Source organism: Uloborus diversus, chromosome 7, assembly GCF_026930045.1.
Source record: "Uloborus diversus isolate 005 chromosome 7, Udiv.v.3.1, whole genome shotgun sequence".
NCBI classification, from domain to species: Eukaryota; Metazoa; Arthropoda; class Arachnida; order Araneae; family Uloboridae; genus Uloborus; species Uloborus diversus.
Window position 1 is genome coordinate 171,373,344 of NC_072737.1, and position 72,089 is coordinate 171,445,432.

General features: G+C 33.7%; 2 protein-coding genes across 2 annotated transcripts in view; both read left to right on the forward strand.

Moving 5' to 3' along the window:
* The first annotated feature begins 29,943 nt into the window (after positions 1-29,943).
* On the forward strand, positions 29,944-48,516 carry LOC129226400 (low choriolytic enzyme-like). The gene is made up of 10 exons (XM_054861001.1): positions 29,944-29,962; positions 33,410-33,506; positions 34,938-35,000; positions 35,089-35,130; positions 36,036-36,062; positions 39,262-39,335; positions 40,593-40,680; positions 43,723-43,843; positions 46,394-46,572; positions 48,133-48,516. The coding sequence occupies exons 2-10, from the start codon at positions 33,428-33,430 to the stop codon at positions 48,345-48,347; spliced, it is 888 nt and encodes a 295-aa protein (XP_054716976.1). The 5' UTR covers positions 29,944-29,962; positions 33,410-33,427; the 3' UTR covers positions 48,348-48,516.
* A 17,786-nt stretch (positions 48,517-66,302) lies between these two features.
* Positions 66,303-72,089, forward strand: part of LOC129227006 (low choriolytic enzyme-like) — a 21,856-nt gene continuing 16,069 nt past the window's right edge. The window contains exons 1-4 of the mRNA XM_054861636.1: positions 66,303-66,425; positions 69,318-69,380; positions 69,470-69,511; positions 69,905-69,931. Coding sequence (XP_054717611.1) covers positions 66,350-66,425; positions 69,318-69,380; positions 69,470-69,511; positions 69,905-69,931 — 208 coding nt within the window. The 5' untranslated portion in view covers positions 66,303-66,349. The remainder of the gene's footprint in view (positions 66,426-69,317; positions 69,381-69,469; positions 69,512-69,904; positions 69,932-72,089) is intronic.

Consider the following 72,089-nt stretch of genomic DNA (forward strand, 5'->3'; position numbering starts at 1 on the left):
ATACAAAATTCCACTCTAATTTGTATAGCGGATAAAATTTAATAGATTGTTATAATATCGAGAGTAATCGAGCAAATCAGATTGTAAAACCTCAACACGAAATATTGTATCACAAAAAATATAATTGCACTGAATACCATATTCTGCAGAATAAATACCAAATACTTGTTGAAATTTTTTTTGCTTACATTTTACAGCAATTCAAAATTGAAAATATTAATCCATTTTGGGTAATGTAAATTAATCTACAATATATATAATTATTACTAATCATTTCAAAAGAAAAAATAAATTAATACTGTAAATGGCTAATTTGGTTTATGTTTATCTGCATCCGCATAAATGGAAAATTACTTTCTTTCCTGATATACAATTTGGTAACTGTTAATCACGATAATATGTTATGTCATGCTGTTTCCTTACAAATACAAATCCAAGTTGCTTAAAATATCAATAAATTACATTTCTTTCAAGTAATTTTCTGATCTGTCAATCTTTTTGGTAACTGATAAAGTGTTATTCAGGGTTGGGTTTAGGACAGACAGGTGGTTTTTAGTCTATAACTGACAACCAAGTGTTCTCCTTTCTTTTTCTTAGCTGTGTATTTTATATAAAAAGTTAAGCAATAAATTGATTTTGCATATTTATAACTACAACTTAACATTATGATTTTTTTTTCTGGCTAGTGTGCAATAGTTTTTAAAGCAGTTAGTACGGCTAATGTAATGTGTCATAAGATTTTAAAATTTAACATATATACGTTTTCTTTTTACATTAAATTTACTTTAGATAAAATTAATAAGTAAAAATGTTGTATTGTGATTTTTTCGATAGTAACTTTCATGTATAAAAAAACATGTTCGTTTACGAATTGTCGAATATTTAAATGTTTGTTGTTTGGTTGCAAAATATTGAATTGTGTTGGAACCGAATATTCGGTTAGTAGGGTCAGGTGGGGTAAAATGGGTAAACCCATGGCCTACTTTTGGATTTTGACTCAAATATTTTTGTCAAAATATCTTGTTTCTTTTTCTTTTTGTGTTATGTATACATGACATATGTTATGAGTAGAATTAAATGATTTTCATACATAATTTGATAAAATTTATTTTTTGAGAGGAGTGTCGTTTTCTATACCCATTTTACCCCATGCAGGTGAAAATGGGTAGCCTGTGGGGGTAAAATGGGTATTATAAAGTCTAAGAAGCGATAAAAACGCATACTATTTGTTCATTGCAGTGTGATAATATAGACTTAAGAGTCAGTTAACAAAATTTAACTATTTAATTTAAAAAAAAATAGTGCTAACAGTAAATTTGACAAAATATTAATAAGGTTTCTTTCAATGCATGATATCCATACTTGTCATTCTTAAAAAAAAGTAATGGCCTCTATAGTTTTATTCTGGCCCATTAATTTTTTTTTATTATTTGATGTTTTTCAATGAAACCCATGTTGTCTACATCAGGAAAAATAAAAAAAAAAAAACTCCCATCTCGGGTTTCTAAAAAATATTTCATCTGATAATATTTCCCTCAACTAGGGGAGGGCAGGCAGGGCTACCGCCCCGGGGACCCCGCAATAAAGGTTTTACAAAACATCTTAACTTTCAAGGGCCAAAAAAATCAGATATATATATATATATACATATAAAAATATAAGGACATATATCAAAGTATCAGATATTTCCGAAACTATGATGATCTTTTCGAACCCTGATTAGGGGCTTCCACTGCTTCGTTGTCCCCACACTTCCAAATCTGGCCCTGCCCTCAACAGCCATATATTTGCCGATAAATTCTTTCTTGCTTGTTTCCTCTAGGCGTAATATTTATACCCAGGCACCTGTGGTTAAACTTTGCTTCATAAGCATATTTTTAGCAGTTTCTATTCCAGATACTTCCTCTGAATGGAATCTTTCTTTTCCCACTATTTTTATTTTCTTGTTTTTTAATTCATTATTTTTTTCAATTTCAACTCTTAGCCTTTCTAAAACATCTTTGTCAATATTTCCTGTATTTGCTAGCATACATTTAAGTTGTTTTAAATAACTCATGCAGGTAGTTGTCAAATCTGAAGCTCTTGTTGAAATTACAGACAATATTGCACTTTTCAAATCTTTATAAGGTGACAAAATGGTGCTTTGTGACGTATATTTTTTGGATTGAAACAAGGATGAGTTCTGAGAATTTAAAGGTGCATTAGAGAAATTGGTAGCATCTGATTGCAATCAAATACAAATGTGAAGACCAGCAACAGGCTGGGCCCAGCATATTCTGAAGAAATTGTTATTTTGTGCGCAGGTGCACACAAGCTTTAGAATAAGTATACAGCTGGGTTCTTATTATTTGTTATGATGGAGCGAAGTTTATTTCATAAGGTCATGGCATTGCATACTTTTATGTTTAAATCATTTTAAATTAACCACAAATGAATTAATATTCATTTCAAGGAAAATATACTGAATCTTTTAAAACAACTTGCTGGAATGATAAGCCTAACCATATACCCATTTTCAAAAGATGAGATTAAAAATAGAAATTTTTCTGAGCAATCACGATTACTTATTGTTCTCACTTGACTGTTTTGAATTCCTATCATTTTACCCCCCCCCCCCCCCGCACCATCACCGTCGAACGGCTGCTCCTATAGGGAAAGCCATCTCCAGGTTGCATCCATGTCCTGCACACACGCGCATACATACACAACTACACACACGCACACATACACACTTATATCAGCACACAGACACAAACACACATACCCCCTACACCACATGCCTACACACAAACACACGTCTACATACACACTCGTGATTGCAAAAAACATAATTTGAATTTATGATGTCAAAATTCGAATTAATTTTTTTCTATTTTTTAATATTTCTTTTTTTTTTCTTTGCTGTAAGTTGAATCAGCAACAAAAATGCCCAACAAAAGATATGACACAGTAATAAAAATTTCTAAAAAATCAGGACCTGGAGATAGAAGTTTAAGTAGACAACAGGCGGCTTGAATTTATCTACTTCAATTTAAAGTGTTACCTCTCACTAAAAAATAATCTATTGATAAAATATATTTTTGTGAAATAGAATTCAGAACAGTCAAGTATAATGTCCAACTCAAAAAAAGGCAAATTTAATTCAAAATAATTTGTTTTTCTTTTTAAATATCTTCTCCCCCCTTCAACTGAACAATTCTTTCTTGAATTAAAGTTTACATACAGAATTTTAAAACTGACCTGAGAGAAGTTTGTTGACTTGTCTTATCTCGTGCTGTGCAGGATCTGTGGTCACTCGAGCCATTCACATAAAACAAGGAAATTTAAATAAATTTATTGATAATAAATGTTATTCTGATATTTCATAAGGCAAAATAAGTAATTATGACATGGATACCAAGACTAAAATTTTTTTATAAAATTGTTAAAAATCGAGTCAAAAATGTTTAAAATAACAGTCCCCCCCCCCCCCCCCCAAGAACTGACTATCTACTATGAGTGTTTGTTATAACTCTGGTTATTATATATATATTCATAATTTATTGAATAAAAATGATTGTAACAAGAGATAATTTTAAGGAAGTAGAATTATTTTGACATTCTTATAAATTAAAACCTAAAATAAATTTAAACAAAAAATTTTAAATTTTTTTTTGTTTTTCAGAGGTTAGACTATAGATCATAATAAACAGAAATAAACTTAGTAGATAAACACTTGTAACCAGGGTTGGCAAGGTTTTGGACACTATGGTAAAAACCCTGGTTTTAACCGTCCTGTCCAAAACCCTAGTGTCCGAAAGTGTCTAAAACTATATTTTATATTAAACATTTATTCAATGTGAACATTCAACTTATTTATGCAGTTGATTTTAATCTACTTAAATACACAGAAGTAGAATTCTTGACTAAAATCTCAATTTGTATGCATGAGTTTTTAATTTTTTTTTTTTTTTTGATAATAGTAAACAAATTTCGATTTTGCTTATGCATGTGTGCAAATGAAAGCAGGGTTGGCAAGGTTTTTACTGTCCTATTCAAAACCCTTGTATGTATCCAAAACTACATTTTGAGGAACTACACGACTGGCTGGTTTTAAGGGTTTTTTAGATGGTATCATTCGATCTTTCTCATGCTATGAATAAATGGTTACGAATTATGGATCGTAATCTAGGGTAATAATAAATGACACAAGCAGGTAAAGTTAAACTTTTTATTTCCTACATGTTTATATCGAAAAGTTACTTTCGTAAAAAGAAATACTTGGAATGAGGAATAAAAATTAGAACATATCGTTGCAGTACGCACAGAAAAATTAAATTAAATAGCGCACGATATAAGACTAAATTAAAAAAATAAAACACATCGCACATTTATGGAATATTCCCCCGTCATGTTAATTGGCCGTGGGAAGAAACACACACACATTAGTAAATTAACTAACGTAATGAAGAGATTTTTGCGAGAATTATGATAGAGATTGCAATAACTGTAAGTAAAATAAATTATAAAACTTACCTCCTAAATAACGTAATTCCACAGGTAAAGCGTAGAGAGTCTCTACGAGAGACCACGTGCTCGCCCTTACTCCGCGCGCTGGTGGCGCCAGTGAAAGAAGAAAGTTACAGTTAATCAGTGAGACGGGAAAACAGAAAAGTCTCAAGTTTTTTTTTTTTTTTTTTTTCAACATCCACGTGCAAACCTAAACTTTCTTTTCTGGATTCATTTAAGTGTTTCATTTTTCAAATATGTGTCAAATTTAATTTACTTTTTCCTTTTTAGTCAAGGTGAGCGTATTTTTGAACCTCAGTTTGGGGACATGTCCCAGAATTCAGGAACGATTTGGGGATACTTCTAAATAGTTTTGGGGACATATTGTGTATTTTCTTCAATATAATTGCGTGTGTATTCAACTTCGTTTTTTGTTAAGGCAATTGGGACAATTCCTTGTAATTTTTGCGTAGTTAAAAAAACAGGCACCGGTGTCACAGCAAGCATTCTTAAACGATTGAGTCCCATCATGTTTTAAAATAGACACGTTTAGTGGTGACGTCAGGGGTTGCCAGAAACTCGGGGAAGTTTCCAATCATGGCGTTGTTATGCGCGTTGCTAAGGAAGAAACAACATAGGATCTTCGTACGAATAGGGTTAGAGCGATGTTTAATTGATGTTTTCTTGCCAGTTAAATGCTTAAATAATTTTTTTAGTGGTTTCAAGTTACATATAAGCCACCTGTAGACATCATTTGACGAATATCGATAGTTTTTACATGTGAATAGGGTTAAAATTCGGCAAAACATAGACTTATGTGGAATACAAGTGTGTTTTCTAGAGTTATACACTCTTCTTATTGTTATTTCTTTTTCTTTGGGTGGAGGGGAACAGCTCCGCCATTTGAGAGGGTCTGGAAAGACATTGCCCCCCTCCCCCGCTTTCGGAAAATTGCTGTATTTCTATAAATTTTGCGCAATTTTTTGTCTTTCGATGCAATATGCATTTACTGTATATGATTTAAACCCCCCCCCCCTCCTTGCAGAAAAATTTGAAATGACGATATTTTTTTTTTTTTTTTTTTGAATCCTGTTTAAAATTTTCTAAGAATTTGATTATAATTATTTTCTTCGGGCGGTTTTGTTTTTTTTTAATGGTATAAGTAATTTTATGTTTGGGGAAGGAGAATTTTTTCACTTTTCTCGATTGTGATGCTTGTTTGCATTGAAATTATTTTTTTTTTTCGAATGGGAGGGGGGATGTTAGGTTACATTGTCCTTATTCTAATGCGAGTTTGATTGGGATATTTTAGTTTAAAAGTTTTTCTTCTGCGAGAACACACACGTAATTTAAGTTAAACTCCAATTGAGCTCTATTCCGAATAGGAATAAAAACTAGCTTGAAGAAATTGATAAAATTCCCATTGAACCTAGAAAAAAACTAATATGTATATCCTTGTCCCCCCCCCCCCCCCCAAAGAGCAATTACTTAAAATTACGCGCAACAAGAAGAAATATCCCCTCTCCCCGAAGAAAAAAAGAATTTAATTGAACTATGCATTGCAAATAGTAGAACAAACTGAAATTTTCAATGTATACTTATGTATATTGATACAAAAAATATGTATAACAAGTAGAGTAAAGTAAAAATCCCCCGCCTCGGAATACAAAAAAAAAAAAAAAAATGATTAAAATACTCGTGACAATTTGAAGAAAACACGCAATTCTCCCTTTCCCCCAAAGAGCCCGAAGGAATGGAGTTTCATTAAAATATGCATTATTACTGGAACAAATGCAGAAAAATTCTCCCCCCCCCCCTCCCTCCAGGTATCGCTGACTAGGCTGACATGGTCTCTCGTCTTCTAAAGAAAAGAATGCATACAATTCAATTAAAACTACTCCTCTTCCTAAAAAAAAAAATAATAATTAAATTTCGCTCTAAAACTTTAAAAGAAAAATCTCACCCTCCCCCCCCCCCCCCAAGTCATGATATTTCAAATTTCCTAGAAGGGTACGTGCAAAAAGGAAAAAGTCAATGTACGAGTATGTTGCGTCGAAAAACAGCAAAAATTACGCCAAATTTATAGAAATACAGTTGTTTTCCAAAAGACATGAGAGGGGCAATACCTCTCCTGACCCTCTCAAATGTCGGACCTGTCCCCCTCTCCCCCCAACGAAAAAGAAATAACAATAAGAAGAGTGTATAACTCTAGAAAACACACTTGTATTCCACATAATTCTATGTTTTTACCGAATTTTAACCCGATTCACATGTAAAAATTATCGAAATCTCGTCAAATGATGTCTACAGGTGGCTTATATGTAACTTGAAACCACTAAAAAAATTATTTAGACCATTTAATTGCCAAAAAACTATCAATTAAACATCGCTCTAACCCTATTCCTACGAAGATCCTATGCTGATTCTCCCTTAGCAACGGGCATAGCAACGGCATGATTGGAAACTTCCCCGTGTTTCTGGCAACCCCTGACGTCACACTAAACGTGTCTATAGGGACTCAACCGCAGACTGCGCCATTGAAAGTTTTATGAGGGGGGGGGGCTTTTGCTTTGGGGGGTCTTCGTGATATTTCTGGAGGGGGTGCGTCTTGCCCTTAAGGGGTTGGCCACCCCTGACTATTCATAATTTTTTCTTAAGCATTTTCGCATAAAAATAGGGCGATCATTTCTGCTACCTTAGCAGTTCTTTGCACTGCATCGAGTTGCAATTTTTTTATTGGTTTTTTAAAAAAATCTTAAATGACAAAGGACAATATTTTATAACAATACTAAAATAAGTCAAACAGTTCATTATAATTTATTATGATGCAAGCAATGATTACTTATGGACTATTTTTGGACATTAACCAAAAATTTGAGTTATCTTATAACACCAATAAGATTTTCTTGTCAGGAGCGGACTGAGAACCACAAGAGGGCGCCAACCTGGGCCTCCAAAGGACACAAAAAAAAAAAAAAGCGAAAAAAAAAGTGTAAAGAAAAGGAAAAAAAAGGGTGGGGGGAGAAGCTAGTACACAGGATTAGGGGGTTAAAGAAAAAAAAATTAAGTGAAGTCGAAACCGGTTTGTTTGCTCAAATAATAATAATAATAATAATAATAATAATAATAATAATAATAATAAGGAAGTTGCTCCAAAAAAGAAAATAAATTTGAATATTTTTTTTTAAGTGTTTAGACGTGAGGGCAAAAAAGGCGCATTGGCGGGAGGGCGTATCGGCCGGCGGGGCGGTCCTCCCCTGCTTCTTGTACGAGCCAATTTCCAACTCCCCTCCGTACTAATACAAAAATTTATGACACAGCGTCAAAAAATTTGAATTTGGTAACCGACGCTAAAATTCGAAGATTTTGTGGTCATCTTCTAACTTTTTTATTACAAAGTTCATACGATTTTCAGAAACAGAGTTCATATTTATTTATGTAGCATAGCGAAACTTTAATTAGTTAATGAACATTAAAAAGCAAGTTTTAACTACGAACGCATTGTGTGATGAACGTGTTATTGAAAAATAATAATAATAATAATAACGTTTAATAAATTAAATATACTGGAGGAAATTTCCGAATTGAACTATTTATATTTTACGTAAACTCTATATACATTTTGAATATCACTCCGCATGGGCGTATCCAGAGAGGGTGTAGGGTGGCTGCTGCCCCTCCCTTCCAAATAGAAAATATTTAATATAAAATCAAAAAGAGGGAAATTTAAAAAAGAAGAATAAAGATAAATATATGGTTTCTATAAATTTCTACACCTATCCATGAATTCGGTTGCAGTAACTTCGTGGCTGATTTTAAGAAGAAAGAAGGAAAGTTCTTTCTGTTTATTTGGGTTAGTACCATCATGAAGGTAACGCAAGGTTAATACTATTGCACCTAAAGTACTTTCTGCGAACTCTCCAATTAAAAGTGTTCTTTCCGCCCAAAAGTGTGTTCCTTCACGCGATTATGCCCCCCCCCCCCTTTAAATTGTAAAAGAATTTAAATTATAAAAAGAGATCCGCTTTGGGTCCGTCATTTGAAAGTTTTACAAATGGGAGGGGGGGGGTATATACTCAATGCTTTTTATGGGGCAAAACAGGAAAATACACACACACATTCAAATTAGGTGGTTTCCAAAATCAGCGCAGAGGAGGGGGGGGGGGCAATCGATACCTGTCTCTTGATTGCCCAAAAGTCAGATATGCCCTTCTTTCACGCTTTCTTGCTTTCTGGGTCATTTCAAATTTTTGCTAGGGGGGCGGGGAGGGTATACTCAGCATATTATAGCGAGAAACAACAAACCATGTGCAGATTTTGGAAATATAAATTGATTTCACAAAGTCGGGGGGGGGGTGGAGGAGGCTCAATTGCCCCTCCTGACCCCCTAAATAACGGGCCTGCTTTTGTGCTCCCTTTAGGGTGTAGGGCCTCGCATTACAGGGCCTGTGGGCATGAAGATCCGGGTCTGATTCTGTGGCTATCCTTGATCTACAGAAGATTGTGATGTAAATGAGCATTTCTTAGTGATACAATAGCATGTCATGCTGCTTTTTTCCCCAAAGCTTACAGAAACTTTGGCCAACTAAGCCAGTTAAGTTGGCAAATATATATATAAAAAAAAACATATAATAGCTTATTAAGGTTTCTACCTTTATATGCTTTCGAATCAGATCGAACAGCTAATAATCACAGAAATGCTTGAATCTAGCTTGCCATGCTATTACCGCACAAGCTAGCTCCATAGCAATTCATGTTTGCCAGCATAAAAAAGCATATAGTAGCTTATTAAGGTTGCAACCTCTACATGCTTTCGAACAAGCTTGCACAGCTAGCTAGCATATGATGCTTGTACATAGCTTGCCATGCTATTACTTGTTAAGCTAGCTGCATAGCAACTTATGGTAGCTAGCATAAAAAAGCTTATTAAGGTACCTACCACTACATGCTCTCGAATAAGCTTGCACAGCAAGTTAGCATATGATGCTACGACATAGATTGCCATGCTATTTCTATGTAAACTAGCTGCGTAGCACATCATGCTAGCTAGCGTAAAAAAGCATAAAATAGCTTATTAAAGTACCTACCACTATTTGCTCTCGAACAAGCTTGCACAGCAAGTTAGCATATGATGCTTGTACATAGCTTGCCATGCTATTACTACGTAAGATAGCTGCACAGCAACTCATGGTAGCTATCATAAAAAAGCATAAAATAGCTTATTAAAGTACCTACCACTACATGCTCTCGAGTAAGCTTGCACAGCAAGTTAGCATATGATGCTTGTAAATAGCTAGCCACGCTGTTACTACGTACGCTAACTGCATAGCAACTCATTCTTGCTTGCATAAAAAAGCATAAAATAGCCTATTGAGGTACCTACCACTACATGCTCTCGAGCAAGCTTGAACAGCAAGATAGCATGTGATGCTTGTACATAGGTTGCCATGTTATTATTACATAAACTAGCTGCGTAGCAAATCATGCTAGCTAGCATAAAAAAGCATAAAACTGCTTATTAAGGTACCTACCACTACATGCTCTCGAACAAGCTTGCATAGTAAGTTAGCATCTGCAAGGATTGGCATGCTATTTCTATGTAAGCTAGCTGCATAGCATATAATGCCAGTTAGCATAAAAAAGCATAAAATAGCTTACCGTATTACCCCTCATTATCCGGCGTGCCGAAAAAAAGCAAGGTTCACCAGCATGCTGGGAAATTCGAATTTTCCGGCATGCCGTATGATTCGAGGTTTATTTTGCAACAAAACAAAAGTAAATTTCCCCATTCAGTTCTAACCAGAAAGCAAACCACTTTAAGGAAAAAAATAAATAAATCTCGAAAGTAACCTTCTTTTAAAAAAAATGTATTGCCTATAATATGTGCTGCTTATTTATGGTAGGTCATTATGAACTGATTAATGATATGCCAATAAAGTAATCAAATTCATAAGCAATAATCGTCACTGCGACTTGTTTATATATTTTTTCAAATAAATTATTTTAGGTTCCTTTTAGAGAAGTATGTTTATTTTTTAGTTATTGAATAGCTATGGTAAATTCTTTAGCGGGAGGTAAATAGCTGCTTAGATGCTTGCTTACTTAGTTTTAATATAATTTTTAAAAATTATTCTTTATTAAATAATATTTTTCTTGTTAAAATAACAAATGACGGTGTTAGTAAATATTTTTGCAAAATTAAAATGTTTATTAATACTAATAAGATATGTATAGAACTTATATTTATTTTTTATCTGAACATATATCTTTTATAGTATTTTTTTTTCCTAACCTCAATTTTTCCGGCATACCGGAAAGGACCAGGCAAGTGTTACTGAAAATCTGGTGACCCGCGAATTTTGCGGCATAACAGATTATGCCGGGTAATACGGTATTAAGGTACCTACCCTACATGCTTTCGAACAAGGTTGCACAGCAAGTTAGCATATGATGCTTGTGCAAAGCTCACCATGCCATTACTATGTAAACTAGCTGCATAGCAACTAATGCTAACTAGCATAAAAAAGCTTAAAATAGCTTATTAAGGTTGCTACCTTTACATACTTTCGAACAAGCTTGCGCCGCTAATTAGCATATGATGCTTATACATGGATTGCCATGCTATTAATATGTAAGCTAGCTGCAAGGCAAATCAAGCTAGCTAGCATTAAAAAGCATAAAATAGCTTATTAAGGTTGCTACCTTTACATGCTTCCGAACAAGCTTGCACCGCTAATTAGCATATGATGCTTGTACATAGCTTGCCATGCTATTACTATGTAAGCTAGCTGCATAGCAACTCATGCTAGCTAGCATAAAGAGGAATAAAATAGCTTATCAAGGTACCTACCACTACATGCTCTCGTACAAGCTTGCCCAGCAAATTAGCATATGACGCTTGTACATAGCTTGCCATTCTATTAATATGAAAGCTAGCTGCATAGCAAATCATGCTAGCTAGCATAAAAAAGCATAAACTAGCTTATCAAGGTACCTACCAGTACATGCTCTCGTACAAGCTTGCCCAGCTAATTAGCATATGATGCTTGTACATAGCTTGCCATGCTATTACTATGAAAGCTAGCTGCATAGGAAATCATGCTAGCTAGCATAAAAAAGCATAAAATAGCTTATCAAGGTACCTACCACTTCATGCGCTCGTACAAGCTTGTCCAGCAAATTAGCATATGACGCTTGTACATAGCTTGCCATGCTATTTCTATGAAAGCTAGCTGCATAGCAAATCATGCTAGCTAGCATAAAAAAGCATAAAATAGCTTATCAAGGTACCTACCAGTACATGCTCTCGTACAAGCTTGCCCAGCTAATTAGCATATGATGCTTGTACATAGCTTGACATGCTATTAGTATGAAAGCTAGCTTCATAGCAAATCATGCTAGCTAGCATAAAAAAGCATAAAATAGCTTATCAAGGTACCTACCACTACATTCTCTCGTACAAGCTTGCCCAGCAAATTAGCATATGACGCTTGTACATAGCTTGCCATGCTATTTCTATGAAAGCTAGCTGCATAGCAAATCATGCTAGCTAGCATAAAAAAGCATAAAATAGCTTATGAAGGTACCTACCACTACATGCTTTCGAACAAACTGGAACTGCTAATAAGCATAAGATGCTTGTATATAGCTTGCCAAGCTATTATTGTGTAAGCTAGCTCTCTAGCTTGTGATGCTTGCTAGCATAAAAAAGCATATCATAGCAGGAATATCTAGCAAACATAGCACAAAATAGCAAAAACTAGCATATTTTTGTTGCTAGTACTAGCACGAATTTTGACCTGGGTAGGATGTCTGTGACGCGCATAGCGCCTTGACCGTTCAGCCGATTTTCATGAAATTTGGCACAAAGTTAGTTTGTAGCATGGGGGTGTGCACCTCGAAACGATTTTTCGAGAATTCGATGTGTTTCTTTTTCTATTCCGATTTTAAGAACAAAATTAGCATAAGATGGACGAGTAAATTACGAAATTACCATAACTTGGAACCATAACATGGGCATAAGCCAATTGGCGATAATATTCACCATACACTGTAAAAAATATCTGTTCAACCTTTAACCATAATACGGTTCAAACTGAAAGTCCACTGTTGATGTAACCATAGTTTGGTTCAACTGTGTTCACATCAACCACCGCGTGTCACGTTTAGGTTCGAATCAAAACATAAAGCACCAAAATTAGGTGCTTTCATCGTCAGCCAATCAGAGCTTCTGTTCAACCAACGAAGTGAAATGAAGTTACTCACTGTCGGCCATGTTTATTTACCTTCCGGGGCGCAGCGGTAAGTACGAAGTTACAATCCTTAGTTTTGTATTATTTTGATGCAGTTAATGCTGCTCATGATTACTTTTAGTTTTCACATTTAAAATATAAGAAACGCAAATAATTTAGACTATAAAATTTTTGCATACCCATGGTAATATCGACTTAAATAATGCATTTTGAAGTTCGCGTAGGCTTAGCTGTATATTTAGAGATACATTTAGAGCTTATAGTAAATGTTCCAATTTGTGAACTAATGATTTTAAAAGAGGTTTTTGATGATCAACTTAAGTACATGAAATACAACTTGTTCAATATTCCATGTTTACTTTTAATGAAGATTGAGGGTTTTTGGTTTGAAAATAAGTTTTAAGCTGAGCTTGGGTGGGGAGCGAAGGGGGACTCTTCTAGCGAAAAGATGACGGTAGTTTTGCTAGCATTAATCTGTATTCTCCATCTATTGAACCATTTGTTGATTTTGAACGTCTGTTTTTAGAGTCCTAATTGGGCGGCAAACGATTGGCTATAATTTTTTGAGATGAAACATGTATCATCGGCATACTGAGCTATTAGAATCGGTGGCGTATATATGTTTTTATTTTAGAGGGGGCCCAAAACCAAGATCAGCTCCTCCTCCCCCTTTCCCCTTTTTGCAATTTCCATTTTTCTTGGGGGGGGGGGGGAGCAACAATGCCATGGATCTTTTCATTCTTTTCGAGGTGGGGCAAGGACTTCACACTGTCACCCAGTGGCGCAACCAAAAAAAAAAAAAGAATGCACTATTAAAAAACTCTTGCTTGGGGGCGGGGGGGGGGGGGAATTAGTCCAAAATATTGTAGTGCAAAGAACGCAGGTTTAGACAGATTCTGGTAACGCTACGGTGAGGGAAAATTCGGGGGCTTTCTGCGAAAATTTTTAGAAATTAAAATTTTAAAAATGCTATTATGACCTATTTGTTGACACTAGGGTAATGAAAGGAACGAGACTTCTTTAAATTGCTTGCCCAATTCAATTCTTTAAAAAAAAAAGAGAAAGAGAAATCCATCACCCCTCTGTTCAATTTTTCGAAATTGAAGTTTAATAAACGCAGTTTCGGACTAACTTTGATGATGTTATGGATAGTGCGGTTTTGGTTTTCGGCCCAAAAACAAATTTGAAATTGAAGTCTTAAAAAACGAAGTCGAAGTTTTTAAGAGATATTCAGTGATACTAGGTGGTGGGATTTAAACCCTCTCCACTTTTCAAAATTGTAGGTTTTTCATTTTCAAATTTCATACGAGAGCAGTCGGAGCGTCGTCCAAATTTTTTTCATAATTGAAGTTGTGAAAAACGTGATTGCGGACCATATTTGGAAACGTTAGCGGTTTTGATAACGTTAGCATGATTACCTAATGAATAGTCAGCAACTTTTGAAATTTTTTATTTTAATGTTCTTTTCAAAAGCAATTCTGATTTTTCCACAACATTAGGTAATTTTTGGAAAGGAAGAGAGAATCCTCTCCTGAAAGATAAAACTCAATTTCAGGTTATCTTTGGAGATTTTTCGAAGTAATTAGAGGTTAGGGATTTTCCTCCAAAGTTTTTCAAAATTAAAATCCTATAAACTACTACCTATTGTAACTCACTAGGTTTGGTTTCAAAGATTAATTTCGTGTTAGTCAAATTAGTGTTTAGCTCAGGGTTAACCCACCGGATCCTGAGCTAAACACTAATTTGACTAACACGAAAGGTGGGTTGTCAGTTAGGTTAGCTAGTAGTTTATAGGAGGCACAGACTTCAAATGGTGAATAAAAATTAAGAGATTGTATATAATTAGTTAGGCATTAAAATACTTTGTCGCATAATATTTAAAATCAGTGTTTATTTTACAATTGGTTGTTTAGTTTGGGGTAATTCTTGTATTGGAATTGTAAAATAAATTTGATTTATTGGTTTGGGTAGGAAATCGTATGTAAATATGACCAATTACTTTTGCTTTTTTTAAATTATTTAAAAATAAAGGGTCGTTACCTTAGTGCAAGGATGTTGATCCAGGGACCTTCCTCCAGAAATGTTTGGAAATTGATGGTCGAAAAGCGCCTGAATAAATGCATTTTTAGGACATCAATTTCCATTATTACTCCAATCGAACTACTAAAACTTATTTTCAATTTCTTGCAGGGGACGAGAGTTAAGGAGAGAAAAATTTTGAAGACCGTTCTTTTCAGACTGACTAGGGAAAAAGAAGGGGAGGGGGGTGGAAAGAAAGAGAGGGGAACTTAAGTTGCAAAGCAATAAACTGCATCTGTGAAATATTTTTAATTTAAAGATTTCTTTTTGAAGGAATCGAATTTTCCCCCCAACATTATTTGCTTTTCTTTTTGTTAAAATAACTTCGCTTTCCCAAGACGCGTTCTTTTCTTGAGTAAGGGTTTCGGAACCCCTGACTCCTTCTGAACACCACGCCATTGCCTGGTGCCTTCTAACGCAGGATTCCCAAACTTTAACGATTTGCAGCACCTTTTGAAGAATTAGAATTTTCTCACGGCATCCTACTCTAGTTTTATGTTCATATTATTATTACCATGGACACTTTGCCACGCCTCTCACCTCCTCCTGCAGCACCCAGTGATCTGGGCAGTCATTCCAAGCTCGTCAGCTTGCGAGATCGAGATTCTCGCTCACGTGATCGGTTGTGATGTAGGCATGTCGCAAAGTAGCATTCTAATCTACTCGAACCTAGCCGCAAGATAAGTTCAGATTAAAACTTATTTTCAAACCAAAAACCCTCAATCTTCATTAAAAGTAAACATGGAATATCGAACAAGTTGTATTTCATGTACTTAAGTTGATCATCAAAAACCTCTTTTAAAACCATTAGTTCACAAATTGGAACATTTACTATAAGCTCTAAATGTAATACAGCTAAGCCTACGCGAACCTCAAAATGCATTATTTAAGTCGATATTACCATGGGTATGCAAAAATTTTATAGTCTACATTATTTGCATTTGTTATAAAGGGTGTCCCAAAATTAACGCAAGATTTGAATTTGCCGCCATTTTTGCAATAAATTGTGGGCAATCTTGAAAAAAGAACAATTTGGCAGCTGAGGTCTAGGGTTATTACAAATCGAGCGTTTTCGATTCTGTAATGCGTTTTCATTATCGAACAATTGTTTGAAAAATAATGAAAGTTTGGGCAGGTCAAGCAGTTTACTGTTATTGGCGCTCGATATCGCAATTAGGTAATGTGCAGGTGGTTGTGGGATTGCTGACATAGACGTTTGACTTCGAATAACCCCATAGGGAGAAAGCTAATGATGTAAAATCACACGATCTAGGGTATAATTCATATCACCGAAACGAGAGAGTACACGAACAAGCAATTCCTCATGCAGTGATTGAATTGTTTCGCTGGCTGTATAATAGCATAACACTCCATTTTTACTAACCCTAAACTCCCAGCTGTCAAATTGTTCTTTTTCCATGGCTGCCAACAATTCACAGCAAAAATTGTGGCAAATTCAAATCTTGCTTTAATTTTGGGACACCCTTTATTTTAAATGTGAAAACCAAAAGTAATCATGAGCAGCATTAACTGCATCAAAATAATACAAAACTAAGAATTGTAACTTCGTACTTAGCGCTGCGCCCCGGTAAGTAAATAAACATGGCCGACCGTGATTTACAGTAGAAGACCGTTATAACACACACCTTGGGACCAGAGCTTTTGCGTTATACAGGTTTTTGCGTTATATAGATCATTTCACAAATTTTGAAACTAATATTCAGAATATATCATATATTAGCACTTCAGAATGAGTTTTATCTGCAATGAGTATTAAAGCACTAATATTACAATTAGTTATTCACAAATAAATATGTTTCACAATCAAAAGAAAGTGCATCATCCTGCACTTCTGTTGGTTCATGGTTTGCATAACAACTGCATTTTCAAGAGCCATCTGGTATTTTCTATTTACTGTAAGTACTAATTTTCTCTTAAAAGCTTTGAATTAAGATGGAAAGATGAGAAACTATTTCAAAATTTGATTTTCCTTACAATTTTAGTGCTTGCAAAGCAAAACAGAGAGATTTTTTAAACTTCAAAACATATTGTTTACAAAGTTGTGCGTTTTATAGAGAATTGCGTTATATAGGTCGGCGTTATAACGGTCTTCTACTGTATTTAGGAATAAACAATGTTGCAAAAAATGGTACAATCCAGCAAATTGTACAAAATTATTACTTATGCTTAATTAAAAACGTATTACTTTAAAAACCAGTAAATTAGCCACTTTTGTTGAATTTTTAAATATCATGGCTTTTAGGTTTTATTTTGATGCGGTTTTGAATTACACTTTTATGAAATTTTTTTTGGATGTCATGCTTTTTACGAAATTTTTTGGGATTTCCTGCTTTTTGCTCTCTGACCACTCTCTTCCCTGATGTTAAATGAAAACATTTTGAAAGTTAGATATTTTTTGTTGGGATTCTTTTAGCGTCAACCAATGCAATGAAATTTCCAGTAACTTTTTGCTGTTTAATAAGTAAATTTTTTTCGACTGGTTAAATTAGTAAAATTTCCTTTTTACGTTACAGAAGTTTTGTGTACATCAAACTCAATTTCAATACATTTTGTATCAGCATTTCATATACACTTTGTCCAGGGTTGTGTCCAAGGGGAGGGTTTTGGGGGTTAAACCCCTCCCATTGGGGAAAATATAATAAAAAAACCAAAGAAAAGTACATATTTGACTTAAAATTAACTTTAAGGTTAAAGTTTGTGTACAGCATTTAAAAAAAAACATTCTCTTTGAAGTTTCGAAGCAATTTTTTCTTTTTTCTAGTTTGTCTGAAAATAAGTCGTCAAAATGCTACTACTCCAGATGCCCCCCCCCCCTTTCGCTGTGCCAATAAAATTATGGAGCATCTCTAATTTTGTGTTCAGATCTTCAGTTTTGCTAAATTTCCAGAAAATGCCCCAAATACCTAACATCATTTAAATTGCATCCAAAAATCGCTTAAACGTGGTTTTGGATTTGTTTCAGTTTTTAAAGGTCCTAAGGTTACCAAATAATCGTCACCTCAGAATAGTGATGTAAAATACCTGGGTATTTATTTTTAGGGGTAAATACCCAGGGTATATACCCGGGTAAATACCTAAAGTGGGTATTTACCTGGGTATTTATTTCAAAAATTTATATTCAACTAAAATACTTTTCTCTGTGTATTCCACTACGAATATATACAGGGTCTATTTCAAAAGTAACGCAATTTTTTTTAAAAGTAATTTATTGAACAGATTTGCACAAACATTTAAAATTCTTCAAAGTAATGTCCTTCGGCTTTTGCCATGACTGGTAAGTGCCCTGAAAGGCATTTTTGGGGAATTCCCCATAAGGTCTTCTTCATAGCTGATTGGATCTCTTCTAGGGATGAAAAATGGGTTCATTTCAGGCCTACCTTAATCCGAGGAAAGAAGTCTGTCAGACTGTAGGGGGCTGGGACAGCATTTTCACTTGGGGTTTGGACAAATACTCGTGGACTCGCAGCTCATTATGGCACGATGCTTCGGCACAAACTTGCCTCACACTTTTCTCATCACTAAATGTTGAGTAATGCGAAACACAGCAGTAGACGACATGTTCAGTTCATTTGCAACCATCTTGATAGTCAATCAAGGGTCAAAGTCTAACAATTGAGGAACACAAGCCACATTGTTGTCGGTTTTGCTGGTTGACAGTCGCCTAGAGCGTTGTTCATCTTGAACCCTCCGCCCTCTTTAGAGGTCTTTAACCACCTCGAAACTTATGAATAGGACAGAGAAGAGTTCCCGTAAGCCTCACCATGGGCGCCCATATAGGGTGCTGTTTAATAGGTAAATTTTTATGGACTGGTAAAATTAGTAAAATTTTGTTTTTTCAATTAATGTTTGAAAAGTTTTTTGTATATCGAACTCAATTTCAATAAATTTTGTATCAGCATTTCATATAGACTTTGTCATAACTGTGTTACATTTTATTGATTTGAATTTGTATTGGTTGAAATGTTCCACCCTTAGAATTCGTTGCAGTTGGATAAAATTGACATGACATGCATGTTAAATGAAAAAAAAATTGCAAGATAGATATTTTTTACTAGGATTATTTTACCATTAACCAGTGAAATGAAATTCCAATAACTTTTTGCTGATTAATAGTTAATTTTTTTTTTACTGGTTAAATTAGTAAAATTTTGTTTTTCCAATTTATGTTTCAGGAGTTTCGTGTGTATCAAACTCAATTTCAACTCATTTTTTCAGCATTTTATATACACTTTGTCGTAACTTGGTTACATTTTATTGGTTTGAATTTGTATTGTACTAACATGCATGCTATGAAAATTTTGTTGATGAATGAAAAATTTAATGAAAGACAACTTTAATTGTGTTATTGTATTAGGATGTTCAATTGAAACCTGGTCAGTGCGTCCAACTTTGCATTAGACGTTTATGGCTCCATGTAGCTGTGTGTGTGGTGACCCCATGTATAGGTAGAGAGACTGATGCAAGCACAAAGTTTGACTTTACATAGTGACTATGTCTACATGAGGAAGGGAAGGTTGTCATTTAACTTATCGTTCACAACAGAACAGGCAAGTTCACAGGAAAATTCAACTCAAACACGGTCAGTGTGTCTAACTTTGCATTAGACATAAGACTTTGCAGTAGACGTTGCCCCTTACATCTAATGCCCAAGTTAGACGCATTGACCGGGTTTCAGTTGAATGTCCCTGCGAACTCGCCTGTTCTGTTGTGGACGAAAAGTTGAGTGTCAACCTTCTCTTAGTCGTACAGCCACACTGTCGCTATGTAAAGTCAAACTTTGTGCTTGCATCAGTCTCTCTACCAATACACGGAATCACCACACATGCAGCTACATGGATCCCCTTACGTGTTTTGCAAAGTTAGACACACTGATTGGGTTTCATTTGACCGCCCCTAATACAATAATTCAGGAAAAAGAATAAGTAGAGTTTGAAATTAGATATTTTTCTTGATGTACCTCATAAACATTACTGAAAATTTTTTATTAATTAAAAAATAATTCTTAATTAAAAACTAAAACAAACAATACTAATAGGAAAAAAAGTATGGATCATCCAACTACTGGTAATTTTCTGGATGAAAAAGAAAAGTACAGTTGGCTCTCTGTTTAACGACACTCTATTTAACGACTTTCTCTATTCAACAACCGCTTTTCACCTTCCCAGATGGTCCACTGTAGTGTTAAAAGCATTCTATTTAAGGACAATTTTTTGTGGTCCCTTGAAAGTCGTTAAACAGAGAACCAACTGATACCAAAGACAGAAGCTGGAAAATTCACTATTGGAATTTAGACATTATTTAAACATGCTTTATGTAAATTAAAAAGATTTATCAAATTTGATGAAAAATGCAATTTATTGGTAGAACTATGCTAATCTTGCTATTTTTTAAAGCTAACTACAGTAAAGAGTAAATTAAGAACTTTTTTCCTTTGGAGCAAGTCTTGCAATTTTTCTTTTGTTAGGGGATAAGACAACTAATAAATTGTTTTTCAAAAAAGCAGAATATTTTATTATGTAAATTACTTTTAATGCAACACTATTAATATAAATAATTGAAAGAGACAGCTGTTGTAAATTATATTTCGAAACATATAGAAGGTTTTTATGACGTCAGATAAGTTATAATTTACTGCTGTGTGATGGCGTAAAGTGAAAAATAAATGTACGCCCCCATAAAAACATCTAGTGCTGGATATCCTGTAAAAATCAATATCCTGCATTCCTAAAGGAAAATAAGTAGCAGAGTTCTGTAATTATCAATATTTTATGTTCTTGCCACTGTATGCATAGTATCTCAACTAATAACTGACTGGAAATTTTAATATAATAAAAATTAGGTATCTTCTAAAAACAGCATATCAGTTAAAAATTTTGGCTCCTTAAGTCAGAAATTATAAAACCTTTGAGAACAATAAATCATAACCTATTTTAAGAACTGTAGTACCTTATTGGTATTAATTTCTTTTTTACTTTATTAATGCATTTTGATTGTCAAAATGGTTCGAAATGTAGTTAACTTTTTTTCAGATTACAATTAGATTGATGTTAAGGAAAAAAAATATAAAGATAAAAAATGAATGTCAATTAGGAATACAGTAAAACCTGTAAAGTTGACCACTTGTCTAAGTTGACCGCTTTTGTCAGGAACGGAATTAGTCCTATCTTATATAATGAAGGAAAACCTCTCTATCTTGACCACTAATATACACCAGCTTTGGTTTGGAGAAATGTAAAAAACTAGGGATGCACCGGATATCCGGTATCCGGCTGATTTTTTAACTATCCGGAACTATGAGGTATCCGATCCGTCAAACCACTCCGGATCCGGATATCCGACAGTTTTTTGCAGGATATCGGGCAGTTATCCGGTAAAAATGTGAGAGATATCCGTCGAGTATCCGAATCCGGCAGGTAAGGGGGCATCTGATATCCGGTATCCGGCAAAATCACTATCTGGTGCATCCCTAAAAAAAACCCTTTGTAAGTTGACCAACAGGCAAAAGCATCAAATTGTACTAGAGGTTTCATCAGTTATGCCTCAAATAAATAACCAGACATTTTAGAAAATCCTATGAATATTTATGTTTCCATCGAAAAACATTGGCCTGATGTTATGTCCCAGAAAATGCGCCAAACTTCAATAAGGAGTTATTTTGTTGAAAAGTAGATTATTACCATGGTTACAAATGTTCAAGAAAAAATCAAATGAAGAATTTGAGTAACTTTCGACTTATGAATTTTTAGGAATTGTTAATATCAAGTAAGTTGTTTTTCATCAGTAACGACACTTTTTTTTTTTTTTTGATTGATTCACAGAAATTTTAAATTTGTATGATACTTTACGAGTCATTCTGGTAAATAATCTCTAAAAATATTTAAACAACATTTTTTCTTATTGTTTTAAAGTAATGTTAAACAATGAAAGTGAGTTTAAAGTATTCCAATTAGTTAAAATGAATGCATGAGACAAGAAATGACAAAAAAAAAGGAAAAAAAATTCCTTACTACCCTCTATAAGTTGACAACCTGTCTAGTTGATCATCAAAGTGCAAGTGATCAACTTACACAGGTTTTACTGTAATTGCAATAGCAATATTTTCTCTTTTTTCCCTCCCAGCTATGCAACTCTTAAAATATCAAGAAATGTATAAAAAGGATAATTTCTTATTTTAAATAATGTATATTTTTTTAAATTAAGTTTTTAATTAGGAATTGTCACATACGTACGTTAAAAATCTTTTTAATCTATCTTTATTTATTCCAATTGCTCATTTTTTTAATGCAGTTAATGGTTTTAGCAAAAATCACAAAAAATGAATAAATAGTTGTTTAATATCTGCCTGCATAGCAAATTCTACCTTTTGCGTTAATGTTATAACACTAAAGAGTATGATAAACCTGTGATCATTTTGACGATGAAAGATGCTAATTTTATTCTTGAGAACAATATAAAATTTTGACTGAAAATATTATAAAGGGTTCTCGAGTACATCTAATATTAACTTTTCTAAAGAAAATCGAAAAAAAAGGGAAGTTTTTAAAATCCTCACAAAATTACTTATTTTCCACGAAAACAAAATATAAGTCAAGTAAAGCAAATGGCTAAATTTAACACCTAAATGAGGAAATCAGAATATTGTTAGCGGTTCAACCACGTACCAACAAATGAAAGTCGGAAAACGTTAGTTATGGTTCAACTTCATCCCAGCAATGCAAGAAACGAAAACCCGAGTTATGGTTCAATTTCACTCCAAGAATGCGATGAACGAAAACGTGAGTAATGGTTCTACTCCGCTCCAGTTATAGGGGAAAAGGAGAACACGATACATGGTTCAGATTAACTCCTATGGTTGGAGAAAGATGGAATGACGAATATGGTTCAACTACGCACGAAACTTGGGAGTGATATAAAACACCCTGTTTTGGTTCAATCGTGCACTGAATATAGGTTGCAGCAAATTTGCTCCTTTCTTTGGTGCAACGGTGGACGTAATTTTTAACAGTGTACATTATTTGTAAACTAATAATAAAGCTGAAAGTCTCTCTTTCCGGAGGATGTTTGGATGTCTGTAGGATGTCTGTGACGCGCATAGCGCCTACACCGTTCGGCCGATTTTCATGAAATTTGGCACAAAGTTAGTTTGTAGCATGGAAGTGTGCACCTCGAAGCGATTTTTCGAAAATTCAATTTTGTTTTTTTTATATTCCAATTTTAAAAACAAAAATATCATAAGATGGACGAGTACATTGCGAAATTATCATAACGTGGAACCGTAACATGGGTACAAGCCAATTGGCGAGAATTCACCGTACATTATTTGTAAATATACAGGCAAACCAAAAGACCTTTTAATTTTTCTATTACGGGCAAAGCCGTGCGGTTACCACTAGTTGCAAATAAATATACATATTGTAAATATTATTTATATTGATCTTACGTGAATCGCTTGATTACCTGCCCAAGAACAGTACTTGAGGCATTAACGATGTACAAAGTTAAATAATACAAAGAGAGGAGCATCGAATTAAAATTTTTTGGGGGGAGGAAAAAAAAACTTTACCGAATTATAAAACTCGAGCTTACACGCATATCATACATATGTAATGTACATAACACCTAATGAGAAGGATCTTTAGGTATCTTTAAAAAAGAAAGAAGAATTTGTTGCAATGTAATCTCCAAATTTTCTGAATCGTGAGCAAAATTTGGCGACTAAGGAGTTTTTCGGGAGGTTGCTGTGACCTCCCATCGTTGCCCCCCTGAACGTGAAACGTCATCATTTCTTCATAAGCTTGACAGTTTAAATTTCGGGAACACTTTTTTGCGTGTTTTTGACTTTTTGCTTTTTTAAGGGGGGGGGGGGGGGGGCGGCAGATTTCAAATCTGCCTAGGGGCGGCATGGAGCTAAATTCGGCCCTGATAACAGATTTTCTTGAGAAAGACCTTGTGCAAAACGAAAGTTCTATCAGTGGCTTGAAATATACCGCCCGCCCTGTCTAGTGGTCAGAGGAGGTCCGGGTAAGAATTCCTGCTCGGGCATGGATGTATAGTAAAACCTCGTTAAGTCGTCACTCAAGGGACCAAAAATTTTTGACCACTTATGCGGAGTGACTACTTATGTGGAGTGGGAAATTAAGGAAGAAAAAAAAAACTTACAAATATTCATGAACAGCAGTAGAATTCTGTGAGAAAAACAATAGCTTATGTAAGAAATGTCTATAAATTAGTGGAAATTTTAAAAAGGGGGAAAAATACTAATGATAGTTACTTTGTTTTGTTTTCTCTTACTTATACATTACTCAATAACAACAACTTATTTTAATGTAGTCACGGTACATTAATACAATCTTTCAATGTTGACTGATGAAGTTGTTGCTTACGGAAAAGAACTCTTTCTTCTAACGTACATCAAGCTTTAAATTTTGTGTTTTTTGTTCCTTGTGAACGGATGTTAAATACTGACTAACTTTCTCCAGGTATTAGATTTTGTCTGTCTTGCTGGAAGGAGTTAGATTCATATTCTCGGCATTTGGCAGAGTCACAGCAAGAATTATGCTTTGAATGACCAGAACCGAGGATCGAGATTTCAAGGAAAATAAATATCAGCCTCTCAACTAAGTCCGACACTATTTTTTAAAATCCGATAAGGAAAAGGAATTTTAGAAAACAACTTTTGAGTGACTAGTTAAGCGAGTAAAATTAAATTTGGTGACCAGTAAAGGAGGGTCATTTTACATTACTGTGAATGAGACCTTGTCGGGACCAAAGAAAAACGACCACTTAACCGGTCGACTACTTATTGAGGTTTCACAGTACTTTCTTTCTCCTATCCTGTCCTTTCTTTGTGTGAATGTTTGTTGTGCTGTGAATGGTTGCCTATCCTATAAACGGGTCCTTATGGCATGTGTGTACTGTGGGACGGTATTAAACGGAGTGACCACTTAACCGGTCGCGGTTACGTAAATCGTTATGCTTTGAATGACCAGAACCGAGGATCGAGATTTCAAGGAAAATAAATATAGGTATAAGACAGACAAAATCTAATACCTGGAGAAAGTTAGTCAGTATTTAACATCCGTTCACAAGGAACAAAAAACACAAACCCGGTTACGTAATCACCGTATTAAACGGAGTGACCACTTAACCGGTCGACTACTTATTGAGGTTTCACAGTACTTTCTTTCTCCTATCCTGTCCTTTCTTTGTGTGAATGTTTGTTGTGCTGTGAATGGTTGCCTATCCTATAAACGGGTCCTTATGGCATGTGTGTACTGTGGAAGTCGGATTTCACACCAAATTACGGTAAAGTTGGAAAAGTGAAGCAGAGTACAACAAATTGCCAGCCTGGCACAAGACAGCAACAACACATCAGATAAAGCAGGCGTGCCCACAGGGGGGGGGGAATATGGCGCAAGAAATTTTTTGGGGGGGGATTTTTAAGTTTTTTTAAATTTGTTTATTTAAATTTATTTCTTGATTTATTTTTAATTTTCATTATTTATTTTACTTTATTTTATTTCATTCTGTTTATATTTTATTTCATTTATTTATTTAGAAATGTTTGTGTGAGTGTGTGTGCCATTGGCGTAGCAAACAACTTTTCTATTTAAGTAATAATAATAAGATTAATTAAAAATTAAATGATCAAAATAAATAAATAATATTTAAAAATAAATAAATAAAAAAAGTTTAAAAAAACAAATAAAAAATATTTGAAAAAAAAAATAATGAAATAAAAAAAGAGAACTAAAAAATAAAAAAGGAAAACAGGGTTGAGGATTTTTTTTTTGGAGGGGGGGGGGGAGGAGAGGGAATTTGCGCCATTGAACTTGGAGGGAATGGGCGCCCCTGAGATAAAGAATTAAAACATGATTTTTTCATACTCACATGAATGAATATTTTCAAAATTGTTCCTTGCTGCTAAATGTTTCAGATCTCCCTTGATATTCAGGAGCCCATGTTTTGAGCTTGGTAAATATCCGCTGAGCTTTTTCCGCTTTCGAATGTAATAGAAAACAATTCCAAACCAAATTGCCAACAAACTGAATATTAGAAGCTGAAATATGAAGATTTGCTCCGAAGCTTTCAGGATCATATTTGTCATCCAATAATTGCGCCAAAACTTGTTAATTTACCACCTCTCTTCCGACCATCAGTTCGAACGTAAACACTAAATCAAATGATTTTCTAGTGTCATGACGCTCATGAAACACGATCCATACGATGAGTCGTAGTTTCACTTTTGCGATTCGGGAATACTCGTTAATTTTTACCGGAGGAATTCACCTTGAAAGCGTTGCAACATTTTGAACTTGAAACTGCGACTCGTATTTGATCAACTCAATTACATCATCTTTGTCTTTCAACTATCTCAGTTATGATAGTAAATTGTCATGCTTGTAACGTCCGACTAAGAATAACTTCGTAATCTTTATACATAAATGGCTACTTCTGTAATGTAAACTTCAAAACTACTGGACGGATTTTAACCATTTTTTCACCATAGATAGCTACAGTATCAGGGAGCAACTTAGGGTACAATTTATTAATTAAAAACTTATTTTAAAAAAATTATGCTGGAAAACAGTAAATTTCATGTAATTTCCCCCTGTTATGATTAAACATAGAGTAAAGAAATATACTTAGCGAGGCCCCGTCTATGGTAAAAAGGAGATGAAATTGAAACCGGAATTATGGGATACAGCGGTGCAGTGATGAGCGGGGTTATGATAACGTGATCGCTTCGCGAGTATAGTTTTCACCAATCTCTCAAAGAGACCATATAAAGTAGCTGGCGGATTGGTTTGCATTTTAATTCGTGTTCTAATGAAATTTCAAAAACATGCTTCATAAACTTGCAACAATATCTAAGTTCAAATTAACAACCAATTGAGATTCAGTAATAGAATGTTTTGAATCAAGATATATCTTAAAATACTTAGCAAGAAGCTAAGGATCTTGGGATACAGCGGTGCAACTTCCGGCTTCAATTTCTTAGTATAGCAGGGCTTCTCTATGTAATTTCTTTACTCTATGTGATTAAATATAAAACCCATTGTTACAAAAATTCGTTGCCTAACAACAGCAATATTAAAAGAAATCATAATGAAAATTTTGAATCAAGGCTTCTCCAGAGCAAACATGAGTTTAAAGTCATTTAAACATTTGGAAACTCTACTTTTCGCACCCTGAGGGAAACATAGTAAAGAGCTTTTTTTTTCTTTTTGTGTGTGTGTGTGTGTGTGTGTGTACTATTTAATTAAATGAAGCAAGCGCACGGTTTTTTTAGTGATCTTTGTTTTTGTTAGTTCATATTAAGGAAATTCTTCAAATTTTTATGTGCTTAAATTCGTGCTTTAGTTTCAAAATGAATATTCGTTGGTTTTTTTTATACTTATTGTCATTTTACTTTTATGGGTAAGGAAGAAACTCGATTTTTAATCACGTCAAAGCGGTGTGTTCTGAGTTCTTTCAGTTAAAACAGAAAACGAAAGAAAGTAGCGATTGTTTCTTACAATTATTACTGATCCAGGCAACGCCGGGTATTTTTGCTAGTTTGTATTGACATAAATGAAAAAAAAAAAGAGTGAATGAAAAGTGTTCGTTTCGAAAATGCATTACAAACTAATAAACCAATGTTGTTTCAACCAGCTTTTCCCACTCAGATCTGGATTTTTGGATCCTCATCTGTTTGGACAGCTTTTTTTCAGTAAAACTATTCCATTTTCTGGGTTTTTGAAATGTTATTTTTTGTGTTTAGGTGAAACTAAAGTCTATTCATTATAAATTAAAGACTTTATTAAAGTTTGACAAAAGTGTTTTTTTTTAATGGGGGCTGCCTATTTAAACTTATTTCGACTCCCCCCCCCCAGGTGATCATCCAATCTTTTCACATGTCACCACTACTATACTCACACTACACTACACTCCAGGGTACCCCGTACCGACACTGCACCTGGTTTAATGAATTGTATAGAGGCGTGAAGAAAGCTCTGTGTTTTGATCCAGAACAACAGCAGAACAAACCCTGATCCAGCACCACCAGAAATTTTTATTCGGAATGAGAAAGTGGAGAATTTTGTGACCACGACGTATTTGGCGTGCTCCAGTCACTATTAGTAAACACGGATTAGGGCCGGTGAGAGGCAAGGCGGACCCTTTGTCATTTTGTTTACCTGGCCCCTAATAGTTTCCGACTAGGCTGACATGACCTCTCATCGAGCCTGCTCGGATGATATTCGACAAGCTGGTATCAAACCCGTGACTCTCAATAGTTAGGCCAAGCCTAACCAGGCAGCATTGTGAAGGTTACGTTGATCCTAATCACAGCATTATGACGCTGCCATGTTAGGTTTTCTCTAAATATAGTTACGAATCCAACGCCTTAATTAACGTTTTGGATTGTTACAATCTTACTTTGGGCATTGTTTGTTGCTTTTAAATGTATATGCAATTTGTGCAGTAATTATGAAATATTTTATGATTTAATTCCGGCTGTGTTATTTGAATTATCACCAATAAATTATAAATTAACTCGAGTAGACATGATTTTAACACACACAAAAAAAAAAAAAAAAAAAAAAAAAAACTCAGTAAAACACATAAAATCCGTAATTTACTGCGATTTTGTTTTACTTCTCCCTACTATACTACATACCAGTGAAATATGCTTCTTTACTTTTTTGCAGAATGTTGAATAGAAGGGATTTAGCACCGAAAGGATTTTCACTCCATGAACAGTGCTCAGATGGAATGGACGATGGAGCTCAAGAAGTTAAAAAAAAAAAAAAAAGCAGCTCAGTTACTTACTATTCTGGACTGATGAGACCATGAGAAGGACGAAACTACACTCTGTGGATGTCATAACTGGGCTGTCGGTATATTGCAGGTCCAATCTAATGTGTTCTTCAAACTTTCGTCTTTAAAATTTTCGAACGCTCCACATTATCCTCATATTTATGATAGCCAATAATCGAGTAACGCGAGTGTTTCAACAATGAAACTCGCGCCACGGCATGATAATTTGATAATATGTTTTGGTAATGTTTAACGTACAGGGAAAGGCTTTACAAGGCTGAACTCGATCCGGTAACTTAACTGTTTTACGGGTAAGATTGTGTCATTTCAGGCGGAATGAAGAAACGAAAGAATGGTCCACAATGTGCAGAAGTTTAGCGTTAATTCTCTGGATTTAGGGTTAAAATGTCAACCATCAAAATATTATCGAAACAGGCAACTGCTTCGTTCAAATGTAGAAGCAATTTTCACCCGTCATACTTTGACGGGCGAATTTCTAGCTTAAGGAGAGTGAAGAATCGTAAAAGGGCCAACAATGAACTCCATCTACAGGAGTTTAGGGTTAATTCACTGGAGTTAGGGTTAAAATGTACTCTATCAAACTATCACCAAACGGAGAACTGCTTCGTTCAAATGTAGAAGCAATTTTCACCCGTCATACCTTGACGGGCGATCTTCTAGTTTTCAGAAGATTTTCTGATTTTGAACAGGAAAATATTTTTCTCTTGAGACCAAGTAGAAGGATTCTCACATAATTTTCTTACACATGGAGTATTCATCTATTAACAACATAAATCCAACAATCACGCGCCTTAAATTTAAGTTTAAGATTGTTTTGGTGTCTTAATCCAAATTGTTAGTTATAATTTGATTATTAATATTTAATTTTATCTTTTCTTTCAGTTTCTATCATAATTTTAAGACTTTTACTAACGGGTAACTTATCTGTTAAGTTTTCTGGCAAATCACGAGTACCCTTTTCTGCCGCACGTGGCCTTTTCAATGCACATGGCTAGAATTTTTTCTATAGTGCCTGAAGGACAGGTCATTAGAAATTTTGAATATTATAATGGCTGCTGCTTGGGATCAGATAATTGAGGCAGCCTAATTCGTACAGGAGCCACTTGATTTTGACGAAATTAGTAACGGCAATTATCGGGAGGAAACTAAGTTTGGAACCAAATGACGTCTTTATGACGTACGTATGTGTTTACTGATTTGTGCTTTTTATTAACAAGCCAGCTGTTGGGAGCTCTCTTTGTTATATTTCAAGTATAAATACTCTCAAAAAATGCGAAGAATTTGCACGTTTCCTTTACAAGGTAAGTAACATTACAACTATTTCGCTAATATATATGAAAAAAAAAATATATCAGACCTAAAATTGGCACCGAGGGTTCTTTCCCCTTATGTTTCCTTTGCTTTTAATTATTGCTTATGAATTTATCAGATTAAATTAACTCTTTCAGACGTGGAGTCCGGTATACCGGACATGAACTTTAAACAGCTGCTTATCATTTATTAATTGAATAAATTACTCGATTTTTCCGTAGTTGACATTTTATAGCCTGCTTATTATTATCTGTACAAGAATTTTTCATTTTGGGATTGACAACATAAAGAAATAGGGGTTGGGGACTGGCTCATTTTCCCAACCACGGATTCTCGTCGCAAAAGCGAGTTTTTTTCTTCTGCTTTTTTAAAAAATGTATAATCTTATATTAATCATTTCAAATGCTTATATTATGTTTTATTATTGTTTAGAGAATATTTTTCAAAGAAGTTTGTTTGATGTTTAATCGTTTTATTATCTGAAATATGTATTTCAATTACATATGTCCGGTGTCATAATTCTTTTAATTTCTCACCTATAAACTTGAAATTTTGTGTATAAAATACTCTTTACCATAGTACACTGTCTACCAAATAAAAACACTTTTGGTTAAGTATTTCAAAATTCCGTCTGAAAGGGTTAATTGAGCATGTAAACAGACAATGAACATGTGGGAGGCTAATTTTTTAATTTGTCTCACACTGTCGGTATCTCGGTCAGGAAAACTGAGATGGGCACACTTTGCCCCCATGGGCTGTTGCGCCACTGGGTTTGGTTTATCTAATTCTAAAGTGTTTTTTTTATTAAAGCTTCAAGTTTAATTTTATAAATTATTATTTTACGAAACATTTTTGTGCATGCCGTTCACCCCATCATTGGGATGATAAAGTGAGTAACAAGCGTACTTGGGAACTAAGCTCTGGGGGTTCCGTGTTCGGCTAACCACATGACCGGAACATCTACCTTGCACCCAGAGAGCCCTCGGTCAGGATAACTGCGATGAGCAAAGTAGGCCTTTCTACCCCCCCCCCCCCCATGAGCTGTTGCGCCCCTGGGTTTGATTTGTCTAATTCTAAAGAGTTTTTCGATTCAAGCTTAATTTGCTATCTTTTTGACTTTTAACTTCATAAAAAAGTATTTTCTCTTTTTTTTTTGCTGCGTTATATGCAATACAGTTCGAGAAAATATAATCCACCAAAGGTCCCAGTGACAGAGAGGAAAAAAGAAATGTTCGGAAATGTCTGGTAATTAATTTGTAGTAAGTTTGTTAGCAATTCTGCAATTGCATTATCTACTACCAGAGAAATAAATGTAAGCCTCAACCAAGAACACATAAAGTCACACTTAACGACGTTAAGTATCACTTATGTACTCCTAACGAAGTGTTATGTACTTTCAACTAAGTTAAGTGTCGCTTTTTCCCAGGTTGCACACGTAACGGGGTAAACGTTTCATAAACGTTTTAGAATGGTTGTGACAACGTTAACAACCGTTTGAAAACGTATATGAAACGGAGTATTTAGTGTGTTACTGTGTGTACACGCTGAACGAATTTAAGTGTTAGTTAACTTTGAACCCAAAAATAGGAAGGGGAGAGAAAGGTAGCGAGATCGCGGGTGACGCTTTGCAAATGGTTTCTTAATCATTTGTTAACTTTTATCTTAATACTTCATTTGTCTTAAATTCATTTCATTTCGTCACCACTTGACCGATAGCTACCGTTAAAGTTTGCCCTTTGTTTGATGACCTACGTCAACATATAAAATATTCGCGTCAATCTTACTACTATTATATATGCGAAAGTTTGTCTGTATGGATGTATGGATGTATGGCTGTATGGATGTATGGATGTATGGATGTTTGTTACTCTATCACGCAAAAACTACTGAACGGATTTTAATGAAACTGTACAATAATATAGCTTATGCATCAGAATAACACATAGGGTAGTATTCGTCCCGTTATGGGGGGCAAAACCCCCTTAGGGGAGCAATAAAATACAATTTTCGTATAAATTCTCTAATATAGGGATGAAAAAATACTTGCACTTATTTGCATTATATGTCCATCGAAAGCTCTGTTTTTTCTGCTGAAGATGGCATCTATTCGAAATTTCTAAGTAGAATAAAAAACGAGTTATGAGCTTTTTAGTTCCATGTTCGAAGGCTTTCCTAAACTCAATACAGTATTTAGTGTATCATCTCAACTCCCTGTCGATAGCGACAATTGTTGTATTGTTGACTATCTTTGCTTTTCGTGACTGTTCAAGGCTTTTCTCAAGTCAAATCTTGAAGTAAGATTTTTGCACAAGATTGGCAAATAATATATGATTTGGCGGATCATTTTCCATTTAAACGGAACTTTAATGTAATTAATGGTTTTTATTATTATTTATGCTGATTGAACACTTACTCATTATCCAATCAACCAGCAGATCGCCAAAATTTTTGCAGAAAGATTTCCGTAGCTGATGCATTTGCAGTTTTTTTCAACGTCGCTGTTTTTGAAGCCGAAGACTACGTCATAATGTTTCTCAGCTTTCACCATGTAAACAAAATATCGCCAATCAAAGAATCTTTAAAAAAACTTTTTTTACTGTGTTAAATAATCCAGCAACTAAATTAGGCAAATCCATAAACAGCACAAAAACTTCCATTAATTTTCCTTTTTGCACAATTTCAAACTTATAATTAATTCAAATTTTACTACTTATTTTGGAAACATTTCGGGTGAAACTCTTTAGCGCCATTTTATGGTGACCAAAAGTATCTCAGCACCTGACGATAATATCTTTGCAACGAAAATTAATATCATATCGTTTTACAAAGTAAGGAAAGAAGGAGGAAGCATCATCAAAGGTGTCCCAAAACGATTTCCGCAAATTCGGTTAAATCGCACCAAGAGCCCCCAATGATTGAAATTTCCCAAAATAACTAAAGCAAGTATAAGGGGATTACGAGCAACTTCAATAGCAATACAGAGAAGGTTTTAGACTCCATGTTAAAAAAAAAAAGTATCAACAGATTAATCAGTTTAAACATGAGAAGAATAATTTCATGTTTTGGAAATTTGTATATGCTTAAATATAGTGCTTTCGTTTCTAAATCAATACTATTTTGTTTTTTATACTTATTGCTATTTTACTTTTATGGGTAAGGAAGAAACTCGATTTTTAATCACGTCAAAAAGATGTGTTTTAAATTCTTTCACTTAAACCAGAAAACAAAAGCAAGCAACGATTTTTTCTCATAATTATTACTGACCTAGGCAACGCCGGGTATTTTTGCTAGTTCAAACATAATGCACTTAAAATTTAAATCACAGATAGTAGTTTTAATCTCACTTCAAATAAATTTGCAAGAATAGTCGTGATGTATTTAATCGTTTTAGTCGATGCTCTTTAATATTACATTGCATTAAAATATTTTAATTTCAGTGGATAAGGCATTGAAAGATGTTGAAGTACGGGATTGCTTTATTTTTTGTATTCTGCCTAACTGCAGTTTCTGCATTAGAAGAAGATGATGTGCGTTGTAAGTATATTTCTAAGAGTGATTTAACACACAACTGAACAGTTTAATATTCCGACAGCTGATTATCAATTGAACAGGAACTGCGATAGTTACAAAAAATCTGAATGCCAAAAACGTATGAGAAATTGTAATTTAATCATGATTTTTTAAATATATTCGTTTTCTTGATTTCACGTATTTCATCATTTTGTAATATGTACATTTAATACAATTTACATACCCTTTTAGAAGTCAGTTAAAAATTTAATTCGTTGTAAATTGAACTTCAATTTTGTGCGAAATTAAGCTTTTCAAAATAAAAATTCAGTACATTTTTAGTGTATTAATGTAGTCTGCCTTTCATTTCGCTATAGCGCTTTCAATCATCTCAACTTTAAGCACTCTCGATTATAGGAAAATTTTCGATTAATGGAATGTCCCAATCTCTACGAATGATTGAGGCTCTACAGTAATTTATAAAAAATAACACTCTTTGAGCAAAATAAAGCTCTTTGGATAAAATAAAGACATCAGTTTCCAAGTGTTGATACAAATACTTATTTCAAAATCGCTTTAAAGGGATTCAGAAATATGTGAAATACGTGAGTAATTTTATTCAACAAAATAGATTTTCATACTAACTAACCTTAGTTTTCTTCGTAACTGATCAACAATGTTCAATGAAGCAGTAAGTACAGCCCTTAAGCCAGGACTAAGGCAGAACTACATGCAACGTACAGACACCCTAGTTATAACATCCAGAGACTGCAGTTCCGCCCTTGTTATGGATTCATTAGTCTAGGATAGGGAATAGCTGAGCTAATACGAGCCGGCGCGTGTTTGTGTGGTTGTCTTTTCTGGTGTTGGCGATTGTTCACTGCGACGATTATTAGCTGCACGTGAATTGCTTATTAAATAAAATATTATTTACGGCAAATTTGGCGAAACACGAAACTTTGTTGTGGTAACCCTAGCTCCGTAACAATGAAAAATCCGATCCAAAATGGCTAAATTTAAGCTGATGCTTCGGCCTATCTATATAGCGGCTCTAAGCTGAGCTGGAGGCAGATGTCATCTCATTGATGCTGAAAGTGCCAATTAACTATGGTATATATAGTAAATTTATCCAACAAGGACCACTACAAGGGCGAAACTGCAGTCTCTGGGTGAAATGACCGGACTGTCAGTATATTCCAATGCAATGTTACAATGGTTACAAATAGGAATATTGATGCACCTTAACGATGTATTTTGGTTTATAGACATTCTATAGACAGTTATATCGTAACTGCTTCTATATATATCTATAACGCATTATTTTTTCAGGCAGAAAAAACATGCGCATGCAATCATAGCTTAATATTTTGGCACATAGTAAATTGTTGTCACACGATTGTAAAAATTAAGGATTTTATTCAATAGAAATTTAACGTAAAAAAAAATTACTTTTAGCTGTTGAACCCGAAGAACTTGAAAAATTGTTAGACGAAGGTAATTTTGAAGAATTCAGCAAATGTAAGTTCAACATTTATATCTGCATAGATTATGTCACAGTTCTTTAACAGTTTTAACTAATGTTATAATTAAACCTTTGTTTTTCTAGTGATGCGTATTGATGATGTCAATTTAGTGATTCCTAAAGATGGTAAGTTTTTTAGACTCAATTTATGAACCTTAATATTTCATGCAATTTTTGAGGAAATTAAGAAGTTGTGGAAAAGTGATCACCAGACGTACTTTGTGGGACTCTAAACAATGGAACAGAAGTCGTAAATTGAATAAATACTCACTTAAAAAGAGCTAACCGTACTTTTTCAGGTACTAAAAAGTGCCTGAAAAAGTAGGCTTCTTATTGTCCATTAACTTCGATTAAAAATGTTCCTAAAATCAACTCGTTTAGTTAATTTAGTCTAATTAAAGATACAGGGACACAGTGAAATGGCTTGTGTAATAGGTTGAAATGCTTTTTTTTTGGGGGGGGGGGGGGGGTTACTCATTGAATTGTTCTGCTCTTTTATTGCTTTTTAATGTGTATTTTACTTATTTATTAATTTATTTTCCTGTAGTGTTTATTTATTTATTTATTTTTTTTTTTGCATTCTTATTTCGTGATTAAATGACGCCATTTTTTAAAATGACAGTGAGAAAAGCCGGTTTGCTTTGTCAATATAAGAGGTCTCTTTCATATAAGAATTTCCCCTCTTTTAACTCAAACAAATACTCGTCCAAAGTCAAGCCATACTATAGTTTTCGTTTAATTTTAGGGTTTTTTTCCTTTCTTTTTTTTTTTTTAATAATTAGTTTGTCATTCATTCATGATTAGTTTTGTATGTATTGCTCTTCAATGTTCCAGTATTTTGCAAAATTAAAATCCTTATTTGTGTTAATATACAGTGTTTGTTTTGAAACTTGTAGCATAATTCATATTTCTAATTTTATTAAGGTGAGTTTAAATAAATGCAAGCTTTCTCATTCAGAATATAATGCGTTTGAATATATTTTTGGGAGAGCATCACACTGAACTGATTTTCTTTTATTCTTCTTTTGCAGACGGCAGTGATCCTATGTTCCATGAAGGTATGTAAAGAGTTTTTATCACGAAAAAAACTTCAATTGTTTCATAACATTATACATTAAATAAATAAAGAACACTAAAAGAGAAAATTAGGAAGTGTCGTTTTGGTGAATTAATTGAAGATGGAGTAGATTTAGTAATATTTAAGTGATTTGAAATTTGTTGCTCCTAAACGTTATATAAGAGCGCTGATTATCGAAAATCTAAATAAAAGAACTGGCCAATGGGGTCGTTTTCAAAACTTTAAAAGTATTTTTTTCTGAAAGAGCATTCTTAAAAACATAGAATCTGACCATTTTTTAAGCAATTTGTTTAAGTTTAATATTTAAAAAAAATTACTTAAAACGGTGCTTTCATCGTTTACCGCTTCTGTCGATAACATCACAAATGATGAAATGCCATTCAGTGTTGCCATTCACGGTCCAAAATATTTAATTCGCAACATTTACTCACGTTCATTGGCAACGATATGGTTGGTAGCAAGCGTACAGCGCAATTTTAATCCGCTGCTTGGTTACCATAACATGGAAACGTAGTAGAAAGATGCGGCAAAGTGCATCATTTGTGACGTCATAAAGACCACGCTTTGTTTGAAAAATCGGACATTTAAAAAAATTAATTAAAAAAAAAAAAACTGTTGGGAAAATGAGAGTATTTTCTGGGTCTAGGTTATTTTTTTTGCTTATCATATCCATTTCAATGACTAAAAGTAGTACTTTTGACTGAAGGAAACCACACCATTGTCCAAAATTGTTTAGGATGAATCACTTAATAAAGAATAGATTTTTTTTATAATTAAGTAGTTTGAAAGTTGCTGTACCTGAGTGTAATAAAGGGTCGATTATCCAAAATCGAACTAAAAGATCTTTTCAATCCGAGGTCGTTTAGGGGAAATCAATGAAGGCTAGAATGACTTTATTGATATACAAGTGGTTATAAAGTTTCTGCACCTAAATTTTTAAACTAAAGATTTCCGATTATACGAACTCCAACTAACCGAGATATCCAATTATCTGAACACACTACTCTTCAAATTTTTTGACGGCTGAGAATAGGAGATGAATCGACTCGCAAAATCGATAAAATTCTCTCAATGTGTGAGAGTATACAAACTTGGAGAAAACGTTATAATCAAAATCAACTTATATATATATATATATATATATATATATATATTAATAATATATAATAATATATATATATAGTAATATAGATAATTAATTTATTCATTCATTCATTCATTCATGCATGCATGCATGCATGCGTCCATCCATCCATCCACCTATCCATTTATTTATTTTATTTATTTATTTATTCATCTATATTTATTCATCTATTTATTTATCTATTTATTTATTTATCTATTTGTGTATCTATTTATTTATCTATTTATCTATTTATTTATTTAAACCGTTTTCATATAATAAGAAGCATTACTGAAGTACCTTTTTCAGAAATCTAAACTCGGGAGAGTTCCGACAGGTTCGGATAATCGGTATTTAACTACTGTTCGTAGATAAGTGCAGTACCTACACAGTAAAATCGATTCAGGAACGTTCCTGCAAATTGATGGGCAGCTGATGTGCCCAATTTCTTCCAGTAACATATCTTGCAAAAACCAGGAAGGTTTTCCGCTAAAAATCAGTAACCTTCCTGAAATTAGCCTTAAATCTATCTGAAGAATATGGAGATCTCACCGGTTAAAGCCAGTCTAGAGCCTCCAAGGGAAATTCGGTAGATTTAATATAATTAATTGGCTTCAACCTTCCTAATTTACCAAGGAAACCCCAGAAGCATGAATGCAACCATAGCCAAAGCTAAGGCAGAATTGCAAGTAAGAACTAAGCATCTCCCTTGCCTGCAATTCTTCTTGCAAAGCTGCAGCTATACCGGTGACTTATTCGGAATCATTGGGAGCTTATTCAACCTCGACGGGCTGCAATCGAACTAAAGACGATACACTTAATAAATACACTCAGTTAACCTTGAAATTGGTAGCTAAAATTTTTTTAAACCTGTGAGGAGTGTGCATTCGTACAACTTGAAGCAATTCAGGAAACTTTTTTTACAAAAATACTTGATTTCACGGAGAAATAGGTGAAAACCCGTGAAATCCCGCAATGTTCCACGGAAAACATCAGAAACACTTCGGATTTTTTTTTTTTTTGCACACGACGTTGAACTTGACATGCTTTCTTGATAAATTTTAAAGGAAATCGGCATGAATTATAACATATTACAGATATTAGGCGGAAAAACGGATCGCAGTCAAAACATTGTGACTGTCTCTCTCATTCTTTGACAGCTCATATATTGCGATAGTCGTTTTTAATTTATTGCAAGAGCGCGGATAATATGCATGATAAAATTACATTTTACCAAAACATGCACGAAAAATTCCTGAAATATGCATTAAAAATTCAAAGAATATGCACTAAAAATTGTTCCACGCAAATAAAAGTTCTCACATATGAATAAAAACACGAATGTCCTTACTTTTCTAGCATTTTTTATATTTTTTCAGACGTTTTTATTTTTGGTGATAATATGCACAGAAAATAGTTTGCGTATGAAGAACAAAATATTGTTTGTAGTCTTTTTATCTGTCGTTTTTATGAAGTTAAAACAAGCAAAAATAGGCAATTGCATATGCACATATGCATTTGCCTAGATTCGAGGCTTTTCCCATAACGTAAATCAAGCAAAAGTCCTGCAAAGAAAATAAATAAACGTATTATTATCAACTAAGTGCAGTTAAATATCAAGTGATATTTACTGCGAAAAATAGTGAGTTTAATTCTAAAAGGAGAAACATTTCATCAGATATTTCAAAACAAGTTTTGTTCTACATGAAATATACTGCCAGCTCAGTCAATTCTAGCCGAGGACTGCTGTTTCGTGCTTATTAGCACTCATCAGCTCGGCATAGGAGCGACTGAGCTGGAGGTGGAAAACCTCTTAAGGACGCCAAGAGTGCCAAACAAACCGGTAGCTAATACAGATTAACACAGACCAAACGAGTGACCGAAACAATGGTTCGGTTCAACTCGAATATTGAAGGCAAGGCAGGTATAAGTTTTGTTCTATTGTTCATGTCAAATTTTCATCGCCTTTGTTGCATACAGATTTCAGTTTTTTGCGTTTTTAGTTTAATAAATATGGCCAGAATATTACGAAGTAATTTTTTGATTTTTTTTTCAGGCGTCCCTCTAGGTGATATTTTGATTCCAAAAGGAGAAGAGGAACTAGAGGAGGGAGATGAAGAAGAGGAATCAGTACGTACACACCAGAAAAGAGAGCTTCTTTTACAATGAATTATATTTGCTAATCTACATGCATTTCATACTTTACTCTGTGACTTGATGATTCACTGAATGCTCTTTTTAATGATTTTTTCCCTTCTTTTTTTCTTTTTGTATAAGTTTCGTAAATGTCTTTTAACACATGTTTGCTCCGATAATAAAATTTTCTCTGACTGATTTCCAGATTTATTAGCCATTTATTATTTTTAAGGTATACTTTTATTTCGCAGTGAATAGTGTTTAAAAAGTGACATAAATGTGAGGGAAAACAGAAAAAATAATAACATCACCGAGCTCCATGGAGGTTCGAAAGAACTGTATTTGGGATTCTTATTTGTGCTACATTGTTAAAGTATTTTGCCATGATTATTAAGTTGACAAATATATTTTTAAGACTTATCATAACTATTATTTTTACTGAAAAGATATATTTTTGAAATTATCATTAAAGAAGCTTTTAGAAATGATGTTTCTGTATATTTTTTGAAAGATTTATTTATACACTAGTGGTACCCGCACGGCTTTGCCCGTAATAGAAAATTAAAAGGTCTTTTGGTTTGCCTGTATATTTACAAATAATGTATGGTGAATTTTCTCGCCAATTGGCTTGTGCCCATGTTACGGTTCCACGTTATGATAATTTCGTAATTTACTCGTCCATCTTATGATATTTTTGTTCTTAAAATTGGAATAGAAAAAGAACCACATCGAATTTTTGAAAAATCACTTCGAGGTGCACACCCCCATGCTACAAACTAACTTTGTGCCAAATTTCATGAAAAGCGGCTGAACGGTCTAGGCGCTATGCGCGTCACAGAGATCCTGACAGACAGAGGGACATTCAGCTTTATTATTAGTAATAATAATAAAGATATAAAAAAAAATCCATTTAAAATTTTAAGTCATAAAATATCTCTTTTTTACACGTTGGCGGGAAATTTTATTATTATTTTTTTCATTCTTTTATTAAAGCCTTGTTGAATTTGCGTCACTTGACACTCTTTATTTTCAATTTAAACCGTGCAACGCCAGACAATGCAGCTAATATATAATGTAGATTACTGAATATGAATGCATTTAACCACATTACATTCTGAATCTACCCTCACATCCTAAATCCATCATCAATAGAAGAAAACGTACAAAACACTTGCATTTTTTTTTTTGCTGTGCACTTTATCAGAGATAAAACTGTTTTACAGACCATTAATGCTTCGAAATTTCTTTCAGGAACGAGCTGTTTTGAACTTCAGGAAGTACGGAGGCAACAAATGGCCTAATGGTGTCGTCCCCTTTGCCATAGCTAATAACCACTACAGTGAGTATTTTATGTATATGTTACCTTTAAAGTATGAAATCCGTTATTTTATAGAATACCTAGTTATTCCATGGAATAACTGATCGTGTCCGTTAAAGTGTAAAACTCTCCTGTATTTCACGGTTTAACTAGTTATTTGGGCCGTGGTAGCCTGATCGGTAGAGTGTCGGATTCGGGGCCGGAGGGTCCTGAGTTCGAACCTCGATGGTCGAAGACCCACCGTCGTCAATAAAAGGGACTGGGCGACGTTAAATATGCTCGTGGTCTCAATGTCCTCCAAGTGAAACGATACCTCTGGGGGTGCTAGCACCAGGTAGCTATTAGCTCCTGGACTAGTTCTTAATTCTCATTAACTGTTCGATCCGGTGATGGTGCTGCCATCTATCGATATATAAAATAATGGAGGCAAGGCACTTAGTATGCAGTCCTCGACATAAATACAGTTGTAGTCAATTGTGACTCTGAATTGGAATAGGAATTGGAATAGGAACTAGTTATTTCATAGAATAACGATCTGCAGCCCGTTAAAGTGTAAAATAATCTATTTCATATATCTTGCACGACAAATACATTTACCTTCCACCCCTAGTGCATTTTTGAACTATTCCAGGCCATAGGGAGAGAACTTGTTTAGCGTGTTTCCGCTAGTTTTTTGTTGAGAAATAATGTTCTTTGTAATTCCAAGTGTCATTTCAGTAATCCTTGTTGTAACAAATGATTTTATGGTACGTTTCCATAAATACCATTTATACGCTGCATAAATTAGATAAATTCCATCTTTTTCACTTTAATTGTCAATCATTAGTTTATTTATAGAATATCTAGTTATTTCATTTTAGATAAATTATTTATTTTACACTTTAACTGTCTCTCATTAGTTAATTTATAGAATACCTAGTTATTTCATAGAGTAACTAGTTAAAGTGTCAAATTAATAACATATTACACACTTTAACGGACACGATCAGTTATTTCATATAATAACTAGGTATATATTCAATAAAATAACTGCATTATATACTTTAACGGTAACATATACAAAATATTTGTTATCGCAGAAGATCAGAACTGCTTTTATCACGTACCCATTACTAAGCACACATTTCATTTTATTACACAAAAATCTCAAACATGTGAATTTTGAATAAAATCTAACAGTTATTTCTCGTGCAATACCTAAATAACTATTTTTTTTAACCTTATTTACGCGGCTCTAACATCTTTAGTAGCATATCTTCACACATCGGTTTCGCTTGTCTACTGTGACTTATCCTGACTAAGAAAAAAAAAAAAAAAAAAAATCGTAACAGCAGGGGAGTGTGGGGCAAAGTGAGATAGCGGGACAAAGTGAAATGGTGAAATATTTGGTTAAATGCTCTATGCTTAGCGCCACCTATCAGATAATACTTTACTACATGTAGTCTATTCCAGTCAGGAAAAAGTTATCTCTAAAAATCAAAATATCAATCCCATTATCAATCCGAAAAGAAAAGTAAATGAAAAACTCCACTAAACTTAAAGTTTAAATAAAAATGCTGCATTTTTCTTTATCTTTGCCTCCTAATGCTTTTTTGCCATGCCTGCTCCTTCCCATCTTAGAGATAAACAGTAATATCTGAGAAACAAGGGGGTGTCCCAACGATGAAAAATGTTTTTGAATCTACTGTCTTCTTAAAATCCTGATAACAGTTCCGCCTATGTCATACATTAGAACCGCAAATCTAAAATAAAACGTAACTCAGCCATAAAATTTTGAATTTGTACTAGTGTTGAACTCTTGTCAGAATAAAATCAATAAAAAATCATTTTAGATACGGAGATATATCTTGACTTAGTACTTTTAGTAGCGTCATAAAACGGATCAGTTCATCAACTACTAAATATACTTAAAAAAATTATGTGATAAACCCTCATTAATCCGGACTCTATTAAACCGGATTTCGTTTAATCCGGACAGTAACTTAGATGTACATACTGTTAAATAAAAGGCAAGTTTTTGCACGAATGTATTTTGTAGGCCGTATTTTGTATTTTCGTCATCTTCTCTTATGCAGTTTTATATTTCATTCTCTTGAATTCAAAATGAATTATTTATTGCATTACAGTAGTTTGTTTATTAGCCTTCTCTCAATTTACAGGTAAATACGTAATTTCATTAATTCGGACAACCTGGATTAATGACTATTAGACCGGATTAATGAGGTTCTACTGTAGTATTTTGTTTCCATTTCGAAATTAAAATTTATTAATGTACTAGCTGTACCCGACGCGCGTTGCTACGCCAACAAAAAAATACATCATTATACTGGTTTTCATGACAATCGGTTGAACGGGGCAGAAGTTGCTACTCTGCAGTGCCACCTGGTGGCGAGTGGCTTCAATGAGCATATTATGCACCTTCTCCGTGGAAAAATACATATATATAGCAATTTTCATAATAATCGGTCCAGGTATCAAGTGAAGCCGTGACTATACTCAAATTTTATACTCACGCAGTTTGCAAGATCAATCAATCGCTAAAAATATCAAATAGAAAAAGTTTTAAATTCCCCGGTTGCATGAAAAGCCATAAAACAATAAAGAAAGAATTTATTTGTTCAAACTCAAGAAAATGGCAACAGCTAACTTCTTATCAATGAGATCTTTCACGCGAATTAATTTCTGCAGCCGATAATTTTATTCGTATTTATCCAATGGATTGTGACTTAAATTGGAATAAAAAAGGAACTATCGATCGGATTTTTTTCGAACTGGTCTATAAACATTCTCAGTACCAAAAATAACAAACGGTGAAAGTTTCAGCCAAATCTGCCGGGTAGTTTTTGAGTTCATGGATGACATACAGACAAACATTCATTTTTATATATATAGATGACTACATGTGATACTGAGGAATACTAAAAACAATTTAAAAAGATGATGCAAAACTTTTTCTCAATACAGGAGTATTACACGAGTTGTTTTTCAACACACCTAATGCATTTTAATGCAATGCTTTAAATTGCCCTATTGTTTATATTCACCATGCTTTTTTTTTTCCAGATAATGCTCAGAGGGCTACCATTTACAATGCCATCAATGACTACAATGCAAAAAATACCGGCACTAGATTCGTACCACGCAGCAATCAAAGAGATTACGTAATGATATTCAGTGGAAATGGGTAAGGCTGATTTTACTCATTCAACACTGTAAAAACGATTCAGAAACGTTCCTGGAAAATAATGGGCAGTTGATGTGCCCAATTTCTTCCAGTAACATATCTTGGAAAAATCAGGAACATTTTCCGCTAAAAATCAGTAACCTTTCTGAAATTAACCTTGAAACTTTATGAAGAAGTGCAAAATCTCCCCTGCTAAAGCCCGTCATGTCTCTAGAACCTTCTAGAACAATTAAGTAGGTTTAGTGTAATTGATTAGAACCTTTCTTATTTACCAAGAAGGCTCCATAAAAATCAGAGCGACCATGGCCAAAGCTATGCAAGAAGGAACCAAGCATATCTCTTGTCTGCACTTCCTGCCTTGCAAAGCTGTAGCTATCCATTGACATTTATCGCTCTCGTTGGGAGCTTAGTCAATCTGGACAGGCCGTGAGCAACCTTAAGCCGATACACTTAATAAACACACTCATTCAATCTTTAAACTAGTTGCTAAAAATATTTTAAACAACAGTAAAAAGTCTGCACGGTGTAACTTGTAGCAATTCAGGAAACTTTTTTGTGAAGATACTTGTTTTTACGGGGAAATAGGTGAAAACGTGTGAAATCCCGAGATGTTCCACGGAAATAACCAGTAACGTTTCGAAATTTTTTTACAGTAAATCACTTACCTGAATATTTCTTTAATTGAAAAATAACCTAGTGAAAGATATATTTTGTAATTTCACGCGAAGTCTTTTTGTTTGAAGCAAATTTAATTCCATGTCGTTTTTGAATCATTTTAGGTTTTAGTTCATATAGTATCGTTTCAAATACAAATTCGACCAATTGCGTTTTTTCTGTTCCATGAGACCTGATAGCATTCTTCAGAAAGGCATAAAACACAAACGATTTTATAAAGTTTTTACTTTTAAATTATAATTTAAAAAATGTACTTCTATTAGTGTAAAAGTTTAGAAGGAGCAAATTTCATTTCATTCCGGGAATAGAGAATTTCTGCGAAAATTTTGCTTAAAAATGTAATTAAAAGAAATAAAAGGAAAAGAAAATTGCCTTGCGGGGCGCATCGGATTGATCCTAATAACTGTTGTGCAAAAAACATAAAAAAAAAAAAAAATGTAAAACAATGTGAGCCAAAAGGGGAAAAAATGTAAAACAACAAATAAGTTAGAACTTATGACGAAAAAACATCAAAAAAATATTTGAGGAACTAGAAATAAAGACGTAAGGAAGTGAAAAATGTGTTAAAACAATCCAAAGTCGGAAAAACCACTTCGTGTAATAAATAATAAATGCAATAATTAAATAAATAAATAAATAATGATTTAAAAAAAAAGCATTGCAAGTGCCGAAAAGATCAAAAACGGCGGCCTAAAAGAAAGAAAGAAAGAAAGAAAAACACAACCAAGCTAAAATCTTTTTATTCTTATATCGCCATTTATTAGGAGGCTAAAAAAATGTCATTAGAGCATCGGCCCTATTAATATCACGACATTGATGTCTACTTGTAAACTGGCATGGAGTAGGTAGGCCGTCTTTGTCCCTAATACAGAAAGACGATAATTGGCTTAACGATAGAGAGATGGCGTTACTAGTCACCTCCTCTTTCACAATTTTTATAAAAGGTGAGAGGAAGGAGATTCTCTTTATCTACTCTATCATTTCTACTCTTGGTAAACTGTTTAACGACCAACCACAAAGCTCTCAGCTCACAAGTTTAATGAGCACGTACCCCGATTTTACTCGTTGAATCTTCATGGCTTTCTGCTATTAAAGTTGTGGAGGGAAAAAAAATCAGAAAAGGATTTTAAAAATTAAAAAAAAAGAAGAAAAAATAATTTGAATTTTGACATCTTGAATTCAAATTATGTTTTTCGCAATCACGAGTGTGTGTGTGTGTGTTGTGTGTGTTTTGTGTGTGTGTGTAGGCTTGTGTGTTTGTGTCTGTGTGTAGGCCTGAGTGTGTGTGATGGTGTGTGTATGCATGTGTGTGTGTGTGTCGGTGTAGGTGTGTGTGTTTGTGTGTATGTGTTTGTGTTTGTGTGTGTGGGTATGTGTAGGTGTCTGTATGTGTTTGTGTGTGTAGGTGTATGTGTGTGTAGGTGTATGTGTAAAGGTAGTCAAGTAAGTGACGCAGCCTGGAGACTGTTTTCGCTAGAGGAGCATCATCGTCAGGCGGCGGGTCGACGGTGGTGCTGCAGAGGGAGGCGGCGGGAAAATAAAATCATAGGACATCAAAACAGTCAAATGAGAACAATAAGTAATCGTGATTGCTCAAAAATGCTCTTTTAAACAAAATTTCTTTATGAGTGCAAGACTTTGTATACACACTGTACGTTACAGATTGCAATTGAATCTGATCATTAAATTTTTCAGATCATTAAATTTTTACGCCCTTGTAAATTATAAAATAGGCAAGGTAGTAAACTAGGCGATTGTGACTGTCTTGTATCGACTTTAAAAGAAACCATCTCTCCTTTACTACTTTCATCTGGTTTTGTCCCAGTATTATCACAGAGGTTTCAGTTTACACAGCGAACCGTTCTTCCATTTTAGGTGTTATTCCTACTTAGGAAGAATTGGAAATCAGCAAGCGCTGTCACTGCAACGCAATGGATGCGTACACCACGCAATCGTTCAACACGAGATGATCCACGCTGTCGGATTCACCCATGAACAGAATCGTCCGGACAGAGACAATTTCGTCCGTGTTCTCTGGGAGAACATACCCCGAGGTAAAGTTATAACGTACTTATTTTTGAACCCTAACTTCATTCCCGGGGCATATTAAATGTTAAGTGCAGTTTCGAAACCGATGCTTTCGAATTGAGTTTTGCTCCTCCATGCCATCTATGACCAGGGGCGACCCGATGGAGGTCCTTTATTCGGTCAAATTTGTCAAACGATTCGGCAAATTTGGAGACATAATTGCAATATTGCGATTTGTAAATGGCTGATTGTCACTTTTCCTTAGAAGTAACGCATTCCCGCATTGGAGTTCCATTCGGTAAACTGAGAATGGGGTCGTTTCCAAAACTTTAAAAGTATTTTTTTCTGAAAGAGCATGCTTAAAAACATAGGATTTGACCATTTTTAAAATAATTTATTTGAGTTTAATATTTTTTACAAAATTACTTAAATCGGTGCGCTTTCATTGTTTACACTTCTGTCGTGTGACATCACAAATGATGAAACGCCATTCAATGTTGCCATTCACAGAACAAAATATTTAATTTGCATCTTTACTCACCTGTATTGACAACGATATGGTTGATGGCAAGCGTAGAGAGCAATTTTAATTCACTGCTTGATTATCATAACATGGAAAAGTAGTAGAAAGATGCGCCAAATTGCACTATTTGTGACGTCATAAAGACCACGCCTTGTTTGAAAAATCGGACATTTTAAAAAATTAATTTGAAAAATCTGTTGGGAAATCGAAAGTATTTTCTGGGACCATGTATTTTTTTTTTTGCTCATTTTATCCATTTTAATGACTAAAAGTAGTACTTCTGACTGAAGGAAACCACCCCATTTCCCTCTTCCCGAAAATTTAAATTCGAGGCGTCCTTGTCTCCTCCTCCGAGAGAGGCGTTACATGAACAGCTTATTCATTCGAAATCGTTTGGCGACAAATTAAAAGTCTCTCGGACACTGTTTCTGAAACAATAGGGATAGAATTTGTGATAAAACTTCAATTTGGTGAAAGAGTGCGAAGTGGTACTTAGCCTTGTGCTATCCTTTGAAATTCATATTACAAGCGCAATTTCAAAGTTAATTTGCATAAATATAATAAATAGTGCACTTAATTCCGAAAATTTCCTGGATAATAATGGGCAGCTTATGTATAATTTCTGCAAATAACATATTTTCCAAAAACCAGGAATGTCTCCCGCTAAAAGTAACCTTCGTAAAATTGACTTGGAATCTTTCTGAAAAAGGACTTAAAAAAATTATATATATATATATATATATATATATATCAAATTTAATATTTGAGTTAATGTTTTTTTAACGAAGGGAGCTGTGTTAGAGCTGTATCACAAAATGTTCTCAAATCCGTTCCCAAAAGTGTTAAAAAGTGTGCTGAACCAAATATGTGTTCTGAAAAGTGTCCCCAGAAGTGATTTGAGAACGGTTCCCATTTTAGAGCACTTAGGGAAGTGATTTTTAGAGCACTTTAAAGCCCACAGCATGTTTTAAAGTGCTCTAAAAATAGAGGACGAGTATTCTGTCTAAAAAGTGTCCGGAGATTTGCAGTGCACCTAACATTTTCCAATTTTTGTTTTGCACAGAATGGCATTCGCAATACCGGAAAGGCAACTCAGACGATTGGGTAACAACGACAGATTACGACTACTACTCGGTGATGCACTACGGAATGAGGGCGCCCGGAACAGGACGCAGGGCATTCCAGATCCTGAGGGGAGGCATCGACGAGAGGTACGTCGGGCAGAGAGGAGGCATGACGGGTCTGGATGTGCAGAAGATCAGAAACGCATACAGATAGAACACAGAAAATGGACGTCCCCTCAAGTCGAGTATTAATAACCTAAGCTAAAGGTTATTAATATTCCGACGCAATATGTTTATGTGCAATAGCTCCGCAGATAAAATTGTGAAAATGTTAGATAATAATGTCTTTTTCACCGAAGAAAATAAAGTTTATTTCATTAAAAGTTGTTTTTGCTGAATCATCAATATTTTTGTGTCATTTTGTTATTATAAGCCGGCCCGATCAGTGAATGAAAAACTTGCAGTAAATTAAGATTTCGTAATTTTTTTCAAAAGAAGAATTTGTCAAGCATTTTTTTTCTCTTGGAAGAATTGTCAACAATAACTTCTGTCTTGACAATTCTAAAAAAAAAAAACGAACAGTTCAATTAAAAAAAAAAAAAAAACTGTCCCTGAAAAAAATATAGAAAAAACGAGCTGATCTGTGTACCACATGACTTCTTTTTATGCCAATTTAATGATTTTTAATCAACACTTTTAGAAAAACACCAACACCATAATTTTACCTGGTTCGGACACGTCACTCATATTTTGGAATTTTAAAACATTTCTAGTATTAACTAATGCAAAAAAGCGTTTTACAGAGATTACGATTCCCAATATCGACGATTTTAACGTGATTCAATGGATGACTCTCTAACTGTCGCAAATAGCGCCAAATAGAAACCAAATTCGAAATATAATTTTTTTTGCCAAAATTTGTCCCCAAGTTGGCGACAAAACTTTGCGACCTAAAGCTTGGCGATATATTGCCAAGTATTCGCCAAAATATAACATAACTTGAGTTAGCATTGAAATTAACACTGATTTTCTCCCAAAAAGGTGTAAAAGACCCCTTTTGAAACATCCGAATTCAACCAAAAGAGGTAGTGCACAACTAGACTCCACTAGGAGTTTACATACCAAATTTCAACTTTCTACGGCATACCGTTTTTGAGTTATGTGAGATACATACGCACAAACGGAATCACGAGAAAACTCGTGGTAATTAACTCGGGGATCTTCAAACTGGACATTTCGGGCGTCCATACCTTCTTAGGTACATATGCACGTGGGTCGGCAAAATGGAAATTTAGGTCGATAATTGAGTGATTTTATTTTTCGCGAATACAATACTTTCTTTACTATGTAAAAGGAAATAAAAAGAACATGAAAATAATAAGAACAAAGAAGAGTAATAAGTTAAGAAAATAAAATAAAAATATATTGTAAAAAGTAACGAAAAGTAAAAGGCCTCAACGAAACTTTGGTTTAAGACACTAAGTCCACGCATACATCAACTAGAACATTTGCGTTTGCGCACTGGTTATACGTGTTCATTTACTGAGTTGGTGCTCCAATTTTTATTTAAAGTGCCGATGAACCTGCGGCAAGACCATTAAAGTTTTCGCAGTTTTTTTTAAAATAATTACACACATTAATGACAATATTTTAACTGAAAAATAAGGATATAAGCTTTGTGCTACAATATGACTACAAACAAAAATCAACACTATTTTTTATTTTTTGGGCACTGACGGAGAGTTTCCACTGTAGCCTTGAAATAGCTATATGCTGTATTTTCGTGAGCATTTGCGCTTTATTTATGTTGGTTTTAAGCTTTAATAATATTTTAACTGTCATGTACCAAATGCTAGTTTTCAACAATATCATAACATTCTGAAAATGAAATTGTATTTAAGTTTTGTTTTTTTGGTCAGACTACTCTATAGCAGGGGCAAACCTAACCTGGCAATCGTCATGGTGCTGTGATTAAGATCTGGGTAGCCGTCACAATGCTGCCAAGTTAAGTTTGCCCCAACTAGGAGGGTTGCGTTTTTGCTTCATACCCATAACTGAAAATATTACGTCACTGTTGAAGAGGTTGAATTTTATTTCTCTGAATTTAATATTCCGTTTCGCTATGAAGAAAGAAGAACACTTAATATTTAAAAGAAAAAGTAAATAAAATGTTTTTGCCTTAACCCTTTCGGGTCCGAATTTTATTTTTTGTGCTGATTTTTTTCTAAATTAAACTATTTTTTTTATTTAAACTTGACCCTATATTTACGAAATTTAGACGTGCAGCTCAGAAATTAAATTTTGCACTATAAATAGAAAAAGAAACCAACATAGACTGACAGAGACTAACAGATAGGCAGAAACATATATAAAAAGAGACCGTCAAACTTAGTCAAAGAAACATTAACACAGATCTAAACGTAAACAAGTAGAACGAAACAGAGAAAAGCAGACATAAACAGAGATCGAATTATACAGAGACAGATACAGAAATAGGTAAACAGAGGCAGATACAAACATAGATGGACAGAGACAGATGCAGAAATAAATAAACGGAGGCAGAGACAAACACATAGATCGAAGCAAGCAGTGACAAACACAGGTAAAAGGAGGCAATGGCAAGCATAAACAGAGACAAACATATAAAGACAAACAACTGGAGACTAGGCTAACATAGACAGCCAGAGACAAACATAGACATATAGATTCAAACAGACACACAGAAACTAACAATATATACAGACATAAATACAAATAGAGACGAACATAAAAAGACAGAGAAAAATGTATACACAGATAGAGACCCACATAGACTGGCCAAGACCAACAGATACACAGAAACATATACAGAAATAAACAAATATAGACAAACTTGGACACAGAGACATAAACACAGACCTAAACATAGACAAACAGAGAGAAACATAGAGAAAGACAGACATGAACAGAGACCGAAACAAACAGAGACAGATAAAGAAATAGATAAATACATAAACAAACACAGAGAAAAACATATACAGAACAAAAGAGATGTAGACAAACATAGAGATAGTGACAAACATATCCTAAAGAAAGAGACATAAACATAGACAAAAAGAAACACAGACAGACAAAGACAGAATCAAATGCAGCGACGGACATAAATTAAAACAGAGACAAACATAAACAAAGACAAAGACAAACATAAAAAAAGACGGAAATAGACACAAGCAGAGGGGGGGGGGCAGAGACAAACACATAGATCGAAGCAAGCAGTGACAAACACAGGTAAAAGGAGGCAATGGCAAGCATAAACAGAGACAAACATATAAAGACAAACAACTGGAGACTAGGCTAACATAGACAGCCAGAGACAAACATAGACATATAGATTCAAACAGACACACAGAAACTAACAATATATACAGACATAAATACAAATAGAGACGAACATAAAAAGACATAGACACACGTAGAAAAATAGACATAAACAAATAAAGACACAAACTTAGATTTACAGAGGCATGCATAAGAAAAGACTGGACAGAACGCAGACAAACAGATACGTGCATAAACAGAGACAGAGAAAAACATATACAGACTGAGACTATTTTAGACAGACTGAGACTATCTTAGACAGACTGAGACTATCTTAGACAGACTGAGACAAACAGATACACTGAAATAGATTCAGACAGAAAGAAAGACAACGAGATATAAACACAACAGACACAAACGTTGAGGGTAGTTTCAAAAGGTGGGAGCAAAAAAGTTAATTCTGAGCAATTTTTAAAATTTTCAAATTTGACATCAATTTTGTTTTTATTGCATAGTATGTACACCAAGAACATCATATATAAACATAAAAGGACCGTAGGCATTTCTAAAAATTATTAATTAGCGAATTTAATGATCGGACTGTAGGTAACAGATTAGATGGAGAAGACAATCGGCAGTCTTTAAAAAGACATTGTTGACTGAAAAGCGAAAAAACTTTTGATACTTTCATAAATAGTCTTAACTACAAGGAAGGCAGTTTGAAGGCTTATAGATTCCTTGCAAAGATCCAAAATAAAACATCCACTCTTCCGAAACAGCCAATCGTTATAGGCAACTGAACCCTAACTAATGACAAAGACATTGCCAACGCTTTTGGAAGATTTTATTCACAATCTCAAAAGAAGCAACCTTTCGCCCGAAGAGATTCCAACCTCCTTACGAAGGAGCTGCGAAATGCCAAGCTGAATCCAAATAACAAAACTTCTCTACAACTGGAAATCTTTGAAACTCCTTTTAGTAAGCAGGAGCTCTTGCTTGCAATGAGGTTTTTAAAAATGCGTAACTCTCCTGGAGCGGACGGCATACATGCTGAGTTTCTGAGGCATTTTGGAGATTGTGCAAAGGAAGGACTTTTATCTATCTACAACCACATATGGAATACGGGGCTTGTTCCCGCTACCTGGAAAATGGCTCATGTCGTCCCGATTCTAAAAAAGGGAAAAGAAGCAAAATCCTTATTAAATTATAGACCCATTTCTCTTACCAGTACTATTAGCAAATTGATGGAAAAAATGGTAAACAACAGATTGAACTGGTTTCTTGAGAGTTTTGACATGATATCTTCTGAGCAGGCTGGCTTCAGAAAAAACCGCTCAACAAATAACCAAGTCACCCACTTCAGCCAAGTAATAAAAGATTCAGTAGACAAGAGAAATGTCCTCATTGCTGTCTACGTGGATTTTAAGTCTGCGTATGACACTATCTGGAGAGAAAATTTACTATCTAAGTTGCTGAAGATCGGTATCCGATCGAAGATGCTTCACTGGTTTCCTTCATTTCTCAAGCAAAGATAATGCAAGGTCCAGTATGGTAATTCTTTGTCTAGGAGCTATAATCTCCAGGCTGGTCTACCACAGGGAGCTGTTTCCAACTGCTCCTCTTTTAATATTTATATTGAAGATCTAATACAATCCTTAAAGTCAATACCTGGTGTAAACTACCTGCTTTTTGGAAGCGATTTGGTATTGTGGATGCAATCACCCAAGAAAAACTCCAAAATATCCATTGAGACTACTCTAAATGAAGCGCTAAATGTACTGGAGACATGGAGCAAAGAAAACAATATGACTGTAAATTTAGCTAAAACCGCAACCCAGACCTTGTCCCTGATGCATCAAAATTTAAAACCTGAACTATATTCAGTAAGTTATCGCCCTATAGCCAGGGCTAAGGCAGAAATACATGAAATACACCGCCAGCTCAGTCAATTTCAGCCGAGGACTGCAGTTTCGTGCTTATTAGCACTCATCAGAACCTCAGGTGGAAAACCTCTTAAGGAAGCCAAGAATGCCAAACAAACTGGTAGCTAATGTAGAATCTGGTCAGTGCCAATTTTATCCAAAATATCTGTAAAATGACAGATAATAATGTTCGAAATTTCGCACAGCTATAGGCTGCCGCCGCATTTTTACTTAAATGCGTTCGTTACGATTGCGAACTTGTGTTTCTACGGATATTTATGAAATGTTTAATGCATAATGTATTAATTCTGCAAAATACCAATGGATTGAAGAAATTAACAGTATAATAATCTTTTTTTTAAAATTAAGGTTAGGAGACAGTAGATCACATATAATTTTTATCTTTACTAATAATAAAGCTGAAAGTCTGTGTCTCTGGATATCTGTGTCTCTGGATGTCAGTGTCTCTGGATGTCTGGATGCGCATAGCGCCTATAACCGCTCGGTCGATTTTCATGAAATTCGTTACAGAATTAGTTCGTAACATAGGGGTGAGATAACCATAAAAACAGACATAGACGGACAGAGACAGAGACAAAAGACATAAAAGGAAACAAGCATACACACATACACACGCACACACCACACACACACACACATATATATATATATATATATATATAATTATTAAAACTAATGCGTAATTATTAAATCTTAATGTTCATATTGTTCAACTTTTCATATTTACATGGCTTTCAATTTACATTGTTAATGTTCTTTTGGTTTCTTGTTGTTGTTTAGTACACTTGCCACTGTGCTACCTACGAGTGAGACTTTAATTAATAATATATATATATATATATATATATATATATATATATATATATATATCTTTACTAATATTATAAAGAGAGAGGGCGGTTTTTTGTGTGTTTATATGTTCGAGGTAATCTCCGGAACCACTGCACCTATTTGAAAAATTCTTTCACTGCATGAAAGGGGCTTTCTTACTGAGTAACATAGGCTATAATTCGGAAAAATACGATATATAGTTCTTTTTTTATTCCAATTGAGGCCCAAAATTTCACGTAAATTGCCTATTATTGGCTATTAAAGGGGTGAAAAATTACTTGCACATATTAATATTTTATATCGTTGAAAAGGGTAGAATTTTTCGCGTTCTAAGCAATTTGTTTCAATGCTCTAACTTCATTACGACGGGAGCAATTTGCATTTTAATCTCGAACTTTTTTAGGCTTAGCTGAAATTTTGGCAATACTTTCTTCATTAAATCTATCAATAAAAAGTGAAGGAATTGTCCCAAAGTTTTCTTTTTGACACCGTTGGAAAAAGCGACATTTTTTACTCCAGAAATATCTCGACCTTCGGTCGAAAAAGTAACCTGCCATCTCCAAAGGAAAAAAAGTTACAAGCCGTTAAAAATAAAGTTTGAATAAATATAATCTCCATTAAAATTACTGATGTTTTGTTTCGAATTGCCATGGTTACGTCTTTTAGCTTCGTTTCATTTTAATATCTTAAAGGTCCACAAACTTGGCCCCACGGAATTTAAGCAATGGGGAAATGTTTTCGCATATTTTACGATCTACGTTATGATAATTCCCGCAGACAATGTAGAAATTGCGGGAAGAGTTTGAAAACTAAGAGTCTTAGCAATTTTCCCAATTGTCGCCAAAATTGTGGACGCCAAAGACCAAGGACCAAAGTTCTTCGGCCATGGCCTTGCTGATAGTGGCAGAAGAAAACAAAACGGGGTTGTATCCTTCAGTCAAAAGAAGTACTTTTAGTCACTGAAATTTTTTTTAACAGAACGGTTGAAACACTTGATAGTTTATCGAATTCTTTTAACTTTTCAATTTACAAAGTTTGAACAGAACAACGTCTGTCGGGTCCTCTAGTATATATATCTTAATATATAAAAATCAATGTCCTGAGATAATATATATACACTAGCATTCCCGTACCCGGCATTGCTCGGGTAATGGAATTAGCAAGGGTTAACAGTGGTTGGGGCACCTTGTTTCGAAAATCCCCTGTAATAATTACTTATTACCTATATGTTTTTCTAATTTTGGAAGGATCCCGGGGCCCCTGGACTCCTTATGTATATGCCCTTGTACTTAACCGATCTTTAACTGTTATTAATCAATACTTTAAAAGGATCGTAATTATTAACGATCCTTTTAAAGTATTGATTATCTTTGCAAACACAGGCCATCCACATTTTATCGTTATACCTATGTTTAAGCAAGAACTTCTTTGTATAACACCTTTTTAGTTTTTTTTTTTCTGGTGCTAAAATTATTAAGCTGCTTGATGAACTGACTTTGGAGCAAGCTACATAAAATTGGCCGTGGGAAAAAAAGTCTTCTCTTAAACCGATCCCTGCTACTTTTAATGTCTGTCTTTGTGACTTAATAACAGTTATTGCAAAGCAAACTTTAACAGGAAACTGCACTCTTCTAAACTCGAAAGGATAGTCCGCCTGTGATGATGTTCTTAAAAACTTCGCTTCTAGTTTTGAAAAAATAAAAGCAAAAGACAGAAACATTATCATTTGACTTGAGAAAAGCCTCGAAGAATCACGTGAGAAACAAAAACAATATCAAATTTAAAATTCACTATCGACCAAAAGTTGAGATGAAGTACTAAATAATGATTTGAATGGAGGAAAGCCTCCGAAAATAAGGGATTTAAATTTCAATGACAGGTTTTAATTTCCCAGAAATTAAGGGGTTTTAATTAATTTCTCCTAAATTAATTGATATTTTGAAAAATCCTTTCTTAGTGGATACTTTCGTAATCATGTGGACATGCCTGCCAAATTTCAAATCTGAGACCTCAGCGGTATTGGCTGTGCGTTGATATATATATATATATATATATATATATATATATATATATATATATATATATATATATATATATATATATATATATATATATATATATATATATATATATATATATATATGTTATCTCAGGACATTGATTTTTATATATTAAGATATATATATATATATATATATATATATATATATATATATATATATATATATATATATATATATATATATATATATATATATATATATATATATATATATCAACGCACAGCCAATACTCCTGAAACCTCTGACTTGAAATTTGGCAAGTATGTCCACATGATTACGATAGTATCCACTAAGAAAGGATTTTTCGAAATATTAATTAGTTCGGGAAAAATTAATTAAAACCCTTTAATTTCTGTGAAACTAAAACCTGTAATTGAAATTTAAATCCCTTATTTTCGACGGCTTTCATCCATTCAACTCATTATTCAGTACTTCATCTCAACTTTTTGTAGATAGCGAATTTTAAATTTGATATTGTTTTTATTTCTCACGTAATTCTTCGAGGCTTCTCTCAAGTCAAATAATTATGTTGCTGTCTTTTGCTTTTATTTTTTTACCACTGGAAACGAAGTTTTTAAGAACATCATCTCGTACCGACTATCCTTTTGAATTTAGAAGGGTGCAGTTTCCTGTAAAAATTTGTTTTGCAATAACCAACACAAGGTCATACATTAAAAAATTTTGAAGAAAAAAATAGAACCGACTTCAAATTTGCTCTAAAAAGTGAAAAATAATTTTATTCTTTAAACACCATCGATAATGCTTTTAAACCTAATTTTTGAAGTTGGCGCAGAAACAAAACGTAAAATCTAGTGTAACCATGCTTCGTTCATATTTTTTTTCAGAAAAGCATCCAAAGTTACGAACGAAACATTTATATCGTTATTCAAATATGTTGTCATCAGTGCATACTTTATGTGATAGTAAAGAAACTGGGCCTAGTTAAATTTATAGTTGTAGTTGAGTTATGGCTGTGAATGATATTATCTATCGTTTTTGCGTCAACTTCAAAAATTATGTTTAAAAGCATTATCGATGGTGTTTAAAGAATAAAATTATTTTTCACTTTTTAGAGCAAATTTGAAGTCGGTTCTATTTTTTTTCAAAATTTTTTTATTTTATTCTTTTTAGTGTAAATGTAGGTATTTCAGAAATAGTAAGCAGAAGTTACCATCACGAAACTTCACCTTATTTTTTTCATAAAAATGCTCCATAGTAAAAAAAAAAAAAACTATAAACACGCGTTAAACTTTAAGCGATTGGCACTAAAAACTTATCTTTGTTCCTCTTTGGAATTAATGTGTAGTTAATTTAATTATAACCATTTAAGTATTACGTTTTTCCTAACTAATTTAGATTTCACAGCATTTAAGTTGCTCATGATGCAATTCTGTATTTTCTTACTTAGCCCCCATCATTTGTTATTGGCATAGATGATAACGAAAAAAATACTACTGTAGTTGAGGCAAACCTAATGGTAGCATTGTGAAGGCTAAGCAGATCCTAATCACTGTATCACCTCGCTTCCAGGTTAAGTTTACCCCCACTATGGAACAATAGCACTGAAGAAGGGAAGTTTTCGATAATTCACATATTGTTACTATAAATCAGCAAGGTTACCAAAATAAAATTATTTACGCCAAAAATGAGACGACAGCGCGAGATTCCCGATTATTATCGAAATATCCCCCTGAAGAAACTTGATGGTTGCTTCAGAGAAGCCTTCATTCAAAATTATCATTACAATTACTATTAATGTTACTGTCGTATGGCACCAAACTTTCATAACAATGGGTTTTAAATTTAATCATTTAATAGGGAAATTGCATGAAATTTATGGTTTTTTACCCATAACTTTTTTTCTAAAGGACAAATATGGTCAAACAAAGTAATGGGACCTAAGTTGAGCCATCCCCTATCCATTAAAAAAAGAATCATCAAAATCGGTTCACTAGGTGAGACGCTGTGAGTGGACAAACAAAAAAAAAAAAAAAACATACATACGGTATGAATTGATAACCGCCTCCTTTTTGAAGTCGGTTAAAAAGTAGCAGTGATCGATTAAGGAGAAGACTGTTTTTCACACGGCAATTTTTATGTAACTTACTCCAGGGTGAGTTCATCAGCTTAATAATTTTAGCACCAGAAAAAAAAAAATGTTGTATACAAGGAAGTTTTTGCTTAAATATAGGTAGAATAATAAAATGTGGATGGCCTGCTTTTGCAAAGAAAATCAGTACTTTAAAAGCTATCGTTAATGACAGTTCAGGATCGGTTAAGGACAAGGGCATTATATATATATATATATATATATATATATATATATATATATATATATATATATATATATATATATATATATATATATATATATATATATATATATATATATATATATAAGGAGTCCAGGGGCCCCAGACCCTCCACATTTACAAAAAAATTATAAGTAATAAATAATTATTATAGGGGATTTTCGTAAAGGTGCACCAAGCACTGTTATCCCCTACTAATTCCAATACCCGAGCAATGCCGGGCACGGGAATGCTAGTATCTTATATATTTAAGCGAGCAATTCTTGTGGGTATGTATATATTTCGTATCTCGAAAACGGCTCTAACGATTTGGATGAAATTTTGGATTTAATTGTAAATTAGCATTCTAAGTTCATCTACATCAGTGTTTTTTCTGTAAAAACGCGATTTTTTTTTACAAAAAACAGTTTTTTAATATAAAGTCAAATTGAGTTAAGCCTTGAAGTAAACTGTGAGTTGACGCATCAGACAGACGATTTGCAACCATAACAATGAAAATTAGTCTCTTCTCGCTTTAAAATTTTATACTTGCTTAGGGTTGCCAGGCTTGGCTGATATTATCCACTTTGGCTAATTTCAAACACACTTGGCTGAAAACAAATTCAAAAGCATTATGTAAGTCGATGTAAGGCTTTTTTTTCTTTTTTAAGTGAAACTATTGCTTGACCATCCTATTTTATTTTATTTATTTATTTTCTTTTTACACTTCCAATAGTTTAACATGTTTTTTAAATTACGCATCTAAATTTTATTTCGAAGAAGTGTAGGAATGGTTTGTGGATCATCAGTTTTGATGGATATCATGCTGTATGTAGCATTTTCTGGAGTAAAAACTAAAAGTACTTATTAAAAAAAAAATCTCGATTGGGATAAAATCGTGAAACGCATCATAGTATGAAAGGAAGTATTCGGTTAAAAACCGATTTCACCATAGCAAAACAAAGGTCAAAATATTTTAATTACTGACAAGAAAATTGTATAGTGGAAACAAACGTAACAGATAGTTTAAAGCAAAATGTTGATTTAATTACATTCAGAATCTTCTTTGTTTGGTACTTTAGTGTTATAAGAAGGTCGAGTGCATAATATTTCGTTAACGTGAAGCTTTTCAAGTATATTTGGAAAAGTATTGAACCTTAAAAAAACACAATTTGACAAAAAATAATTCTTTTAAAGCCGAGCGAGTCTCGATCGTCCAGGTACTATATATATAAACTACGCCATCGGTTTTCAGAAATTAAACGCATATGTAAAAATAATTATTCACACGTTAGAAGTCCGTGTTTTATACATCACAATAACTGATATAATAAGAGAATAAATAATTAATTCTGTAAACTTTACCACAGATCTGAGATATTTTATGCTGAACATTGACTAGATGTAGAAACTGTTGGTCTTAGTCGAATGCGAATTTTTACATATTAATGCCCTTGCTAATGCCCTTAATCTAATGAGAATTTTAAGGGACAGTGGCCATTTCTCCAATGAGCATGTTTGCATAAAAGTTCTCTTCTTTTATTTAGGTCTTTAGTGTTGAACATGATTCATTTGACATCACTTTTGCTGTCGAAGTAAACAGTGGAAGCTAGTAGGGAATTGTATGTCAACGTGAAATAGTTAAGAGGACCAAGCTTTTTCAAAATGAGCATAATTGAAAATTTGTTTTGAAAATTACAGTACATAAAGAATGAACATAGTATTTTATTATAAAACGCATTGAAACAGTATTTTTTGTTTTTGGCAGTAAATTTTCGCTTTCAAAATAAGGTGGAAACATTTTACTTTTTTTTTCATGCGGCAAAGTGAAAAATGAAATATTTTTGTAGTAACATATTTTCTATTCGATTATAAAAAATATTTTTGATCAAATGAATAAAAAGGTTAAATGAGGAAAATTAAAAGATACCGAAAAAAAGAGAATAAATAGCCAAATGAATTAAATAATTAATGAATGAGGTGAAATAAATGATTGAGTAAAGAGAAGGAATAAGAAAATAAGTGAACGAATAAATAAATAAGTGAATTACTAAATTAAGGTTTGTTAATAAAGGAATTAATAAAGAATACGTAAGGGATTTTATAAATGATTGAAAATTAAACGAAATTAACTATTTCACTTTGCCCCATCCACTTTGCTCTGTATGAACTTATCTATTTCACAAAATATTTAAAATACTAGCTGCGTCGCCGGCTTTGCACGATCCACCTCGAAAATAAAAGTTATGTCAAGTGACGCGAGTTCAACAATCAGGCTTGAACCAAAAAAAAAAGTCAGTGAAATTTTGCGGCAGATTGCGGAAAACCCCAAAAAGGAAACATTTTAAATCCCCTGATTACAGGAAAAGCCTCAAAACAAAAACAAGAATTTTACCTGTTCATATTCGAGAAAAAAAAATGGCAACAGATCTTCCATCTCAATGATTTTCTTCACCCGCTATACATTTTAATAAAAGCATGGTTGCGGAAAGTTGAGATGAAGCACTGAATAATAATTTGAATGGAGGAAAGCCTTCGAAAAATAGGGATTTTATGTAGAAATCCAAGCGTCATAATTTATAGTTTTTAATTGATATCTCCGCTAATTATTATCGGAGGATTATGTTAAATAGCCAAACACGAAGACGGGAAGATTACGAATCCATCGATACCTGGTTCGATGGTCAGTTTACTGTCGTTCAGGAGACGAAGCTTGGACATACATAGATACGCTCAGTTTTTAATTATATAAGAGAAAAATAAGCTTAATATTAGCAAAATAAATGTTGCACCGAATATTAGAAGGTCTCAATTAATATTTAAAAAGTTAATTATAAGAACTTTATCATTTAATAATACCAAAAAAAATTTTCGACTTACAACAAGGTATCACAATATGAGTATCAATTTTGGAATCATATTCTATGGTTTTCTGAGATAATTTTTTCTTGACTGGAATCGATTTGTGTTACTATAAAGTTAAAATATTACTGTATAAGTGGCGTTTAAAGCAGAGTAAATATTTCACCATTTCACTTTACCCGTTATTTCACTTTGCTCCCACATTCCCCTAGAGAAAAAAAAATAATCAGAAAAATTTAAAGGAGTGTACTGAAATGTGTTTTACTCATTTAATCCGATTTTACTTCAGCATAAGAATAGCCAAAAAATGTTAGCATCCAGCGCAGCGGAGTTGATACAATAAACAGTTTTTTAAAACATTATTTTTCTTACCTTAAATCGTCCCACGAATAGGCAAAACGCATTCTCCAAAGCGGCATTTAATTCGATGAATTTGCTACGTACCAAGACATTAAAAAAAAAATGATTTTCTTGCCCATTTTAGATTTTAAAAGAATTTTCAAGTGTAAAGCTCTTTTCCCAGAATCAGTATCTTTATCATCATCAAAAACAATTACAAACCTTTATCTTTGAGAAAACTGGCATCATTTGAATCCTCAAAGTCATCTTTCCTCAAATATCAAAACACATTCTCCAAAACGACATTTAATTCACCAAATTTAATACAAGGTGTCCAGCAAAGGACTCCCTGGTTTATAAATTAAATATCTCGAAAACAAACGACGATATTGGAATAAAACAAACGGTATGCTTATTGTGAAACCCATAAAAATCATATACGGGAAAATTGGAAACTAGTTTATGAAAGTGACAATAGGTGGCGCTGCACGCTGTTACAGAAATAGAAGTCTCCATGAAAAGTGCTGCGAAGAGGGTAGACGATAGTTTCTAGCGTATATATTATGTATATCTGAGGGGCTAAACTACTGCTGAAACAACTAACCTCTTCGCAGCACTATTTATATAGTTCGATTGCAATTACAGCGGTAGCGCCACCTGTTGGCATTTTTTAAAACTAATTTCCAAGTTCCTGCATATGATTTTTATGGGTTTCACAATAAACACACCGTCTATTTTATTCCAATATCGTCCTTTGTTTCAGAGATATTTAATTTTTAAACCAGGGAGTCCTTTGCTGGACACCCTGTATGTTCCATGATCTTAAACAAAAAAAGTACACTACGATTTTCCTTCCCATACTTTAATTTTTAAAGTATAAAGCTAAATAAAAACGTTATAAATATTTCAAAGAGTCGAAATTCATTTTTACTGAATGAAAAAAATTATGATCATTATTTAATGTTAGGGGAAAAATCAGTCGACTCATTTAATGACCGCCCCTCCCCCCCTCTCCAACCACCATCCACATCTTTCGATAAATTTTCATGAAAAATATTTTCTGTTCTGGGTACTGTCATTAGATCACAAATTTAAGAGACGAAAAAAAAAAAAATATTGCTCCTTGCTTTTCGAAGCAAATAGCAATCAGCTATAATGCACCTAAATTCAAAAAGACCAAGGAAAAAAAATGCTTAAAATTCTATCTGCGATATTCGATTACAAAACTTTAGTTTGCCAGAAATATAATTTCTTTATTATTATTATTACTATATTTCTGTTTTTATCATAATTTAAATGGTTTTCCGAGTCGGTAAATACATTCTAGCCCCCTCCTCCCCCCAAGAGGACAATTATTACCCTTTCCCGCCTTGCTTTTTCTTGTCCGAGCAAAAGGTCAGAATTTTTTCAATGCGGAGTCGGAATCAGACTGATTTTGGGTTAAAGGAATCGGAATTAAAGTAGGGTGTTAAAAGCTTTAAAATTCTTAAAGTCTGAGTTGGAGTCGAAATCGGTGATTTCCTCCCCGAATTTCCGACTTTGCCACTGTTGCGGAGTCAGAATCAGAATCGTGGAGTCGGACTGATTTTGAGGTAAAGGAGTCGGGGTTGAAAACTCTAAAATGATAGGAGTCAGAATCGATCTATTTTCCACGAACTACGAAGTCCTGGTTTGAAATTCAGGCCATTATAAATTTCCAATATTATTATGAAGAATATTGCTAAGAGCGCACACGTTATTCATGCACCTTTCTAAAATAAGCAAATGCAATTATCAAGAGGAAACTAAATTTGAAACTAAATGACGACTTTATTACGTCTGTCTGTCTTCACTGATTGATGCCCTCTATTAACTAGACAGCTGTTGGAGCTGCCCTTTGTTGCATTTCACGTATAAATACGGTACAAAATGGGTAGATTTTGCTCGTTTCCTCTGCAAGGTAAATAACTTTTCTAATTCTTTACCTTTTGAAAAATACACAAATGATCTAAAATTGGTACGGAACGTATCTTCGTTCGCTTCCATTAGCTTTAAATCAGGCGTCTAGTATCTACAAATGCTCAATCCATTTTTTAAAATTTTAAAGTTGAGACTACAAAATAATGTATTATTTCCGAATATTTTGAGGCGGTTGGGGAAAAAAAATCCGTTTTTTTTTTCGGAAAAGATTGGAAAAAAAAGGGAAAAATTATTTTTTTTACAAATTAAAAGTTATTTAATAGATAAATTTTCATAGAAAGCACACAAAATAAATAAATAAATAAATAAAGGTATATATGCAATCCATGTTATTTTGTCTTTTTAATAGGAATATACATGGAACGTAGTATTAAAAATTCATCTACAGTTTTCTTTGCTCAAAACACCAACAGTTAATCAAATCATCTCATTCAAACATTAACATTTACATAAACACATAAACATTTTGTGTAACATGTGATTTTTTTAAACTGTTTAACAAAAGTTTTTGGTAGAATTTGCTTTTTATTAACGAAAATAAAACTTTTAATTTTAAACGAAAAGTTATTTTTTGTAGTAAATTTTTATATTTCAACAGAAATCGTAGCATTTTTCTTGTTTGTTTGTTCTGTCTTTTTTATATGTGTACAATATACACTCATATGAAGTAAATATTCATTAAAATTTATGTTAAACATTTCCACTAATTGATACCATCGGAAACCTATTATGTTTTGTAAATACATTTACAATGTTAAACTGATAAAAGTAGCAGAACATACTTTGTTGTACTGGGGAATCGGTTTATCTAACCACTTGCACAATCAAAGTTAGTGTTTTCATCTGAGATACTGATCATAAAAAAAGATTTAAACAACAACAACAAAAAAAGAAAAGACACTGGCATGTTTTTATTTTAGATTTCCAAATACCTAATTTTTGCTAGGAATTTCAATTTTTCCTACATTTCGTAAGTAAAAATTAAAACAAGAAGTTCCATCTAGAACTAAACAAGCCTACTTTCCCATATATTACCAATATCGACATTCTAGTATCGGATTAAAGTTCTTAAAATTAGCTAAAATTGCAAATTATTTCAAACGTAACTTTTTAACATTTTAACCTGATTTCCTGAAATAAAATACGCCTTGCTCATCTGAAGAAATAGATGCGTAAAAAATAAATAAACAAACAAATAAAGTAGAAACCCCTTTTAAACAAAGAGGGGCTTTTTTTTCCATTAAAAAGCATCGTTAATCGCTTTCAAATAGAAAAAAAAGAATGGGGTCGTTTCCAATATTTTAAAAGTATTTTTTTCTGAAAGAACATGCTTAAAAACATAGGATCTAACCATTTTTTAAATAATTTGTTTAAGTTAAAGATTTAAAAAAAAATTATTTAAATCGTGATCTTTCATTGTTTACATTTCTTGCCGATGAAATCACTAATGATGAAATGTCATTCTGTGTTACCATTCACAGAGCAAGATATTTAATTCGCATCTTTACTCCCGTGTATTGGCAACGATATGGTTGATAGCAAGCGTAGAGCGCAATTTAATTCGCTTCTTGATTATCATAACGTGGAAACGCGGTACAAAGATGCGCCAAAGAGCATCATTTGTGACGTCACAAGACCACGCCTTGTTTGAAAAATTGGACATTTTAAAAAATTAATTAAAAAATAACTGTTGGGAAAATGAAAGAATTTTCTGGGTCCATGTTATTATTATTATTATTTTTTTTTTTTGCTTATTCTATCAATTTCAGTGACTATCAATTTCCGTTCATTTGCTGAGTGCATCACATTGTTAACAATACATCTCTTAGTTAAAAATGCACAGGATCGCTACAATATAAACACGTAAAACCACATATTCAAAGTTAATAGTTGAAATAACTTTTCAAAAATCATCTCATTTAAGCGTATTGATTATTAAATGTTACTTATTCGGTGCTGATAGCTATTTTTAGGTAAAATTTATGCATGATAGAAATAGCAAATGTACATAACGGCTAACTGAAGAATCAACGTACCTTTGAAACACTTTTAAATATGTTCGAAAGCCTTAAAAGCTACACTATGATCAAATGCCTGTACTTACGCGAAATTTTGAAGAGTAAATCGCAGAAACTTATGAGTTTTTATCCAATTTCGTGCATCATTCAATGGGAAAGTGCACCTGCGTAGTTATTCCTGCGTCCGCCATTGATTGTGGTTGAACGATGTCAGAGCGCAGAGCGCATGCGCCAACGTTTCACCCATGCATTTGGGAGGTCCGGCTTCACATTTATTAGCGGCATTCACCTTGATCACATTTCCTAGCCTCCATTGCACCCTGAGGCACCGTGAACTCACCTCCGGGAGCCAAATAGCTTGTCAAAAGCACCCGTAGTTTTGACAGTGTGCCCTACTTTACATTTCCTGCAATTTTCAACTCACTCGCGTAAGTCCTTCGTGGTGTTGCAATTGTCACAAACAGGAGTATATATGATGTTAAACTTTATATACACTTTAATTGAAGAAGGGAAATCCGCTGGAATTCTGTCCTCAATACTGAGAAATGGCGTTCATGCATCAAGTTTTTTTTACATTAAGCTATTTTAATTTCAGCGGACAAGACATTGAAAGATGTTGAAGTGCGGGATCGTTTTGTTTTTTGTTTTCTGCTTAATTTCAGTTTCTACATCAGAAGACGATGTGCGTTGTAAGTATATTTCTAAAAGTTATTCAACATACTACTAAATAGTTTAACTATCTGATCGTTGATTTACAAAAAAATTCATTTAAAATCCGATCCAGTTTAAATAGGCCGACGCATCAGCTTAAGTTTAGCCATTTTGGATCGGATTTTTCATTGTTGCACTGCTTGGGTTACCACAGCAAAGTTTCGGATTTCGCCAAATTTGCAGAAAATAATATTTCATTTTATAAACAATTCATGTGCCGCTAATAATTGCTTACAATGAACAATAACCAATGCGATAACTCGTCAGAAAAGACAACCACTCAAACACGCGCTCCGATCCAAAATGGCTGATCTTAAGCTGATGCGTCGGCTCGTATATATAGGGGCCTTAGTTTAAATAAAGCGAGCAAGAACTGCGATAGTTACAGAAAATCTGAATGCAAAAATATATAAGAAAAGGTAATTTGAACATGATTTTGAAGTACATAATCGTTCTCCCCTTCTTAATTATTTCACTATTTTTCAGAAGAAAAAAAACATTAAAATATTATAAATGTATTTTTGTTTGAAATGTAGGCACCTAATTAGACATTTTCTGCTAAAAATCTTCGTTGTTGTGACTTTGGGCAATATTTACTTTTAATTCCCCACGACTAAAAGTTGGCAAAAGATTCGTTTCAGTATTAATCAAAAAAAAAAAAAAAAGAAAGAAAGAAAAAGAATCCCATTAAACTTAGAGAAAAGTTTCAGTTTCGAGGAAAAGCATTGTTATCTTTTTCAAGGAAAAGTGTCACAAGTATCAATACTGGTTAAGTATTGAGCTAATCAATAAATAGATGAAATAAAACAATGAAAACTTTATTTTAATTACTTAAGTCAATCGATACCAAATATCAGTTTTGTAATTTTTTTTCCTGAGCAAGGTGTTTATAAAATCTTGCTCTAATAAATAGATGAAATAAATAAATAGATGATGAGATCAATAAATAGATGAAATAAAACAATGAAAACTTTATTTTAATTACTTAAGTCAATCGATACCAAATATCAGTTTTGTAATTTTTTTTCCTGAGCAAGATGTTTATAAAATCTTGCACTAATAAATAGACGAAATAAATAAATAGATAATGAGATCAATTAATAGATGAAATAAAACAATGAAAACTTTATTTTAATTACTTAAGTCAATCGATACCAAATACCAGTTTTGTAATTTTTTTTTCCTGAGCAAGGTGTTTATAAAATCTTGCACTAAAAAATAGATGAAATAAATAAATAGATGATGAGATCTATAAATAGATGAAATAAAACAATGAATTCTTTATTTTAATTGCTTAAGTCAGTCGGTACCAAATATCAGAGTTTTGTAAATTTTTTTTCCTGTGTTTATAAAATCTTGCACTAATAAAGAAAAATCGGTTAAAATAAATAAATAAACTAAAACTACTTCATGTTTAAACATAATTCTTTTTTATATTAATCCTTATCTAAAAAAGTTTAGCTCACAACATTTATACACTTTTACGTGGCACCTTTCGTAGTTCTGACACTATTTAGAGATGATTTTCAACTTAGCGCCAATCACTAGCAATGCTAGAACTTTCTTTCTTCGGGGGGGGGGGGGGGGGGAGGGCTTGGAGTCCTGTTGTTTGTCTGTTTGGTGGGTTAACAGCCCTTATGTGGATATAAAAGGATTATTTTCCTTATCTGGAAAAATCCTCAATCCAAGACGTAAGACTAAGGATTTTTCTAATGAGCAAGCTCTTAAAACGTTTTATTTTTGTCTTGTACGCTCCAAACTCGAGTACTAAAGTCTTATTTGGAATCCTTACGACACTAATAAAGCTAAAACTCTTGCGCAGATTCAATCCAAATTTATTTATTACTTGTGTTACAGAAATGATAATCACGATTGCTTATTGTTCTCACTTGACTCTTTTTGGCGTCCTATGATTTTATTTTTCCACCGACACCCTCCGCTCCATCACCGTCGACCGGCTCCTCACGATGCTGCTCCTATAGCGAAAGCCGTCTCCCGGTTGCGTCCATATCCTACACACACGCGCATACATACACAACTACACACACGCACGCACACACACATACACGCACGAACACACAAATACACACATACACAAACACATACACAAACACATACACACACATACAAAAACACATACACACACAAACTTATACACACATGCTTACACACACATACACATACCCCTACACACAAACACACATACCCCCCCACACACACAACAAGCACGCACGCCTACATACACGCACTCGTGATTGCGGAAAACATAATTTGAATTCAAGATATCAAAATTCAAATTAATTTTTCTTTTTTTTTTTTGACTTATTCTAACTTTTATTTGTGTAATATTTATAATGTTTCCAGTTTTAAATCACGCCGTGAACTTTTGTGTCTTCTTTTTATCTATAAGGTACTAAATAATTTAATTGACTGCTCTGATATTGTTAATTCGACCCACCTTGCTGTCCCAAATAGGACTCTTAGTAGTCGTTCAAGTTTTAAAAATATTTGTACCAGATTTAACTATGTTGCTAATTTTTGTCTTTTTAAATTTTACAAGCTTTTTAACATTCATTGTCGTGATTTAGATATTTTTAACATGTTATTTTATAATTTTAAGTCTGGAGGTTTCAATACTTTAAAGGGATAATTTGTTTTAATTGCTATTTGGTATATTATTTTGACACTGTAATTGGATTTTCTCTGTAGTGTGCAATATTTTTAATAAATAAATGAAATAAATAACACTGAAAATGCGCAACAATTACAGCTTAGTATTTTGAAACGAAACTATTTTTTTTTCATGACTGTAAAACTTAAGGACTTTATTCAGCATTAATTTTGTTAAAATGACGAGAAATTGTTTTCAGCTGTTGAACCCGAAGAACTGGAAAAATTGTTAGAAGAGGGTAATTATGAAGAATTCAGCAAATGTAAGTTCAATATTCGCACCAACACAGATTATATCATAGTTGTTAAACAATCGTAACTAATACTATAATTAATGCTTAATTTTTTCTAGTGATGCGTATTGATGATGTAAGACTAGTGGTTCCTAAAGATGGTGAGCTTTTTCTTTTTAAAACCAATTTATACACTTTGATGCTTTCTTAATTTTCTGAGAAAAATTAATTTTTTTTTCTCCTTATTACTTCACTTTTAAACAAATAAATAATTTAAAATAACTTTTATGTTTCGAATTTACATTAGTATAGAATCAAGAAAATCAAGTAATTAAACAGGTTTTTGAAGTTTGTTTGTTTCTTCATTTCTCTTTGAAATCACAAAAAAAAAAAAAGTTTCTTTTAAAATTTTTTGAACTTATTGTGAAAGAATTCATGTTCATGACTTTTACTAAGTGAATTTTAAAAAAAGGCTTTTTTTTTTAAATTGGTACATAATGAATACATTTTTGAGGTAGCATAATGGAATTGATGTTCCTTTTTTTCTTTTCCAGACAATAGTGATCCTATGTACCATGATGGTAAGTACAATTTTCATTTTGACAAAAAGTAAATAAAGCGATTGTCATATTATACGATGAATAAGGAAAAAAACAGAGAAAAAGTACGACGGTTTGTTAGTGTGACCTAATTGAAGTTAGAGTTTGTTTATTTATATTCATGTGATTTGAAAGTTGCTTTGCCTTAATGCATATGTAGGTACAGATGTACTCTAAAAGCACAGATATATTATAAAATAAATATTTTAACGAAATTCATGTAGATTTTAAACTTTGCAGTTGATAAATAAATTATAATTTGCATGCAACAAAACTTAATTGTTTCTCGGAGAGGAAGGGGATTCGAAGAGGGGGGAGGGGGGGTGTAGCTCCTTAAGCACAACTCGATTCACGTATAAATGGTGAACAAGAGACAAAATTTTAAAAGTTTTGTCAAGTGTATTTATTTTAAACTAGCTTACTACCCGGCGTTGCCCGGGTGCTTCTCAATGCAATATATCTTTTAGATAACACTAGTCTACAAAAAAAAAAGAAAAAAAACTTTTTTCTGTTACATGGAAAAACATACCTGATCTTAGTGTAAAATGATGCGCTGAATTCAAATATGCAAACTGTTTTTCTCCATCACCCACAGATTTTTTGTAACACGAGACGGAAGTTTGAAATAAATGTTCATATTCACATGCTTGACTAATATTAAAATAATGATCAAAAACTTAGCTATTGTTCTTTTCTCTCTGTATTTGGCATCAGGAGCATGCATTTTAAGCGTCTAGCATTAATCAGCAAAAATTTATTCACTTGAGCAACGGGGCCCCTCCAAAGATGCGGGTGTCCTTGTTTATTGGAGGGTGTCGTCGACTAGCAAGACTGTTCCCCAGAGCATTCCAAACATTTTCAATGGAAATCAGATCTAGAAAATGCTGGCCATCCGATGGGTTCAATATTCTCCCTCTCCAGACACTCCTGGATAGTGACTGTTCGATGACACGTTGCGTTGTCATCCACGAAAACGAATTCATCGCCCACAGCACCTTGGAACATGCAAACATGAGGTAGTAGAACAACCTCAATGTATCCCTGGCCAGCCATAGTCTTTTTGGCAGCACATGAGCGAACGTACGGTCATTGATCATGATCCCAGTTCACGCTTTAGGATATTTGTCATTATCTTTTGTGTTTTCCGGCCTGTATTCAGTACCACTCTCAAGCCAGATCAGTTTCGTCAATAGTTAGACGACAGACTGAACCTGCTGTCATCTGAGAATAGTACACAAGCTCAGTCGACTTCTCTCCAATTGTGAAGCTGATCACCTCATTACAAACGGGCGAAACGCTGACTTGTAGACAATGGGGTGTACAAAACAAGCTGTCATGCATGTAGTCCTACTGCTTGCAAACGTCTGGCTACAGTTTTTCGGGACATTTGCTTGCTAGTAGCAGCAGGAAACTGCTTTGCGACTTCAGTAGCTGTGTTGCGGCTGTTAATTTTTGTTGCTAGCGCTATGTACCAATCTTCTGCTGACGTCGTACTGAGTATACGACCTCCCCCGTGACATTTGCTACACATTCATTTTGAAATGAATTCCAAACCTTCGAAACAACCCTGCGGCTAACGTTGAACTCCCTGGTAACAACTGACACTTTTTGCTCTTCTTAAATCTTGCCGTCAACACGGTCACCCGCAAAACCTTCTTAGGAATGTCGGGAAGACATACCGAAAAATTCAAGTTCGTCAATTGATTCTTTCCCGTCAAACTTTGTTTTTGAACAACAATAGTCGTCGCGCGCCAAATCCTTTATATCGCGTATCAGTGCTATCACGTGACGAACAACGTCATAAATCTAAAATTTGCATACGCAAAACACGTCTTACCGTATCCCACATTTATGCTAATTTCCATATTTCCTTTCCTTCCATTTTGTGGTTCTTAACGCTAATATTACCATCCGTCCTTAGCAATTGTCCACCAATGTAATTAGTTAAACTGAAAACACTTTAATTAAAAACTTTTTTTTTAGCTAATAACGAAAATACTGGTATTTCACCCCAGCAAATACCGGTATTACAAAATGGCAAAATAGCTCCAAATACCGGTATTCGGTATACCGGTATTGCAATCACCACTTGCAACGATAAAACATTTGTCTAGATTTAAATTTTATTTCAAATTTTTAA

Excerpts from the sequence above, each read along its gene's own strand:
- LOC129226400 (XM_054861001.1), top strand. The coding sequence starts at position 33,428 with ATGTTGAAGTACGGGATTGCTTTATTTTTTGTATTCTGCCTAACTGCA. Across the intron at positions 35,001-35,088 it reads TTTTGAAGAATTCAGCAAAT|TGATGCGTATTGATGATGTC; the intron begins GTAAGTTCAACA and ends TTGTTTTTCTAG. Across the intron at positions 36,063-39,261 it reads TGATCCTATGTTCCATGAAG|GCGTCCCTCTAGGTGATATT; the intron begins GTATGTAAAGAG and ends TTTTTTTTTCAG.